General features: G+C 31.6%; 5 protein-coding genes, 1 long non-coding RNA gene and 1 pseudogene across 6 annotated transcripts; 4 read left to right on the plus strand and 3 right to left on the minus strand.

Moving 5' to 3' along the window:
* Window positions 1-9511: 9511 nt before the first annotated feature.
* On the minus strand, window positions 9512-12145 carry LOC114175155. The gene is made up of 11 exons (XM_028059924.1): window positions 12005-12145; window positions 11777-11925; window positions 11275-11402; window positions 11101-11200; window positions 10836-10968; window positions 10693-10751; window positions 10392-10515; window positions 10079-10249; window positions 9928-9987; window positions 9767-9826; window positions 9512-9682 (listed from the first exon to the last, which is right to left on the minus strand). The coding sequence occupies exons 1-11, from the start codon at window positions 12143-12145 to the stop codon at window positions 9512-9514; spliced, it is 1296 nt and encodes a 431-aa protein (XP_027915725.1).
* An 11789-nt stretch (window positions 12146-23934) lies between these two features.
* Window positions 23935-26663, plus strand: LOC114178909 (chaperone protein dnaJ 20, chloroplastic). Its single transcript, XM_028065056.1, has 2 exons — window positions 23935-24432; window positions 26304-26663. The coding sequence occupies exons 1-2, from the start codon at window positions 24019-24021 to the stop codon at window positions 26451-26453; spliced, it is 564 nt and encodes a 187-aa protein (XP_027920857.1). The 5' UTR covers window positions 23935-24018; the 3' UTR covers window positions 26454-26663.
* Window positions 26664-35513: 8850 nt separating this feature from the next.
* On the plus strand, window positions 35514-36426 carry LOC114179069 (cytochrome P450 71D11-like). The gene has a single exon (XM_028065274.1). It carries the CDS (start codon window positions 35527-35529, stop codon window positions 36346-36348), a length of 822 nt encoding a protein of 273 aa, XP_027921075.1. The 5' UTR covers window positions 35514-35526; the 3' UTR covers window positions 36349-36426.
* Window positions 36427-36953: 527 nt separating this feature from the next.
* Window positions 36954-38002, plus strand: LOC114179070 (annotated as a pseudogene).
* Window positions 38003-39187: 1185 nt separating this feature from the next.
* LOC114176267 lies at window positions 39188-40990 on the plus strand. Its single transcript, XR_003602984.1, has 3 exons — window positions 39188-39270; window positions 39381-39450; window positions 40766-40990. It is a non-coding gene; the product is annotated as an uncharacterized LOC114176267 (long non-coding RNA).
* Window positions 40991-46959: 5969 nt separating this feature from the next.
* On the minus strand, window positions 46960-47340 carry LOC114175156. The gene has a single exon (XM_028059925.1). The coding sequence runs from the start codon at window positions 47338-47340 to the stop codon at window positions 46960-46962; it is 381 nt and encodes a 126-aa protein (XP_027915726.1).
* Window positions 47341-54178: 6838 nt separating this feature from the next.
* Window positions 54179-57606, minus strand: LOC114176538 (protein ECERIFERUM 26-like). The gene is made up of 2 exons (XM_028061609.1): window positions 57133-57606; window positions 54179-55248 (listed from the first exon to the last, which is right to left on the minus strand). The coding sequence occupies exons 1-2, from the start codon at window positions 57553-57555 to the stop codon at window positions 54388-54390; spliced, it is 1284 nt and encodes a 427-aa protein (XP_027917410.1). The 5' UTR covers window positions 57556-57606; the 3' UTR covers window positions 54179-54387.
* Between the last annotated feature and the right edge of the window lie 14483 nt (window positions 57607-72089).

The raw sequence follows: 72089 nt of genomic DNA on the forward strand, positions 1-72089 counted from the left end.
TTCAAAGTCCCTTTCCTAAAAAAGATAGAGAAAACCGCAAGGTCCAATTTTTTGTCGCTTGTTCCCTCTTCTTAGCTTAGCCAAACTTCTTCAGGTTTTCAAGCTTTTCTTGCTTCTTCATGTAATGCTTGGCTTGAATTTTTGTGATTTTGATAATTTTCTATTCTCGGATTTATCTTTAAGGCGTCATGAAACTTTAATCAATTTATTTCCACACCTCTATGAGCTCAACTTAGTTGCAACTGCATTAACACACCTCAAAATATCTAAAGAACATTTATGCAACTAAAACGCTATTTTTAACATGTTTTTGGATCTCATGCTCAATAAACCCAATTATAAGAAATCCAAATTAAATCAATCTTTTAAGAACAAAATTCTTAAAAAATCCAGAATTAAACATTAAATTAGGGCATAAATATGAACTCATCATTGACTCTATTAGATACTATGATGCGTGGTATAGCATGAAGCTTTACTACATCTCTAAAGAACAACCTAGCAATGTTGCTAGCATCATCAACTTTGTGGTAGGGTATAAAATGTGCCAATTTGCTAAAATGATCAACCACCACAAAAATGGAATCACCTCCCATTTGGGTTATTAGGAGTCCTAGGAAAAGAATTCATATTGATATCCTCCTAAGGGGCTAAAGCAACAAGCAAGGGGATATAAAGTCCATGAGGTATTGTTATGCATTTTGATTGTAAACAAGAGATACATCTATGACTTTGGAAATTTTTACTCATATGGGGCCAAAAGAAGTTTTCTTTTATTAGACCTAAGGTTTTTTCTACCCTAAAGCGACCCATTAATCCCCCTTCATGTGTTTCTTGAAATAGGAACTTTCTTTGTAAACCTTGGGGAATACAAATTTTTCCTTCTTTAAAAAATTACCCATCATTCACATAGAAATCCCCTTGATCTCTTTCAAGACTTCAACATAGGTGGATGAAAACTCAAAATCTTTAGCATATATTTTTGGAATGTGATTAAATCAAAGAATTTTGGCTCCCAATTTTGAAAAAAAGGTATGCCTTATAAACAAAGTATCACCTACCACATTTCTTTTGCCTTTCTTGTTTTTTATCACATAAGAAAATTGTTCCAAGAATTCCATCCTTTTAGCATGTCTCTTATTAAGCTTGTGTTGACCCTTCAAGTATTTAAGCGACTCATGGTTACCATAAATGACAAACTCCTTGGACAATAGATATTGTTCCCAACACCTACAACATATAAATCTTTATTATAGGTGGGATAATTGAGGGAGAAACCATTAAGTTTTTCATTGAAGTAAGCAATTGAGTGACCTCTTTGCAACAACACAACACCTACACCTACACCCGATGCATCACATTCTAGTTCAAAAGTTTTTGAAAAGTCTGGTGAGGGTAGAATTGGTGCATTAATGAGTTTTTCTTTGAGTTGCTAAAAAGCAGACTCTTATTTTTTACCCTAATCAAATGACATATATTTCTTGACTAACTCATTAAGGGGTGAAGCCAAAGTAGAGAAGTTAGGAACAAATCTCCTATAAAAACTTGTCAATCCATGGAAGCTCCTAACTCTCCAATATTTTTAGGAGTAGGTCATTCTTGGATGGCCTTGACTTTCTTGGGGTCAACATGAACCCCATTTTGTTTAACAATGAACCTTAAGAAGCTTATGTTGGATGCTTCAGCTGGAGGAAATATCAAGTGGAAGACATCGGAGGAAGCCTACGAGTTAGTAGAGAACATGACAGCTAGTGACAATGACACTTATAATGAGAGAACCCATTTGCAAAAGAAAGGTGTCTTAGAGCTTCAATCCCAAGATGCCTTGCTAGCTCAAAACAAAATCATGACCCAATAACTTGAAACTCTCATGAAGAAACTTTCTCAACTTCCTCAAGAACCAAAATGCGTCTCTAGCTCAATATCAACCAGGGCAAGGCTGTGAATTATATGGGGAAATCCATTCTATTGGACAATGTGCCATACAAAGAACATCTTAGGAGGAAGTTAGCTATATGAGTAATCAGGGCCATTAAGGAAATTTTAATCAAGGATGGAGGCCACACCAAAACATGGGTCAATCGGGACCTTCTAACATTACAAAAATTATAGGTTAAAATACCTTTTTGATCTCAATTTTCGTCAAATTTTGTCAAATAAGTCATAATTTTGGTTGTGTTCAAATAGGTCCGAATTTTTGTCAATTTTGTTCAATTGGGTCCTTTTTTGCTAACACCGTTTAAATCATTAACGACCATGAATAGTGATTGCCACGTGTCACTTCGTGGTTTTTTTGATTTTTTTGATTTTTTTTGAATTTTTTTGAATTTTTTTTTTTGAATTTTTTAAAAATGTCCACGTGTCAACCCAACAACGTGCCACATGTCAAAGTCAATGTTTTATATTCAATTTGGTCCCTATATTTGTTATTTTTGTTCAATTTAGTCCCAATTTTTGTTAACATGAACCAATTTGGTCCCTCTCCAAATTGAAACCAAATTTAATTTTTATATTAAAATTCACATTTTTATTAAATATTTTTATATAATATACTAAAATTCACATCATTATAACTTTGATATAAAAATTAAATTTGGTCACATCTTCGATAGAGACAAAATTGGTCAATTTTAAACAAAATTGGGACTAAATTGAACAAAAATAACAAATATAGGGACCAAATTGAATTTATAACATTGACTTTGACATATGGCACGCTATTGGGTTGACACGTGGACATTAAAAAAAAAAACTACGAAGTGACATATGGCAGTCAATGTTCATGGCCGTTAATGATTTAAACGGTGTTAGCAAAAAAAGATCCAATTGAACAAAATTGATGAATGTAACACCCGATTTAAATAATAACATAGTAAATGGAATATTACACAGAATAATATAAGGAGCCAAGATGAGGAGTATGAAATCACTCCTTAAAGATACCCAAGGTACTTAAAATGGAATCCTGAGGCTTACCACGATGCCAATACAAGACAGGGTACAAAGTTTAATAGTAATCAAATTAAGATTTAAAAGACAAGTCAATACATGGGCCATAGCCCTAAAAGGAAAGCCCAAATAAGCGAAATCCAGCCCAGGCGAGCTATACAGCGGAGTCACCATTCCCCTGTTGACCACAAGGATTTCTCCCATATGCTCACATCAATAAATTGATGATCATTGCAAAAAGAGAAAACCACACAAACAGAACATGCAACAAACAAAAGGGTAAGCTAGAATCGAAAACAGTTTATCATACAATTACATACAATTTCGCAGTCCACGATGCAAATGTCAACCAATCATGTTCTAACTTGCACTCAATACACTAAGACTCAAACGCGACTCGTCCGGATACATATAATTAGTCGGATTCAGCAGATGCTTATACTTGTGGTGGTCTTTACTACTCTACCAATCTGCTCTACCGAGCTAATTGTTCCAATGTTTGACCCTCCACACACAAGGTTAGCCCTTAATGGGTTCCAGGCCTCCTGCTACTCTCACCACTCGAGTCAGTACGCTCTATGAGAGACTAACTGACTCTTTAGAGTGTCAGGATGCAATCCTTACCTTGAATCCTTACTAAATTATAGAAATGGGACACCACCATGAACTCCCACTAACAGGGGTCATGGAATTACGTCCCGACCAACTGAGGCACCACCATGAGGTCTCACCTAGAGCTTCATGGAATTACGCCCTAACCAATGAGGCACCACCACAAAACTATCATGGAATTACGCCATAACCACATACAAATCATGTTTCACCAACAAAGAGTGTACTTGTCATGCATACCAAACTCATGCCAACACTTATAACCAACCTTCATTCATATTTCATGCCAAAATCATACAAAACTCATCATATTCAGCCCATGAACCATTCCATACATGCAACATCACTCAAAACATGCTTTAATACAGTAATCCAACTAAACATGTGACATTCATCCAAGAGCAGAGAAATAAACAGGACATAACTCATTCTCGCCCAACTGCTCGCTCAAGCAGAAAGATCTCGCTCAGGCGGGTCTCTCGCTTAGGCGAGCTCTTTTTGCCTAAGCGAGAGCTCGACAAACATGAACTGCAGCGACATGCCTCAAACCCTCACGCGTTCTCGCTTAGGCGAGCCCCTCTCGCCTAAGCGAGGTAGTACCTCGCTCAAAACGAGAGCTCTCCGCCTGAGCGAGAGCTCGAGTGTGAACCTGGGCCTGTTTCTGCGAGTCTCGCCTAGGCGAGACAGGCTCGCTTGGGCGAAAACGACAGATCTCGCCATTGTTCTTCCTGTAACAGCCACACATTCACACCCAAACAACCATACAACATTATCCATACATTAACAGTCGTTGCAACAGTCACGCATACAACTTCCTATATCAAAAGAAAAAATTTAAGTTAAAATCCTTTAAACAACAGAAATGAAATAAAGTTATTCCTCAAAACTTGCTTTCATACCTTCTTCATTGATGGGATTTTAAACAAACTTTTTACTAAACATTTATATACAAAATGTTCAGCATCAGTATATTGGAACCATAGATCGATTTTCTAAAGAAACATGATTCTTGACCACATAGACTCCATTATCTCTTCTTCGATATTGTGGAAATCCATCTTCTGAAATAGTTGTACTACTCTGAAATTTTTTAGGAAAAAACCGTGAGCATTTACCATTCTTCATGCAAGGAAGGAATTTATTTACTACTCCACAAGGACCATGAATCATATATTTCTTCACACATTGATGTAGTTTTGGATTTTCTATTGGGCACAAAATTTCAGCTGATATAACTTTATCAATATCATCAGCGGTTGGATATTTGTCATTCTGGTGCAAAAAAAGAAGCAGATGAGCATGAGGTAGACCACGCTTTTGGAATTCAATAGTATACATGTCTGCATTGTAAATTCATTCGATTAGTATATCAACGAACAAAAATATTTTTAGGTAATCAAATAATAGGAATAAAAAGATATACATCCAATGACCATGCCCAACAAATGATTCTTCGTAAGATCTGTTAGAAGATGATCAAATTTGATTCGAAAAACCCTTGCAATTAAGTCTGGTCTATCAGATGTAGCTAAATTTTGTTGTGATACAATTCTGTGTATTTAAGGCCACTTCGGATTGCATGTAAAAGTAACAAACAAATATGGAAAACCAACATGACTGCAAATTGCCATTCCATCAAAATAAAGTTGTTCCATAAATCGTGTCCCACCAACAAAAGTAGAAGGTAGTACAACTCTTTTGCCTTTCGTAGATCCTTCTTCTTGGGTAGTTGATTTTGATTGGAACAGGTTATCGTACTTGTCCACTCTAAGCTTCGATTGGTTGTTTCTTATGAATGATAACCTTTCAGACTCTAGCATAGTATATCCATCAACAACAAATTGTTGGAACAATCGCCTAGATCTTAGTAGTGTCTGTGCTTCTAATTCTCTACTCTGAATCCGAAAGCAAAACCATTTCCTTATTGTCAAGCGATTTCTTTTCATGTTTTTTGAAGTACTTGTGACTCGATGAATAACATCATGCCTATAACCATCTTCTCCGTATGGGAATAGTAAAGGATATTGGAATCCTAGGTAGCTCGTATGAATTTCGTTAATTCTTTCCAATTTTTCACTTCTATTTTCCATTATGATATCTCTCGGGGAAGCACTATCAACGTCACCAACTACTAGTGCTGCTACTTCAGAAACGCTAGGTATATTATATAACTTTCCATCCTTATTCCTATCAGCAATTAGCCTTAATTTAAGGTCATGGAAAGGTTGTTCTCTGTAACGGTCTCTAGCAACTCAAAATGATTTTGCATGAACATTGTATTCATCTAACATTTTTGTCAATTTTTTTACAATATCTACATCAATTTTGTTGTCATTTCTGAAAATGAATAGAATCTTAATTAATACAGCATCAAAATATCAAATTGGTAATATAAAAAAACTTTAGCTTGACGTACATTAACGATTGGATTTTGTTGTGTGTTTCATTTTCAGTATCATAAATATATAACTAAGCAAACTTATGCATTTGTCCTGCAGGTGGGAGCAAACTACCTATTCTATGACAAGCTTGCCCTTGGATCCTTAGGTTGGTTGGACCATGACCATTGTTATAGCTGTTATCAACTTTGGCACCTGGTGATGTAAAAGCAAACATCATATTATATGTACGAATATGTTGTTGGAAATTTTTTCCTTCTCTACTATTGGAGTCAAACAATAATTGCTTCAAAACAGTAGGAGCATCCTTCAATAGAGGTAACTGCACTTTTCCATTTCCACAACACAAATGAAACTTTGGAATTGCAAAATGTTTATGCTTGTCTATCCTTTCTTCATACCACATGTATGCTTTACAATAGGGGCACATGTATACTAGGTCATCTATATCTGCATAAGAAGTGAATGTGTATTGTTTATTTAGTAAACATATATAAAAAACCAATAATATAGTAAAGTAAAGGATGTAATTAGTAGATATCTTATCTTTCATCTAATTGTATGGAATAGTCAGTGTCCAAAGTTGTATATGTTTTTTTCTTTCGATGTTGTTGACTTTTTCGCATTTTAACGCTCTGTTCAACTGTCATAATATAAAATAGTAAGAATTAATGAATATTAAAATTTACTAGTATATAAATTAATTAATACCTTGGCCATTGTCTGCAGTATCTGCATTACTACTAACTTGACTTATTTCTTCAGCCATATGAAAATGAGATGCAGTTAAGGAAGATTGTTCACAAGTACTACTCTTATTCAATGAGCATTGATTGCCTTTTTCCTGCTCTGAAAAAACCATCTGAAACCTAAGCAATAGATTTTGTCGATGAGAAGCATTACTATCTGGAACTACATGTCTATCTTTATGACATTGTACTCTTCCAGAATTGTTAAGTCTTCTCCAGCCAAAAAATTATATGTAACATCAGAGAGTGGAGTACACAATGTTCTAGCATGTTGGCTTTTAGAAAATATATCAAACTGTTTACCACATTTCTTATTCATCCTGTTTTCTTTCAATATCATTTTTCGCTTCAATCTTGCTTGGGCGCAAGAAATCTTGGATATTTTTTTATCAGCATCCATTCTTGTGTTTTTCAATATCCAACACTAACCTCAGAATAAATTTTAAAAAAATTTATTCAAAGAAACTGAACAATAAATGCATATTGTAAAATGTACAATTATATTTTCAAAGGAAAAAAAAAAAAACCTCAAGGCTGTCTAGTATTACTTTTTATTTTCATAGACATTGTAGTAGTTTCATTCTTTTTGTTGCTTCTGCAAAGTATCATCCCTTCATTGCAGACCACATAACTTACATGTTTTATGTTGTAGTTATTGGAATTAGTCAATTAAAATGGCACCAAATAAAGAAAACAATGGATTTTTTTTACATAAATCTATTTCATATATTGTCATGTCAATTTAATGAAATTAGTATATGCAATGAGTGCTCAGTTTTTCTTGGTTTTTAAAAGTTAAACTAAATAATTAAAAGGTCAGAGTATTAACTACACTGACATTTCATTACCAACCGTCATTTCAAACGGTAATTTTTTTTAAAGTTTAATATTTATGTCATGTCCTTCGAGTTCTTTGGTTTCCATTGTCTAATCATTCTGCACTGCATTTCAATTTTTTTTTCAATGGCTTCATCTTCTCGGAAGGCCATGATGTACTGCCATCCATTCTGGGTTTCAGTTCTTAATCCAACAAAGGTAAATTTTTGATTTCTTTGCTTTAAATTATGTATCATCTGTTTTCAACCACTGATATCAGAAAGCAAATGCAAAAGGTGTATATATATGGGATTTTTTGCAGAGCGGCCATTATAATATGCATTTTCTATAGAAAAAGGAATATACTCGAACCCATTTGGAAAGATTGTTTTTTTCTTGGTTTATTATCTGCAAAAATTACATCAGACAGTTGTACTACGTTCATAATGTTTCATTCCTTTACTTCATACATATTACAGGAATACATTCAATTTGACCATGATTTCTTTGTTTACTGGTCAAAAGAAGTTAGACACAATCTAAACTACTTAGTGGACCCAAGAGGAAATAAGTTAGTTGTCCGCATAGGTGAAAGTTCAGTGCCTAAAAACTTCTTTTGTGGAGGTTATGAAATAGCAAGTTTTTACAAGTTCAAAGACAACTATTATGTTGCAGTCAAATATTTAGGAAACAGGGTGTTTGACTTAAGGATTTTTGATATAGACATGACTAAAATACAATACCCTGCTCTGAAAAATCCGACTGATGTCCCACCACAAATCCCATTGCCCAGATTCTTCAACTGTTTCAATATCAAATTATCGATACAACATGTAACATTATCGCATCAATATTATTCATATGTAACTGGTTTACAATGATTTCATATTAAACATAAAGAGGAGTTATTTATGCTACAGGAATTTATAATGCTTGCTGATGCATTTTCACGGTTTTGGGGACCAACATTTGCGTCTGATAACTTTGAGATGATTGACTCAGTAGGAAACATCCACGAAATTACCATTGCAAGAGGATTCTTGCATATGCGTTATATTAGAAAGGGAATTCCAGAGTTTGTTAAGTACTATGAAATCAAGAATGATCATGTAATGAGGCTAACTTACATGGGAGATTACAAATTCCTAGTAAGGATATTTGATTTGGCTGGTGATGAAATAAACTGATAGTTGTAGTACTACAATGGAAAGCAATGATGAAAATCCATTTTACTTTTCAACAAAGAAAACATTAACTGAAAATGATATTCGCTCATCATCACTGGTAAGTTTCATTGCTTCTGAACTTATTTTGTTATATGAATTTATAAAATTACTTGACATATTCTCAATTTCATTTACAGTACTTGGATGCACAATTTGTTGATGTAGCCTTGGTAAGGAATCAGAAAGTGTATAACCTCAGCAATGAAAATGGTGGTTTATGGGAATGCAATATCAGATGTAGTAACAGATCGCGTATGGAATGCTACATAACTCGAGGGTGGAAACAATTTTGCGTTGATAATGGTTTGGAAGCTGGAAACAAACTGATGTTTGGAGTTGACAAAAACCGTTCAAGCACAATTCATGTTTTAATCACTTAATGTACTACAAATGTTTATATGTTAAGTTTGATAATAGTTTAAGGCCTTTTTTTATTTGCTTTTTGAAAGACTATATATGATTCTGTATGTATACATACCTACTTAATTTAATTTCCTTTATTATCAACCATGTATATCCCTTTACTGAATGTTAGTACCTATAATTTTATCAATCGTCTACTATATACTGTTGGAAGATGTTTCCATACATATATTTGGGAATGAGTCCAACATCAAACAAAACATAACAGAATCAAGCACAATGTACTTTAACCTAATTTACAGAACATATATAGCTAAAAAGTGCTTAACCATAACTGTTCTAAAGCACATAAAATTATATTCATCAAACATATACAAATCAGAACATGTAAATCAATTTACGTTTTCTCCTTTTTGATAAGCTTCTTCATCTTAGTGCTGGATAGTTGAGCAGAATCCATGTCCTGAGAAGATTCATTGCAATTTTCACTACATGGCAATAACCTCTTTCTTGGAGTTTCAATTACAACATAATCCGAATCATTATCACCAGTTGCACTCAAACTCATCTACAAAATTAAGAATAGAAAAATTATCATGTCAAATACTCTATAATTTACATTATGAATAAAGAAAATTGAATACGAATATACTATATCAGTATCAGTGTCTGCAGCCAAATTACAAATAGCTTTCCCATGTAATTCTGAAATCTACAAAACGAACAAAATCACAGATCAATTTCGGTAATATCTACTTAAAAACTATGATTCGGATTAAGAAAAAATTGAAAACTGCACCTTAATATACTTACCGTAACACTGGAACTCTCAGATACCAAATCCATACTGCATTTATCAGTACTATCACCAATCTACATATACAAATACACATCAAAATATTTTACATTTACATGTAATTCATACAGGAAGAAATATATAAATCATTTCAAAATTAATATTTACTTGAAGTGGAGGGATAAGACTTTTAACATGTGTCACTATTTCTGAAACATTTGAAACTTTAATGACAAATGCACACTTAGTTCTTGGTTGGGTTCGAACTTTAAATGCAAAGGTACAGCCTAGCATTATATCCAATGCATCAGGAAAGCAAAGGGGGTCATCTTCACCAACCTATTGTAATTAACAATAATATAATATAAAACAAATTTCATTTCATAGCAGTAATTGACAACAATATAATATAAAAACCATTTTTTTTCACACCACTAATAGCATATACAAAATAAACAATGCAAAATATAAAAAAGTTGACCTCAATCATTCTTTTCTGCAAATCAGCTGTAGACAACCCAATGATGTTGCTACATTCTTGGTCCCATACAACAAAAATAGCATAATTGTTTGAATCATCACAGACCTGGACTTGGAGCCTATACCTAGAAAGTAAACAAAAATTACAATTAACAACTAAGATAGATCACATAATGTAAAATACAATATAACAATATACCAACTTGAAAACAAGCAGTGCATTATCCTTATCACAATAAGTGCACTTGAAAGAAACTGCTTCATAAGTCCTTTTGTTGCAATTGTTGCAAACCAAATAATACCAGCCCTCATTATCTAAGTTAAACTTAATAGTCGTTGCAACAGTCACACATACAACTTCCTATATCAAAAGAAAAAATTTAAGTTAAAATCCTTTAAACAACAGAAATGAAATAAAGTTATTCCTCAAAACTTGCTTTCATACCTTCTTCATTGATGGGATTTTAAACAAACTTTTTACTAAACATTTATATACAAAACGTTCAGCATCAGTATATTGGGAAGACTGAGTCAATTGACTTACACATTGACTCAATATCACCTCATCAGGATCAATTCTGCAAATCAAATAAAAAATACAAAATCAACTACACTATTTTTACTATATGAAAAATCATTCGAATACAAGTTCAAATAATTAACATGGTTTAATATTTCCAAGTTTTTGTTTGGGTATTTGAATATCTTACTCTTTCATTCGTTTCTTAAAATCAACTATTTGAGGAAAATCATTTTCCATGATCAACTTTGTACCATTCCATGTATTAGAAACATTAACTGGCCATTCACCTACATATGAAAACCAATGTTACAAAAAAGAAAAATCATAGTGAAGGAAAAAGATGTTTCATAAAGAAATGTACCTGCAGCTGGTTTGATTTTAGCTTGAGTAATGATAACCACAAGCTTCTCCGAATTAGGTAGCTCATTGAACCTCTGTACAAACTTCTTGCAATAATCATCCCACAATGTACAACAAATTGCAGCACCACTGCAACAAAAAAAATTTTTCAGTTCAAATAAATCAAAATATACACAGAATATTATAGTACAATTATATTATTTTACCTCAGATCCACCAAAGTAAACACCACATTTTTTGAGTGTACATTTTTGAACTAAGGCTTGATTCTCACATTCTTAACGACACCAATCAAATCTCAATGACACAATATATAAAATAGGGTTAGTATGACTATCATACACAAATTTGTTTAAAATAAAACAGTCATCATATTTCTCATACCTATCAGCAAATCAGGAATAAAATTGCCACTAACAATCTCTTTTATACTTTTAAAGGTGTAAGCCTTCATTGGAAGTTTAGCAAGAGCTTGCGACTTCATGGATGTAGCACCAATAAACAGTAACTTGTAAGGATGCTCACATACCCTGTACTGCCCTTCATTTTTCAGTATCTTGAAATTGTGCATGATATATGTTTCTCCCTCAATCAACTTGTTATCCCATAAATGAAACTCCTTCATGCGAACAATGCAATGTATTTTGTCCGTCTACAATAAATAATCAACATAACAAATTAAAATATATAAGACATCAAAAAATTAAAAGGTTTACTGATGAAATACTTACATTTTCATCCATCATAATCATCTCCAACTGAAGAGTAGAATCACGGGATTGAACATACCAATGATCAACAACTCTAACTGCTAGCTTTAGAGTTTCCCTCTTACCATCAATATCTTTAATCATATCCAGCTTCTTCGCCATTGCACTTCCTAAAATACACCAAAAAATTGGAAAAAAATAAAACATCAAAATATTTGTTGTAAGAAAAACAAACAACAGAAAATATTCAAATAAACACAACAAAATAAAAACAACAAAGAACTATAGCAACCATTAACTACAAAATAAAAATATCAAACTACTTAAAAGCAAAACGGAAACAATGAACAGTAAAAAAAAAATGGATATGCAAGAACAGAAATATAAACTGGAGTACGTATCATGAACAAAAAAAAAATCAACAAAAAAAACCTCTGAAACCTTTATAAACAATGCTAAAAAAAACTTTTCATATCATTCTACCATTACCCATAAACATTGCAACAAAGAACATATACAGAAATACCTAGAGTAAGGTTAAAAAACGAAAGGAAGAAACAACTACAGAAAAAAACAACAAAAGCTAATAACAAAACTTCTTCCATATTTATCACGTAAACTTCCTTCCAAATATTCTATCATTACCCATAAACATTGCAACACAGAAAATATACAGAAATACCTGGAGTAAGGTTAAAAAACGAAAGGAAGAAAGAACTGCAAAACAAACAACAAAACTTCTTCCATATTTATCACGTAAACTTCCTTCCAAATATCATTCTATCATTACCCATAAACATTGCAACACAGAAAATATACAGAAATACCTGGAGTAAGGATAAAAAATGGAAGGAAAAAAGAACTGGAAAACAACAAACAAAAACTAATAACACAACTTCTTCCATATTTATCACGTAAACTTCCTTCCAAAGCAAGCTTCTGCATTCAAACCAAGCCTCTGCTTCGAAATGAAAGGTGGTCAAATCAGTTTCAGATGCATTTAAAAGTTGGCGAAATTACCAAATACCCAAACACAAATTCACTACGGAGTAGAAAACAGGGACAAAACAGTAATAACGTTTTCAGTTGGTTAAATGGTACCAAAATGACGAAAAAACCTAATTATTGGACATGTGTCAGATAATTAGATAGGGGTGTTACGGTAATATCCCTAGTAGTTTGTTTTCTTAGTTTCTAAGTAGATTCTAGTTTTTTTTTTTGTACTTTGATATTTTAAGTTTGTTTAGATAGTTGCTTAGATTTTCATTTGTTGTTTTAAGTTTCGCTTAGCATTTTTTTTTTTCAACATTTTGCTTCAAGTTTTGACAATGAATTTCTCATTCCTTTGTTGTTTTTAGATGTTGACTCATTTCTTGTCTTTCTTTAATGGTTTTAAACTTTCTTAGATAAATGTTTTGAAGTTTTTGGATAAGTTTTTAGGATTTGTATACTTACTTGTTTGTTGTTTTGGTCCATAACTGTTACTGATTTGTGGATTTTTTAGTTTAAGTTAATAAGTTCTTAGTAGGTTGTTTGTATGATTCCTTCACTAGAGTTGAGTAGTTTTTGTATGAAAAGTAAAGCTAAATCCAGTTTGACAGATTCTACCTTTGTGAGACTTGTGCCTGATTTCTTTTATTATCATTCACACATGTAAGTTGGTACTACAAAACTTGTGATGACTCTTTTTTCAGTAATCGTTTGGATTTACACTCTTGAAAGGACATATGCCATGTTTATTGATTAGCCATTAGCCAAATAAAGCTTACCCTGTACAAAAATGCCATTGAACCTGACTTTTGAGCTTGATTTACCTTTTTCTTTGTTGATTTGAGCTCACTACAAGCCTTGAAATAGAAAAAAAAGGAATATACCCTATCCTCGAGGTGTGTGATGTCTTAGGTTATGCTAAGGAGTTTGTGAAATTCAAGTGTGAGGGAGGTTTGAACTAGTATGGTGGCTGATAACAAATAATGAGCTGAAACAGTTTTAATAAAAAGATTGAGCAAAAGCTGAAAATTTTTAAAAAGATGAGTCTGTTCTATTTTGATAAGAAAAGAAAAGAGAATAGAAAAGAAAGAAAAATGGAAAAAGAAAAGAAAGAAAAAAGAAAGTGAGGTTAAATGTACAAAAAAATAATAATGTTATTCTATTTTTCTGAATCTGCATTTGAATTTCCCATTTTCCACCTAATTCCATCCCACCTCTCTTGATTTCAGCCTTTAATTCTCCTTCTTTTTACCTCACATATACCCCTAGCCACATTACAAGCTGAGTCTAAAGTTCTATGGATCTTGATTTTTCATCTAAGCCAATGGGTGTTAATTAGAGGCTTCATAAGCTTATGACAGTGCTAGTTTGCATGTTGTACTGAGAATTATATATTGAACCTAAAACACTTGAGAGCTTGAGTGCATACACTTCTCTTGGAGAGGTTAACCTTGGTTGTGAGCTTATTTTAGATTGCCTACTACTTAATGAAGGTGATTGTAATTATGTTTAGCTAGTTGGAACTTTGAAAACTCATATTGATGACTTTTTGTTGGTTTTAGTTTTGAACTAGAATAGTCACACAAGTCTTGTACAAATCCATGAGTTTAGTATTGCTTAGTTTTGTAGGTTACTTTTTCATTTAGTTTTTTTATTGCCTAGGAGTGCAATGGTTTAAGTGGGGGGTGTGATGACACTCATTTTCATGTGCTTTTTCTAGACCATTTGCATCTCTTTAGAAATGTTTTAGTGTTTAACTATTAGTTTTTAACTCAAATTTGGTTCAGAGTAGTAGGATAGTTCTAGTTTTTCCTAAGTTTCATTAGATTAGCCTTTGTTAGAACATTTTAGTTTAGTTCTTTAATTAGATATACTTTTGTAGTATAGTTTAAGTAGTAATATAGCTTACATTTACATTCAATTTAGTTTTTTTCTTAGTAGCATTAATTGTATATTACCTGTAGATATAGTATGTTAATAAATTTTTGATGTGCAAGATAATGGTATTAATTTGGTGTGATTTTTGAAGATGAGCAGTTCACTTGAGAGAGTAATTGGCCTGAACATGAGTTGGCTAAGATGATTAGTAAAATTGGAAGAAAATGTAGCTTCTGTGAAGACTTGTAAGTCTACTGCCACTCTGGATAAATGAACATGCTTCCACTTTGGTGCTTAGCTAAGCATGTTGCCACGCTGGAATAAATGAATAAGATGTTGTCCAACTAGACTTGGATATCGAACAACTAGCAATTTTACTTGGACAAGTGGTCAATGAAGAGTTGATTGACATGCAGTAGTTAGTGACACTTGGCATAGTTTACATGGGGACTTGCCACCAAGAGAAGTGGGAGCAAAAACACACTATCATGACTGAATGCACCTCAAGCTAACTTGTTTTTGGTACTAGGATGACCTATTATAGGCAATGTCTTAAGTAGCTAGCTATATAAGTATGCAAATTTATAGTTTTCATAGAATTAGAGCATTCTCTCTATAGAGTTCTTCAATTTCATCACTACAAAGTGAGCTTGGAGTGGAGTTCTTGAAGAATAGTACATACTCTTTACTTTCCAATAATTACAATTTCGTTTGCCTCTTTTATTTTTAGTTGTTATTACATTACAATGAAATTGTATCGATTAAGCATCTCTTCTTCATTCTTTTTTACTAAACCAATGCAAGAACTTGAGTTTGTGTAATTAAAACCTTTTTTGTCTTTCAACACTAGTTTTTAGTGTTGAATCATACTAGAAAGTAGGGAATGCAAAGTCATCAACTTGAAAGCTAACATCGATTCAAAAATTACTCTTACCTTGCAAAGTCATGCAAAATCATACTAGAATAAATTACTCTTACATTGTGTTTGGATGTCATTTAAATATTTACAAAAGATTTATATATATATATATATATATATATATATATATATATATATATATATATATATATATATATATATATATATATATATATATATATCATTTGAAATTCTTGCAATTGAATTCTTTTCATTTTCTAAATTTTCTAAATAATCTGTTTTGATAGACTAATTAGAATAGCTTACATTTCAATTTCTTGTTTGGATAAAATAATTGAATTTTTCTTATGAGTAAAAATTTATTTTAACAATACTTATTTTAATATATAAAATTTTGAAATTAAATTTAAAAAATATAAGAGTCAACTTAAAATATTTAAATTCAGTCAAATTTTGGCTGGCGTAAACTCAGTCCAATTTAACCAAATTTAGGTCGGGGTCGACTCAGTCGAATTCCACCAAGGTCGATTTGGTCAAATTTGGTCGAATTTTGGTTAGGCCAACTCCGCCGCATTATGCAAATTTGGACCGGGGACGACTCAGTGGGATTCGAATAGGGTCGACTCGGCTAAATTTTGGTCAGGGTCGACTTGACTGAATTTCAGTTGGGGCTAACTCAACTAAATTTCAAATCTTCGGTTTGGGTGAATTCGGCCAAATTTTGAATGATGTCGTCTCGGCCAAATTTCTGTTGGTGTTGACTCGACCAAATTTTGTGAAATTTCCGTCAAGGTCAACTCAAAAAAATTTGGCTGAATTTCAAACGGGGTCATTTCGATCGAATTTATCTCAAGGTCAACTATGTCATATTTGGCCAAAATTTCGCTCGAGGTCGTTTCAATATAATTTGGTCAAGGTTGACTTTGCCTAATTCAACCACATTTCGGCCAAGGTCAACTTTGTCAAATTTGGCCAAATTTCAATCGGATGAACTTGTCAAATTTGACCAAATTCTTGAGTCAGTACTGGTCAAATTTCGGTCGAGTCTGCTCTTGTCGAATTAGGTCAAATCGTCCCTAACCAAAATTTGCTCGTAACTTGGCTGAATTTGGTCGAGTTAGTCCCAACAAAATTTTGATTGAGTCGGCCCCGACTGAATTCGGTCGAGTTGGCCCTAGCAAAAATATGGCCGAACTTGGTCGAATTCGGTGGAGTCGGTACTAACTGAAATTTGGCCGAACTTAGCCATGTCAGTTTAGACCAAATTTTGGCCAAGTTTGCACTAATTAAAATTTGACTGAATTCGACGGAGTCGATCCTGGTCGATTGTCAGTCGGCCTCAACCTTTTTTCATCTTGAACAATGAGGACTTCCATAAATTGTAGAGTTTCAATTTTCTTCTTGTTTGAGTGAATTTCAAATTCTAGTATTTTAGTTATTTGAAATGTATTTTTAAAATTTCTCAATTTCAATTTTCTCTTAATTTCTTCATCCAAATAAGTCATTTTTTACTTCAAAAAAAATTCAAAATCTCTAAACAAATTAATTACTCTCTTAAATTGCCTTGTCCAAACACACTATTAGACAATTTTTGAAGTTGACTTAGTTCAGTACAGTTAGACGTTTTCGCAATTTACGTTTTTCAAGCTTTAATTTTCAATTTTACTCAATTTTTGTTCATATTTATTGGATTACACTGTTTTTTGTGTTTACAGTTTAATTCTTGTCTTAGATTGCATTTATAAGTGAAAATCCAATAAAACATAAGCTAGGTAGTTATGTTTAGTAATTTCAGTATTTTCGTTATTTTAGGTTGGCTTAATTTATAATTTCATGTTTTGGTTCTTTAGTTGAATTCAGTGTGTTTACTTTCAATTATAGCATTGCATTAATTTTTCATTCGTAACCTTAGATAATCATTCGAGACTAGAGAGTCTAACAGTGGTGTCTTCGACTAATCTCTCAAGTAATGTAGATACAATGTTCGCGTTTACTCCACCCACTCCATTGACAAAAGTTTCTCAAGAGGTATACTTTACATGAGTCTCATTCCTTTATTTGACCCTTTTGTATACTTTCACTTTCCTCACTGCCTATTTTTCTTCGATTCGATTCATTTTTTATCTCCTAAAATATATATATATATATATATATATATATATATATATATATATATTAAACATTCATTTTATTTAATTAAGATACGGATTTATGAAATTTTAAGAATCATATTACAATATAAAATATTATGAGTGTTAAAAAATTTTAAAAATTATGAAAATATGAGATATATAACATATATAACATATATAAAATATATGTTACAAAAGATAAACTTGTTATTTTATTTTATTTATATTATATATATATATATATATATATAACAAAATATAAAATTAAATGATTAAAAAAATTATTGATCTAAAAATTTTTCATTTTCAAGAAAAACGGACTTAGACGAATGTTTAATATATATATATATATAAATTATATTTGTATATTCATAAAATATAAAATAATTATTTAATATACGCAGTTATGTAAATATTTAGTAATATCTTTAATAGATAAGTAAGTTGTTACGAACAGGACTTTTTAAGAAAAAAATATTCTAATATCATTAATTTATGGACAAAATATTACATAGTAAAATATGTGTGGATTTTCATTTTGAGATTTACGTTTAAGATGTTTTTTCCCTAATGACATTTTGAATTTGGAAGTACTTACGATTAAGATATATACTTGTTTTGGTAGCCAAAGTTTGAATTTGGAGGTAATTAACAGCTTCTGCTGGACCTGTTTTTTCATTTTTTAGCTTTTAGTAAAAATTCACGTGTAGATTATACACATTGTTCCTCATGATATCAATGGCTTGTCTTTTATGTTATTAACTATTTAGCGTACTTATTATTGTATTATGACTTATAAGTCAATGATAGATGTTTTTTCATTTAATAACAATCAAGTCTCCTCTTAACTAACACCTAAAGATTAATTTATTTTAAGACATATTTATTTTTAATCTGACTTTTATTTCCTCTATAAAATAAAATGCCTTCCTATGTGTTTAGAGATCTAATAATATATTTAATATGTGATAATATTTTAAATAGGTTTGGTTTTAAAAAATACATATGCCAAAAAACAAATATCAAAATGCAGTATTTGTGCATAAAAAATAAAAACTTTCTGTATTTATTGAAAAGGATAGAGCTTATGAATTAACAGCACGATGATCACCAAATAACACTGATTTCTTCCAAATGATTTAACTTCATTTTAATTCTCAAATCACAGGCGTGTCCAATAAAAAAAGAAACAAACAATTCATATTCGCGTGATTTCTAACGAGTATTTCTGTACCAAATAGTCACGCTGTTATTTATTTATTTATTCAAGTGATTAAGATAATAATAAAAAGTAGGTAAACTATCTAACAACCATCTAACTTTTTTTTTTCTTTTAAAAAGAACAAGTCTGATATGAAATACCTACTTTTAAAATGACCAGTGACCACACATAGATTTATCATTCTTATCTTATACTTAGAGAAACTTTTCAGAAATTCTTTAAGGAAAACAAATTAAATCAATTCAAATTAGTTCGAAAAAAAAAGTTAAAAATCAATTATAGTTTTAATAAAATGTTTATGAAGAAGTTTGCTTTTGACTATTCTCGGCATATCTCGGCCAATCAATGCATCTAATCAATTTAAAGTATCAATAACTCATGATAAAAGAAAATCAGAACAAATACAACTAATATGTGATTAGAATTAAAACTCTATTTCAATAATTTGTATCAGTTAATGCAAGTCTTTTGTTGTTTTTATGTATATATTATTAATATATTCTCTTTTATAATCAATTAAAATAATTTTTAAAGTAATTGTCAGGTATAAGATTGAGTAAGTGCATGGTAGAGAATCAAGTAGTACTCGATCATATTGTATGGTATAAGATTGAGTAAGTGCATGGTAGAGAGTCGAGTAGTACTCGATCATATGATTTATTAAAAGTTTAGAAGACCAAGTGCATGTTAGAGAGTTGAGTAGTACTCGACCATGTTGGTGATTAGGAACCTTGAGAGCCTAAAAGGCTAAGCTATGATATAGTACTTGACCATATGGAAAGACATTAATTAGCAATTAACTCGCTTAACCATATAATGGTTACGAGGACATCTTGATCTCTATGTAATAATCAAAGAACTCATATACTTCGTGATTACTGACTTGAACATAGGAGTACTTGCAGATACCCGCTCCCCCTCTTTCTCTCTTTCTAGATTAGGCAAGGACGTTCATACGAAAGCCGAACACTCTTCAACCGTAATGACAGGGCAGGACCACACCTTGCAGGACAGATCAGTTCCACACACAAGAACAGTCATAAATTTCAATTATTATTGTAATCTCGGCGGTGTGAAAACAAATAATAATTGAATAAAACAAATAAAAAAGCAACAAATTATCCAATACATTGTAACATTCCATTTAATAACAAAATTATTAAAGAAATTTCGTAACTTGATAATCATAAAGCATATAATTACTGACATATAACTACTATCACACTCATCCATATAAGATATACTGAAACAATGATGTACAATAACAAAATTCATTTAATTAGTGTTTTCAAAAGCTTATTACAAAAGATTACATGAATGCAAGCTACTATTGCATCTTTCTCGTTCTTGACTGGTCCAACTGCTACATCCTCATTTACTCACACTAATTAAGTGATCATTATAAATAGAAAACACAAGAAGAATAACAACGCAGAGAAAAGGATAAAAAATTTTATTCATTAAAAAAATATAATTTTAAGATTCAATGACAATATAAAAACATTAGTTGTAAAACTCTTTTTTCTGCCCTAAAAAAAATTAAAGGGCCTAGCCCCAAATCATTTGGGTCTAGGGCTGGCCCATAGGGAGCCAAAGACCCTAATTTGCCATAACCCCACTCATTCACCTCATTTTAGAAAAAAACAATTTTCCCTTACTCCCTCTTTGAGCAGTTGCGAACCTCTGCTAGGGTTTGATTCCTAACCCTCTCCAAGCAAGCTCAAGCTTTTCCGTTTCATGTAAGTTGCTTTTGAGCTCATAGTAGTTCTCCTCTAACTTTATTTTCATATTTCCTTAGGGGCTCACCTCAATGACCTTGTTCTGTTCCGTTCCGCTATTTTTTCTAGCTCACTAAGTTGTCCCCGGAGTTGTGGTGCTCACTGTTGGGTATACGAGTCATTTGGGCTAGCTCTTTCCAGGTAAGGAAAGTTAGGGTTTTCATATCTTGGTTGTATGTTAGTTGTTTTACCTTTGTTTGTGATTAATATGACTGGATAATGCTTGAGTATGGATGAATATGAACTGAATAATATTTGATGTTGGTGTGTTGCCACTATTACGTGAAATAAGAGAGGCGAACTACTACTTTCGCCCAACCGGGCTCATCTTGCCTAGGTGAGAGTAGCAGAAACTCGCCCAGAAATTTTGCTTGAGTACTCGCCCAAGCGAGCAAATTGAGTTTTGAGCAAAAGACCATCTCGCTCAAGCAAGATGGTCTCGCCTAAGCGAGTGTTCACAAAACCTCCCAGGACCTCTATCGCGATCTTGCCTAAGCGAGAGTCTGCAGCTTAAGCGAGGGCACCCCTCTCGCCTGAGCGAGAGCTTCTGGCTTGAGCGATATCTGTTGCAGGCCACACTGTTTTCCTTACATGGTTGTTATTGATTGTTTGATTGATTGGTTGCTCTTTTTAAAGTATGAGGCATGTGAATATGCATGAAATATCTGAGGTAAAGAATTGGATTGATGTGTTACCACGATCTTGGCATGTAAAACAAATGGGATGGTTGGTAATGAAAGTGGTATGGTGTTGGTATGAGATATGATTTTATATTAATGGATGAAACATGATGTTGGTATGTTTAGGGCGTAATTCCACGATAGTTTCGTGGTGCCTCACTTGGTTAGGGCGTAATTCCATGAATCTCTAGGTGAGATCTCATGGTGGTGCCTCAGTTGATCGGGACGTAATTCCATGGCCCTGTTAGTGGGAGTTCATGGTGATGCCCCATCTATATAAATTAGTAAGGATTCAAGGTAAGGATTGCTCTAAAGAGTTAGTTAGTCTCACGTAGAGCGTACTAGCTTGAGTGGTGAGAGTAGCAGGAGGTCTGGAACCTATTAAGGGCTAACCTTGTGTGTGGAGGTTGAGACATTGGGACAATTAGCTCGATAGAGCAGCTCAGTAGAGCAGTAAAAGCAACCACAAGTGCAAGCATTCGCTGAATCCGACTAATTATATGTATCTGAATGAGTCGTGTCTTGAGTCTTAGTGTATTGTTTGCAAGTCATAACATGATTGATTGACATATGCATCTTGGACTGTGAAATGGCATGTAACTGTATGATAAACCATTTTCTGCTCTAGCTTACCCTTTGCTTGTTTGATCATTGTGTGTGTGATCTTCTCTCTTGCGATGATCCTCGTGACCAACAAGAGAATCGTGACTTCGCTGCATAGCCCGCCTGGGCTGGATTCCGCTTATTTGGGCTTTTCTTCTAGGGCTACGACCCATGTATTGTCTCGTCTTTGGGCTTTATTATGAAATATTATTAATCTCTTATTATACTTTGTTAATGACATCGTGGTATGCCCTAGTTCACTCTGATTTCTTTTAGAATAACTGTAAGGAGTAGTAGTTATACTCCATGACTAGCTTCTTATATTATTTTGTGAGACGTTACATTTATTTTAAATTAATATTTAAATGGGACGTTACATTAGTAATATAAATAAATTAGTGATATATTTTAAAATATTTTATCCTTTGTTTCAGTCTTACTAGTTTTATAAACTTTTACAGTAGAAAATAGCAAAAAAGTAAATTAAAAAAATATAAAACAAAATTTATAACATGATTTTTTTACATACACATTATTAATGTTAATTGTTTATTAAGTAATATCAATTTAATTTTTACATAAAAAATACAATGAATATTCAATAATAAAAATATGTATATTAAAATTTAATATAACAATGATAAATATAATTTTTATTGATATTTGTTTTAAGATAAAACTATTACATCACAGTTTAAATAATTTGTATTATTAATAAAATATACAATTTTTTTTAAAATAAATTGAAATATATTTTTTATATTTAGTTTTATTAATTGATTAAATTATTAGGATTATAAAATAAAAAATAATATAAAAAGAAATTAATATTTTAAATATAAATTAAGAATAAAAGAATAAGCTAGAACCATGTGAAAGCAAAATAAATAAAAATAAAAATTAATAATATTAAATGACTAAAAAACAAATATTTTGAAGACTTGTCAACACAATAAATGTTGATAAAAAAAGAAATTTTGTAATATCTATTATAATTTATAGTTGACAATGACGTTAATTTTATGTCAATATCACGTAAAATTCACATAAATTATAAATAATATATAAATGAATTAAAGGTTAATAGGATTACATTTTATAAAGTTGACCCAAATATGTGGTTATAAACCTAACACGTTTACTGTTTTTTTCAGTCCTGATTCCTCCGATACTAAAATTTGACAAAAAAAAAATAAAAAGATAAATCTTGAAATATAGGTTTAATAGCCTTTTCACTTTTATTTTATTGTTAAGATTTTTTAACTTTTCATATTGTTTTTAGTATTTTCAATTTAATCAAATTTTTTATTATAATAAAACTTGACGTAATATTTATTATCCATATCATGTATCGCTTCTACTAAAATGTCAATTTCCATTAATAAAGTGTTATTTATTGTTTGTATTATATATTATTGTCGTAAAATGTGTAGGAACAACATTCAAAATTGTTATTCCTCATTATTATTATTATTGTTAGAGCATGCATTCTCCCATTAGTGATTTTAATCCAATCACGTGGTAGAAGAATTTTACAATTTATACACAGAATTAATAAGCATCGAATTTTTCTGGTTTTATCCCATATTTGTATTATCTTTTGTTGTCCTGTCGTATCAAATATGTGACTCTGTTTAAAAATCAGGATTTGCATAACTGCACACCATTACCTCCCACTAATTTCTCTATTGCTTAAAATGACAGCTAGCTAACCACAAACCAATCACAAAATCCAAAACCAAAAATAAAAGTAAATAAATAATCAGAACCATATAAAACCGATAACTCATGACGAGCAACAGCACCAAAACACAAGTAAGAAGAGCGAGAGAAAAGCAGATAGAAAGATAAATAATAATAATAATAATAATAATGCGGTGTCATGGCTTAACCGTACACGGAAGCAACCACCGTGGCTTCTGCGTCCCCACCGTGTCTCCGGTGTTCTTGAGACCCACCCGACCCGTCACCCGTATCGCGTTTCCCAAGGCTACCCTGAAGAACGAGGGACTAGTGATGGATTTGAGCTTCTACGAGCTTCTGGGTATACCCGAATCCGGTTCCTTGATGGAGATCAAGAACGCGTACAAACAACTCGCCCGAAAGTACCACCCGGACGTGTCTCCTCCGGGTCGGGTCGAGGAGTACACCAAACGGTTTATTCAGGTTCAGGAAGCCTACGAAACTCTCTCCGATCCTTCCCGAAGAGCCATGTACGATCACGACATGGCCAAAGGTATTAACTTCGCTTTCAACGCCCGCAGACGCCGCAATTACCACGATCAGGTACATCTCGTTGCATCTAGGGTTGCATAAACACTTCTCTCCATCGCTTGATTTCCGATTTCAATTCTGTGATTGCCCGGCTTCTGATTCGCATGATTCAATCATCTCTTCTGTTTTCTGTTTTTGGAATCGCTTTTTTCCCCGATCCTCATCAAAGTTGTTGAAAATAATTAAGATAAGTTTAATTAGTGCGCTACTTGTTTGATTGTTTCATTACTGTTATTTTTTATTTTCATTAACAATTTTTTTCATGTCCCAAAACTTTGCCTTGGCCGGTAGGTATGTAAAACCTTACCACAAGGATCTTGAACTGTGGCTAAATGATTTTACCTTCAACACACTAATCACTTGTGCCAAAGTCGTTGCTTTGCAACAAGTACTTAACATATTCATGTTTGCTTGTTCTTTTACTCTTTTTAAATTCTTAAGTTAAGAGGCTTTGCACTTACAGTCCGTGTGAACATGTTTGGTCATGTCGTTGTTTTGATTGTCTTCTTTTTCTGACTTGTGATATATTACATATGGCTTATAATGTTTCTTGTAGATAATTCTCTTGTCAGTTTCTAGTGTATAATTGTAGCATTGAGCACTATCCGTCGTTTATATCTAATTTATTTGGGCTATTTTCACTGTGTGTCTGAAGTTCTGATTTGATACATGTTAGGATTTCCAGATGATTTTTTTACTACCAATTTGTTTACCCTATCTCAGTCTTGAACAAAGAATTTGACACTTGGAGTACCATACAATTTTAACCTGGAATGAGAATATGTTTCATAAATCATCATGTACTTTTGAATTCTGATATTTGATATTTCTGGGTTCTTGTTATAACTTGATAATGGCAAATTCTTCCTCTGTTCTGTGCCTTTTTTTAAGTTGAAAAAATTCACAGTTCTAGGGGTCACTTTGCTTCTTTAAAATTTCTTTTTCATGGTGCTGTTACAGATTCCTCTTGCTAAGAACTCATATTAGTGTTTAATGTCTATTACAAATATGACTTCTGTTCTGCAGTTATCCATAATTTAGATTCTTACAATTTATGAGTACTATGACACACGGTCCCATGAAAGTTTCCTGGCATAAATAGATTATTATTATTATTATTATTTTCATTCTGGATTATTCCTTTTTCCATTTTGAGGATGTCGACTTCAATCCCAGCTCATCACTGCAGAATCTGCACTTGTGTGTTGTAGTGCCATTATGGTATATTAAATGTATAGTTGCCTCTTCAGCTCATGAAAGCTGCACTTGATTTGTCCTTGTTGCGAGTTGGTATTAATGTTTGCAATGTCTATTAACTTCTGCACTGTACCTACACCCAATCAGGCTATTTTCACAAATCATGTATGAGGACTTTTGGCAGAGGCTTTCTTATAACATTTTCCTGGTATTAAATATGAATTGGTTGTTCCTCTTTTCCATTTCTTTATTGTTTTTGAATATGTCAACTTCATTCCCTGCTCACCACCACAAAACCTGAATAATTATGATTTCCCTGTAGAACATCTAATAATTGGCTCTTCAGCACAGTAAAAGTCCATAGAGGTTAACAATGTCCAAGATATAATTAAAAATATCAACAATAATGAGATGGACTGTGATCTTAATTATTTCTTTATTCATGTTTGCCATTTCCTGATGGTGGTAATGAGTAGTAGGACCTACAAGGGGAATTCGTGAATCATGCATTCTAAAGAGATGGGGACCTTTAAATTCATTGTATTTGGGTGGTGGGGTGTCTAATTTTTCTGTGACTTGTTCTCATGAAACTTGTATATTTAAATTTGAGAAAAAGGGGGGCATGGTAGTTTGGGTAGAAGACTAATTTGATTTAGTCACTGATTAAAGTTGTTGGTTTTGAAAAGGTGGTGGAGCAAAAAACTGAATGGAAATCTCGGTGGCAATCTCAACTGTCAGAGCTGAAGAGAAGAAGTAGCAGCAAGGATGGTGGAGGGAACATGTCATGGGCAGCTAGAATGCGCCAGCAGAGGGATGAATCGTCTAATGAATCATGACTAGGATGTAACTAATTGTATATATACATATATATCATAGATATGTAAATCTCCAAACTCTAGATCAAATCAGATATATAATATGAATTATCAGAAAATGTGCCATTGCTGAAACGAAAGTTTGCAACTCTGGGCCATTTTAGTGAGTCTGGAGGAACATTTGCAAAAATAATTTTGAAGTAAGGTTGTTTGCATTTAGATTTTTTTTTATTCTCAAAGTAAATTAGAAGATGAATTCAGTATGATTTTTTTGTTTTTATTTAATGCAAACCAAAACTTTTTTGTAGTTAATTTTGGGCCGTGAGAAGATACTTGGGGTGCCTACCTACTTATGTTGAAGGTGGGAGGGAGATAAATATTGTTTCTTGAAGATGGTAATTATCTTAGTCTTCTTTGCCAGTAAGTGGGATAATAAACTTTGGTTTTCGTTAGTGCATGGTGGAATATCAGGGGTGAATTGATATTGAATTAAAACTTCACAAATTATACGATTTGAAAGGGATTTGGGATTTGGGGAGGTGTAGTAGTGTAACACGTGGTCCGGATAATAGATTCCGGAAGGGGTATGTGGCTCACAAAAAAATAGATTCTGGGAGTGGAAAAACACTTCCTAGAAAATGAACTCCAGAAGGAAGAAAATGTTGTCCGGAAAGGGCGTTACGGAAGAGATAAGTCACTATCCGGAAAATGGATTCCAGAAGTCATTTCCAGAAAATAAAATAAAATAAAATTCTGGAAACATATTTTTGTATCCGGAAACTGGAGCTCATCTACGAAAACAACCACCTGCACCTCACTGAGTCACCTTCTTACGTTACTTTAAAATAAAATTCTCAAGAACAAAAACGGAATTAAATAACATGAAAAGGTGCAGGAAACTACTACTTTTGAAAACCCCTTTAAGTATGATGTTATGTGGAGATGATGGGGATGTTGTTAGATCCATTGAAAAATGGAAAATGCATTAGTTTAATTAATTGTATAGTCGTTAGAAGTATGTTTCACGACCAATCTTTGCTTTGTAATCCGTGACAGATATGCGGAATTGAATTTGCAATAAATTGGATGTTGTAGAATTAATTACAAATTAGTCAGAAGATCAAAAAATTGAAATAAGAAAAAAAGAAAATGTAGTTAGGTAGGAAATGCCCAGAACAATGTCAGATCCCAGGTGAATTGAGAAATATTTGTCATGTTGTAAATTTTAAATATTATAATTAAAAATGATTAAGAGATTTAAAATAAGTTTCTCTATAACAACACACAATTCCTTTCATAAATTAATAAAAATTGCCAAATGAATAAATTATTATTTACTCGTACCATACAATATTAATTACTCAGCATGACTCAGCATGATTGTGTTAAGATAACTACTACTATTAATAAGTGTGATAATCAAGAAAATAATCTAAGAGTTGTGTGGATTTTAAAAGATGGTACTAGAATATTTTAATAATTAAAGGTTAAAAATCTAAATAAAATTCATTCACATCTTCACAATATTTTTCTTTGATTATGTGTTCAATTATGTTCAAATGATTTATGTTAATTAGTTTTTTTAACATTTAAATTATGTCAATTAATAATTTCATTTATTGTGTTTTTTTCTTCTCATTAGAACGTTTAAATCTCAATTTAAGTGTTCAATGACATAAACCTTTCATCTTCTAGGTAATACAAAAAAAAAAACTTATCTTCTTTATTATATTATTATTAAATTTTGTTTAATTTAAACAACTCATTATCTCTCAACAGTTCGACTAATTTGATATTTGAAGAGTTTTGTTAAATCTCCCACGTATCTTTCACCTTATATCATACACTTAATTATATATTTATTTTCTTTATTGCGGTTTCATTTAATGCTCTATCAAATTATTTCTAAAGACACACATGTGATAATTTTTATTTATTTTTTTATTTTTTTATTTTTTTATTTACTTTTATCATGTAGAAAATTAATTTTTGTATTTTATATAATTATCTTTTTTTTCTAATTCATTATCATAAGAATAGTTTTATCACGACAATTTTATAAAGAAATTTTTACTATAATATAATAATTTAATGTAATCGCGACGAATCTTTTTATCACTATCTAACATATATTGAAGTTCAAAAGATGATAAATATATGTTAAATTTAAATTATTATTAGTTTAATCTTTATTTTTGTATGATTTTGTTCAAGTGATGTATTTTAATTTTTATTAATGTATAAAAAAAGAAATTTTATTAAAATTTAAATAATGAAAGTAAAAAGACATTTAAATATTTCTTTATAAATATTTAATAATGTATATATTTGATAATATTATGTTTCCTTCAGCATAATTTTTTATTATTTTATAAAAATTAATTAATTAATATGGAAATATCAATAAAGTGGATACGAACACAGGTACGAGTATATACTCGTTACTGGTGGGGATGAAGATGAGACAAAAACTTGATACCCGTTGAGTTTGAGTATGAGAATGTGGGATGAATTTTTCCTTTCGGGACGAGTATGGGATAACAAAACTTGTTCTCGTCCTACCTCTTTTCCATCCGTACTTTAGATCTCTGGCTCCATCATTCATCTGTTTAAAGATTAGAGTATGTCATAGGACTCCTAGCGGTAAGGTCTATCTTTATACACGATCAATTTGTCGAACATAGTAAGTTCATCTTTTGTTCTTTTAGAGTTTTTCGGTTTCATAAAACAAAAAGCTCATGTACCTTGTACCACCTTTGTATCACTTGGTCTCCTTTGTCTTCAACACCTTTTTGGCCTTTTTGAAGACATAAAAGACACATTTGTTGGCCTCCTTTAGAGCTTGGACGAAATTTCCTTTGCACACACCATAGTTAGCTCCTTTGTCTCATTTTGTAACCTAATTTGACCTAGTTTCTATAAGTTAGGGTTAGGATTTTGTAGAGACATCGTTATGCATATTTTATTTGCGTACATGCTCCTAAACTCTTCTATATAAGGGGTGCTCCTATACTTGTAAAAGGGTTGAGCATTTTGAAGGATAAACACTCTTGCGGTTCAACCTTGTGAGAGTTTCCTCCTTTGGGAGTGAAACTTCTAAGCCTTATCTTAAGCTAGACTCAAGTGGCGCCACCACACCACTCATCTCTAAGGATTGATGGCCTTTCGCCCTCCTTGTAGTGGCGTGCTTCAACTCACCATTTCCATCTTCTAGTCTTTTTGTTTTGTGCTTGTTTTCTCCACTTTTCAATTCAGCAATTGTGTTTGTGTTGTTATCTTGTTTTGTTTCTTTGATCAAACCATCATTCCAGTAGAGATCTTCTCTAGATTTTCTTAAGCTATCAAGTAGCATATTTCATAAAAAGATAAAACGAACCTACATCATAGGTGCAAGATGGCTTGAGGTAACTTTGACTTGGCTTGGATAGTAAGTAATCCTTAGTGATTCTATTCTTCTCCTTTTCTTGAAAGTGAACTTGAGATCCTTTTGTCTCCTTAAATCTCTTAAGGAATTTATTTTTGAAATACAAGTTTGTTTGTGGATTGCATATTTCAAAAACTTAAGAATGTCTAAAACACCTTCTTACCTAATTGGTAGTGATTCCAATGAAGAGGCCCAACCAAGTTTAAAATGTTTGACCAAAGAACTAAAGCCACTAAAAATTTAGGAAAAGCAAGAAAACCTTTTGAAAGAAAAATAAAGAGTTGAAAGAGAACAATATCTTACTTCTTTAGAAGAAAAGCTTAGACTTCTTAATGAAAATCAAGAAAAGGTCAAAGAAGAAATATGAAATAGCAACCATTCAGGGAGGAGTTCTAAAACTCCCACACAAATCACACACCTTGAGGAAGATAGTAGGATTGTCAACCAATTCTATCAACCTCCTCCATCTAGAAGGCATAAAAGGGAGTGTGAACAACCACCTACAAATATTAGGACACATTCCTCATTTCCATGGGAAAGATGTTGAGGCATACATAGATTGGTAGATGAAAGTTGATACGATCCTATCTAGAAAAGAGTATGATCGTTTCTAAATTTGAATCCTCCTAAGGAACAACCAAAATAAATCAAAGAAGAACGCAAAATAAGACAGAGATGGAGGACGCCACAATCTAACAAATTGATAAGTCAAGGGAAAATTCGTCATAAAGATGTTAATCTTTGATAAGAACCAGATGCCTAAGCCAAGAACAAAGAGAATCCTCTCTTTAATGAAATCAAATTTAATATATGACTAAAAGTGTCACCATTAGTTTTTGGTACCTCTATATATAGGCATATAAGTTTAAGAAAACCTAAGAACCCTACAAGAAGGCTCAAGCCCAAAAAACATAAAAACATAAACTAATTTATAAAAAAAAAGCCCAAAGCCCAAAAACATAGAAACATAACTAATTTCTAAAAAAAAAAACTCAAAGTCCAAAAACATAAACTAATTTTCCTAAAAAACTATCCTTCAAATGTGCTCCAAGTCATGATCTTCATATCTTTTGAATTTCCTTTTTATTCTTGTAGCATCAGGAGCCTTGAATAGATTTGATCTTCCAATCTCTTACTCCTTGCCCTTGTCATAGGTTCTTTAATTGTAAGGTTTATCTTCAAGTTCTTCTTGTATGGAATCTAGGGATAGTCCTCTATAAAAAGTAGAACAATTTTTTGAGTGCCATCAAATAATAGAAGATAGGAAAGTTTTCCTAGCCACCCTAAGCTTCCAAGGGAATGCCATGTATTGGTGGACTTCCCTAGTGAGAGAAAGAATACTCTCCAATACCCCTCAAGTTCAATATTGGAATGACTTGAAAAGTGCCTTAAGAAGAAGACACATACCTTCCTACTACCATAGAAAGCTTATAGACAAACTCTAAAGGATCTAACAAAGAAATATGAATGTGGAAGAGAATGGAAAAAGATGGAACTCTACATGATATGTGCGGGAATTAGGGATGAAGAAGGAACCACCTTAATCTTGACATTAGAGATAGAGTGGAGTTGTTGCCCTACCAAGATCTTAAAGATTTGGTACAAATTTGCATAAAACCATAGCAACAACATTTGATAAAAGGTTTGAAAATTAACCATTCAAGCTCATATGTTAGAAAGACTACAAGAGGGAGGGGAAATAAGTGAGAGAAGAAGAACCCTCTAGGAACCTAGGAAAGAAAAAAGAGAAACCAATGGAGGGAACATCATCACACACTAGTGAGGGCAAATCCTTTTGAAGAGGGAGGAGATGAGAAACTCCCTAGCCATGACCAAGTGCATTCATGAGGATAGGGCTTCATAGTGGAAGGAGATGGATGGAAAGGAGTGGAAATCAATGCATCAAGCATCAAGGGTTATCAACAGGCATCGTCCAATGCCATTAGATGGTTCCCAATTCCATATTTAACGAGTCAACTAGCACTCAACGGTAGGACTTGTGCTTAGCGCAATGCGAAACTCATTAGCACTAACCTTTGCTCAGTATTTTGGTCCTAAATTGTTCCACAGACCTCCAAATACGTTGATTCTTTTTTTGTTGGAAACTAAACCTAAAAGGGTTTTCATTTGCCTACAAGAATGTCCTTTTTAGACCTTTGAGCTAGGTGTAATTTAATTTGGAAAATCACAAGTTTCCATTTAGGTCATGTAGTGTAGGGTTTTGAGTGAAAGTGGGAGATATATGAGGTGACAATTTCTAAAAAATTTTGGGCCCTTGGTTAGAGTGGTCTCCAAGTTTTCTCTTTTGTGAGACACATGCTTTTGTCATGTGTCCTTCTCCTATTGGATAGGATTAGAGGCCATGTGTCATGCTCTTCTTCAATAAGATGAGATTTTTAGGGTTTAGCGCAAGATAGCATTTTAGGGTTTTGGTCCACTTTTGAGACACCTTCTTCTGTAAATAGAGGTGTTTCCCCTTATATATTTTCACTTTGAGATGTATAGTGTTATGCTACCAAAATTATTTTGTGTTATAAACTTGTTTCTTAGTCATTACTAGAGCATCCCATGAGGTCCCTCTAGCCTCCCTTCTCTAGAGTTGGCCCAACCTCTCTAAGAGCACCATCAACCACCTTCATTCGACCCCATTAACCACCAAACCAAGAGCATTATACCTCCATCACCTAGCTTATGTGAACTCATCACCACCCCTAGTCATCATCTTCTTGCTTTGGCCCAACCTAACTTAAGGAGGATTCTATCAGTTAGACTCATCTATCCATCATTCATTGCTTTAAAAGCTTGGTTATGTTGTCAAGGCTCATGCTCCTGGTCTTCCTTTCATCTTCTTGAAGTACTTGTTCATGTACAATGAGGATGGCCAAAAATTATATTAGGGACATTTTCTCAAGATCCTATGATGCTCTGAAAGCATACCCCTTTACGCCTTCACATATTGTAATGTAACAACTGAGCTTGTATAGTTTTCTACTTTGAAACCTAGATATAAAAAGTTATACTCGTTATAAAACATTTCCTTTGTGGTATGAATCTCCTTAGAACTCCTTGTTTGACATAAAGGAATATACTTGTAAGACTTGGTAGGAATATCCTTGATTGACCTTTAAGCTTGGTTATGTATTTGATCGTAACTTACTTTCAGATCCCTTTTTTTGTTGTGATAGTTTCCTGTTAAACTTCATTGTCATTTAATCTGATTATTAACTCTTTCTTTCTCTTATATGCTACTATGTTAAGAAGAAGATTGTATTAGCTGCTTTTGATGACGTCCAAGTGATATATGAGGTGTATTAAGTAGATCAACATTAATCGATTAAGTCATTAATATAATCGATTAATATTGATAGCTACTTGCTTTTCTTTTAAATCTTGCATCTTCTCTCATTTCATAACAACACTTTGATATCCTAAGATCAACAGAACGTGTGTGAGAGAGCTTTGAGCATTTTATCTTTTCAGAAAACTTTTTACTCAAAAAGATAAAAGATTGAAGGGCTTTTCTCTTGACTATAGGTGAAATTGTAATATGTTCATAAATCAAGTGAATTCTTTCCTTTGTAGTTTCTATATAATCATTCATTTGTATTGTTCTCACCTTGTTGGTCATAGGATAGGGTAACTGTGTATAGCAATTACCTTTGTTTATAAATCTTGGAGTATATTTCAAATTCTTGTATATCTAGAGTGTAAGCTTCATATAGGTGAATCTTGTAATTCTAACTCTTGACATTTTAGTGAAATTCTAGCTAAGGTTGCTAGAAATTGAATGTAGATTCTTAAAGAATATGTGTCTTGTGATTTTCTTTCATATCAAAGTCTATTTCTTGGTGATTGATTAAGTATTTTAATTATGCATCATCCATATACCTTATTGATTGATTAAAGAAGTTTTTTCCCCTTCTTGATTGTGAAATAAGATGCAACTATTTTAACATTATAATGCAGCAAAGCCATGCCTGTGAAAAAAATCTTTACTATAATTTCAAGCCTAGTTGGAAGAAGGGAACAAAGATCACCTTCCCTTGAAGAGATCTTAACTATGTTGTCACACAGGATTTCTCTTGCAAAGGCCTTAACTGGGTATAGAGTGTACCTCACCACCCTGGATGGTAAAATTTTAACCAAACCATTCAATAATGTTATTCAATAATAATAATAATTCGCTTCAAATAACAATTTAATCAATGTGACTTAAAGCTAAGGACAACACTTATATAGTTTCTCTACAAACAGAAACGAAGGTGGACAAAAATTTAAACAATAATTTTAAAATTCTTGTCACACTGACAATTATTGTCTGTTACCAATGACCGTACATTCTAATCCACGTTTAAAAAACTGCTACCTAAATTTTAAGTGGCGGTTTTTATATTTTAAGTACGATTTCATGTTGTTGTCTAAATGATATTTATTATAATAAAGATAACATTTACTAAAATAATTTTATTTATGTATGTCGAAAAACCCACCTGTGTTTTATAAACTTAAATGTTTACATTCTCAATGTCTCTCTTTTATAAAAGAAAAATCAAATGGAAGAAGAAAAAAAAAATCTAGGAAACAAAAATATGTAACCTGATTAAGAATTTGATTAAATATATATCTTCATCTCTCAACCCTGACATTCTCAATTATATAATCTGTTTCAGGAATACATAACTTCAAACCTCATAATTCTAAAAAAATTAGGAAAACATAATTCTAAAAGGATATAATTTATAGTACAATAAAAAAAATTGTTTATATCTATTTATACACTTTTCATTTTTTTATCCATTTAAAATTCAGCTCTACGAAACTACAGTCTTCTGTACCATCAAACAAACTATTCAAAACAATTAAAATAGTTAAGTAGTATCCACAATTAAAAATTTAATCTTCCAATTTCATGGTACACCGCATTTTCTTTACAGACTTATATTATATAAGGGCTGAGAAAGTTACATTCATTTAACAAACGATGAATTTCATTTAGTACACGTTTTTCTTTACAGTTATGATGACATATGTTTTCTTTACACTTATGATAGGGGTCAAGAAATTTATATTCATTTAAAAAAAAGAAGGAATCTTCGTGCATCACATTTTCTTTGCACTGTATGTGATAGTTTCAAGTCGGTACAATTATTTGATCATGAAGACATTTTTATATTATATGGTGATATTATGATTAGATGAATTTGAGCTTTATATCTAACTTCTATTTTATAATTATAGAAAAAAAATTGTTCTTTGAGTTTGTTGATATATAAATATATATGATCTTTTGTTACACATTTTTTTCTAGTTTTATTTTTAAGTAACTGGCATTTTAAATTAAAATAAATATATTTTTATCTTTATCTTTTAATTGATCATTAATTTAAATTTAATTGTTTTTTAAATTAAAATAATTATTTCAGTGTTTTATCTTTTTAAATCATTATCTATTTAAATTTAATTATTTTTATTAATATTAAATTAATTTGCTACCACTCGATTATGGATAATGGTAGGTTGATGCACCTATACTTTGACATGTTTTTTTATGAGAGAGAGTGAAAAATGATGTGTAAAATGAATCTCCAATGGTGTCTAAAGTAATTTTTTGCTCACTTATTTATAAGCCTACCATTTCACACATGTTTGTGCAACATTTCATTTCTCATCATGGAGCTTCTGAGTCCATTATCTCTCATCTTCATCTTTGCTTGCATATTCCTTGCATTGTTCATTACTCAAAACCTTTCAAATCCCCACAAGTCCCTCAAAAACCTGCCACCAGGACCATGGAAGCTACCTCTTCTTGGCAACATTCACCAATTTGTAGGGGCACTTCCTCATCAAACTCTGAGAAACTTAGCCAACAAATTTGGACCCTTGATGCATCTGCAACTTGGTGAAACTTCACACATAATAGTCTCTTCAGCAGATATTGCCAAAGAGGTTATGAAAACTCATGATGCCATCTTTGCCAACCGGCCTCATCTTATTGCTTCCAAATTCTTTGTTTATGATAGCAGCGACATAGTTTTTTCTCCTTATGGAAAAACTTGGAGACAACTCAAAAAGATTTGCGTTTCAGAGTTGCTACATGCAAAACATGCTCAATCACTAAGGTGCATAAGAGAAGAAGAGGTGGCTAAACTAGTTAGAAACGTGTGTGCCCATGAAGGATCAATTGTGAACCTCACCAAGGAAATTGAGTCAGTGATGAATGCGATAATTGCGAGAGCATCAAATGGCAAAAGGTGCAAAGACCAAGAATCGTTCATATCAACCATGGAGCAAATGTTGCAGCTGTTGGGAGGCTTTTCCATTGCTGATTTCTACCCTTCGATCAAAGTGCTTCCTTTTCTCACAGGAATGAAAAGTAAACTTGAAAAAGCGCAGAGAGAGAACGACAACATCTTAGAAAATATGGTGAAGGATCACAAGAAAAAAAATATGAACAGGCAGAAGTTTCTAGCATCATTTAACCACTCACATTAGAGATTTTCTAACACTTTTCCGTATATTTATTGACTTCTCTAATAGAATTTGGAGTTTAATTGCTTTTCTTATTTTCTTTTTTATGCTTAAGATTTTGGTCTAAACATGGTCGTTTAGCTTTTGTATTTATTGGAATTCTTCACTAGTATTCTTTTAAAAAGAAAATTGAACTGTATCAATTTATTACCTTGAGGTTAGTTTGTTATTGTTACTAAATATTTTCATATTATATAGGATTTTTTTATAAATTTGTTAAAGAAATTTGTAAAAAAATAAATCTATTATTTTTTCTAAAAATCTTAATTGACAGGTGATTTTTTCGTGAGTAATTATTTCTTACAAAATTATAAAATTTATAAATAATTTTTATAAAATTTGTTGTAAAAAGTGTTTTATACAAAATATTTTACAAAATCAAAATAAAATTGACAAAAAAATACCAATTTTTTTTTGCACTTTTATTTTAGTTAAATCTCCAATAGAATAACGACATATTAAAAGAAAAGAAAACGAACATCCTCTCTTATTACAATTTTTTAAATCGGTTCGTTTTATATATATATTATGAGGAACTATTCTTCAAAAGAAAAAAAATTAAGAGATAAAGTAAAGTATATAAAAAGTTGTTAATGCATAAATCTTATATGAACTGTTTTTTTATATGAAAAAGTTAATAGTTACAACTAAATTTGTCGGAATGAGTTAGGCGTACGTGGAGTTTTTTCTCAGAAAAATTAATGCTCGAACATCCAATATCTTGTGCTGAAATAAACACAAAATCACAAAGTTAAAAGAGAGAAAATTGAGTTATTATAAGCAATAGGAGAATTTGAGAAAAAAAAATAAGAAAATGGTTAATGAATTTCAGGACATGTTTGTGGGTGGGACAGCAGCACCAGCAGCAGTAGTAGAATGGGCAATGTCAGAAGTGATGAGAAATGCTGAGGTAATGGAGAAGGCACAGAGTGAGGTAAGAAAGGTGTTCAATGAAAAAGGGTTTGTGGATGAAGCAGAAGTTGGAGAGTGTGAATACCTAAATTCAGTGATAAAAGAAACAATGAGGTTGCATCCCCCAGAGGCATTGTTAGTTCCAAGAGAAAACAGTGAGGCATGTGTGATGAATGGGTATGAAATCCCTGCAAAGAGCAAGGTGATTATCAATGCTTGGGCCATTGGAAGAGACCCAACATATTGGAATGAAGCAGAGAGATTTGTGCCTGAGAGATTTGTTGAGAGTTGTTATGATTTCAGTGGCACACACTTTGAATACATTCCTTTTGGGGCTGGAAGGAGAATTTGTCCTGGTGCTGCATTCTCCGTTCCTAACATGACGCTGTTATTGGCCAATTTGCTTTACCATTTTTCTTGGAAGCTGCCAAATGGAACAACACACCAAGCATTCGACATGGCTGAGTCCTTTGGCCTTACTGTTAGAAGAGCGAATGATCTTTGCTTGATTCCCATGGCCTATCACCCTTCCACAATTGCCAATCACTAAAAACTTTAACAAATATATTTTCTTTTTCTTTTGGATTTTAGGTGAATTTAAACCGACATGTTTATTTATAATAAAATGTTTATATTTGAAAAAGTTTCATCCTTTAACTGTAAACAAAATTTCATAATGAATTTAGGGATCAGATGTCCTTGTGATTGGTGTTTTCACAAATCATTTTATTTGGATATGTTTTAAGAATGTAAAAAAAATTCGTAGATAAAATCTGTAACGAGTAAGAAATAAATATTATAAATGGATATTTGTAAGTAACGAGTATTTTTTATACATGCATACTAACAAAACGAGTACTGATATCATAATATATATACTCGTAGATATTTGTACCCACTATACTCTAATTTAAATTAAAAAAATTAAAAAAAACATAATTAAAACATTAACACATTGATTTTGAATGTCAAAAAATCTTTATTTTTTTATAAATTGTCATTCAACACTATTTAAATGAATTATTTGCACACATTATTTAAAATTTATAAATATTATACATTATACTTTTATTTAAATTTATAATTAATATATTATAAAATATTAATTTATTTTTTTATAAATATTCGCTTATACTCGTGTATACTCGTGTATATCGTAGGTATATGATATCCATTATTGTCGATTAGCAATGACCACATTTTCTAATCCACATTTGAAAAACTGCTGCCTATACTTTAAGTGGGCGGCTTTTATATTTTAAGCTAGGATTCTATGTTATTGTCTAAAAATATTTATTATAATAAAGATAACATTTACAAGAATAATTTTATTTATGTATCTCGAAAACCAACCTACCTGTATTTTATATTTATAAACTTAAATCTTTACATTTGCAATGTCTCTCTTTCATAAAAATAAAAAAAAAAAATCAAATGGAAGAAGAAAAAAACATCTAGGAAACAAATATATGTAACCTGATTAAGAATTTGATTAAATATATATCTTCATCTCTCAACCATGACATTCTCAATTATATAATCTGTTTCAGGAATACTTCAAACTTCATAATTCTAAAAAAATTAGGAAAAAATAATTCTAAAAAGATATAATTTATAGTATAATAAAAAAATTGTTTATATCTATTTATACACTTTTCATTTTTTTTTATCCATTTAAAATTAAGCTCTACGAAATTACAGTCTTCCGTGCCATCAAACAAACTATTCTAAAAAATTAAAATAGTTAAGTAGTGTAAGGCCCCTTTCAAATTAATTTTTTTCTGCCTGTCTTAAATTAAAGGGGTTGCCCCTTGTAAGTGGGCCTAAGGGTTGGCCCAGTATATAAAATCTTACTACGTTGTCCTAAGTCTCACTTTCCACTCTTTTCACAGAACCTTGAGTTGCAACCGTCAACCCCTCTGCTAGGGTTCTGCCTCCGCTGTTACGTTGAGCCAGGAAGTTCCGTTACTCCCTGTAAGTGACCTTCGAGTTCATGCTAGTTCCCTTTTTGTAACCTTTTCGTAATCTGTTGTAAGAGCCTTGGTTAACCCCATTTGTCTGGTTCTGTTCCACTCTCACCTCAGGCCTGTAGTTCATCCTTGGAGATGTCGTACTCGTGGTCGTACAGTCGAGGTCTTCGCTAGACTTTTCCAGGTACGGGAAAGTTAGAGTTTGAGTCCTGATTGTTTTATGGCTGGGTTGGAGTTTATTAGATGTTGTATGCACTATATGATTGTGTTGAATGTGTGAACTGTCGTGTACTGTCCTTTTGAGTGCGAACAGGTGACTGTTACAGGAGAATAGTGGCGAGACCTGTTAATCTCGCCCAAGCGAGCCAGTCTTGCCTAGGCGAGATGAACAGGGAGCTCGCCCAGGACTTTTGCGCGAAAGGTCGCCTAGGCGACCAGCTCGGCTTTTTGAGCGAGCGAGCATCTCGCCCAGGCGAGAGGGGTCTCGCCTAAGCGAGATCCCACGGGTGCTCCTGCTGTCTTTTTCGAGCCCTCGCCTAGGCGAAGGGGGCTCGCCTGGGCGAGAACTTCTCGCTTGAGCGAGACCCTCCAGCCTAAGCGAGGTGCTGGGCGAGACAGTGTAATATGAGATTGTTTTCTTGGCTTTGTATGGATAATGCTTGCTTGGTTTTGAGTATTGTGATAAAGGTTTGATATGAATGAGCATGATTGAGTGATGCAAGTCATGAGTTATGAATAATGGGTTGGCATGAGTTTCACATGAGATTGTAATGAAATGGTTGGTATGAAAGAGGCATGATAACGATATGATTTGGAAATCCTTGGCACATGGATGGTTTATGATGAGATGAAATAAGTTGGGTCTGAAACATGAAAGGCGTTGGCTTTAAAGGTTGGTACAAATAACGTATACATGCACGGTGAATATTATTTGGCTGTGTGATTATGTTTGTATGTGTCAGTGCATAATTCCTTAGGGGTCTCTAGGTGAGACTTTCGGGGTCGCGCTTCAGTGGTCGGGACGTAATTCCATGGCCCTTGTTAGTGGGTGTCCATGGTGGTGCCCCATCTGTATAACTCGGTAAGGATTCAAGATAAGGTTGCATCCTGACGCTCTAAGGAGTCAGTTAGTCTCACCTAGAGCGGACTGACTCCCGTGGTGAGAGTAGCAGGAGGCCTGAAACTCATTAAGGGCTAACCTTGTGGTGAGGGAAATTGATTCATTGTAACACTTGTGACATATAGCTCAGGGGTGAGCAGAGGTATTCACCACAAGTGCGAGCATCCGCTGAATCCGATCAAGTTATACGTATCCGGATGAGTCGAGTGGAGTTGTAATGTATCGATTGGAAGTCATAACATGCTTGGTTGTTGTATGGACATTGAATGATGGAAATATATTTGACTGTAATGTGAGATTGTTGGTTGTTTGTTGTATGGTTGTGTGGTATGTGGTTGTTCTTTCCTGCGATCATCATCAATTGGATTGATGGGAGCAGATGGACGGGGTTCTCGTGGTCAGCAAGGAAATGGAGATTTCGCTGCTTAGCCATTTGGGCTGGATTTATCTTCTTCATGATTTCTTTAGGGCTATGGCCCATGTATCGCTTTATGCATTGCTACTCTACTCTTTTTGTTAGACTTGTATCTGATTTCCCGTTGGCATCGTGGTATGCTCAGGTTGTAGGGGTTGTGTTAAGGACCCCGGACTACTCCATATTACTATTTTGTGTGACGCATCTTTTAATTTCGTTTAATAATTAAATGGAACGTTACAAGTAGTATCCATAATTTAAAATTTAATCTTACAATTTCATGGTGCACCGCGTTTTCTTTACAGACTTATAATATAAGGCTGAGAAAGTTACATTCATTTAAAAAACGATGAATTTCATTTATTACACGTTTTTCTTTACGGTTACGATGACGTGTTTCTTTTTTTTTACACTTATCTTATGATAGGGAGGGGTCAAGAAACTTATTTTCATTTAAAAAAAAAAAAACCTTCGTGCATCACATTTTCTTGCACAATCATGGATAGTGGTAGGTGGATTTGACATGTATTTTAATAAAAGAATGAAAAATGATAGGTTGACGTAGCTACATTTTGACATACTTTTTATAAAGAGAGAGTAATATTTTCTCACTTATTTACTGAAGAATGATATTTTTGACATTTTTTTTTTCGTAAAGTTTGGTGAGAGTGACTTTTTTAATTTTTATTTTTTTAATTTTTTTATTTTCAAAATTATTTAGAAAATATCAGAAAAAAAAATTGTCAAAATTTAGTTATAAAAATATTATTTCCTTTCTTTATAAGCCTACTATTTGACACATGTTTGTGTAACATTTCATTTCTCGTCATGGAGCTTCAGAGTCCATTCTCTCTCCTCTTCATCTTTGCTTGCATACTCCTTGCATTGTTCATCATTAACAACATTTCAAATCCTTACAAGTCCCTCAAAAACTTGCCACCAGGACCATAGAAGTTACCTCTTCTTGGCACATTGATCAATTTGTAGGGGCACTTCCTCATCAAACTCTGAGAAACCTAACCAACAAATTTGGACCCTTGATGCATGTGAGAATTGGTAAAACTTCACAGATAATAGTCTCTTCAGCAGATATTGTCAGAGATACATGGCTGAAGAGGCTTTAACTTTTCTAGATATTTAGATGGAATTGAGACTGTATTTAATCGACTGTGTCCTGTTAATGATGACCTCATATTGTTCCATCTAATGTAAGTACATTATTCCCACAAGTTGGAAAACCAGTTGTGTCTTTTACTTATTTCACTCTATCGACAAAGGAAAAGTTGCAAGCACGTTGTCATGTGTTAACTAACTGCACCATAGTTGACCCGTTTCTGCAGTAAGTATTTATGTATTTTTGTATAATTGATTTTTCCTTGAACATTACATTATATATTTTATATATTTGATATAGGGAATTTAGAGACACTTTACGAAGACAACTAAGAAGCCGCACACAATCATTTTCTATGATAGACAAAAGAGTTCATATGGAATTTGTAGAGTAATTTTCACTATGTGTATGTATATTTTCTCCAATAATATTTAATTTATATATATTATTAAAATATTATATATGTTTCTGAATATTAAGTATTTGATGCAAACAAATTAATCTCTATAATTTTAGAATCACGCACACAACATCGCAAATCTGACAAAAAAATACTAAATAATTAACTAACGTTAACTTTTATTTATTTACATAAATTTTTAATTAAAAATAATTTCGTTTAGTATTATAACACAATGACTTACTCAACCACATATAAAGAATTAGAGTTTATGAAAATAAAAAATATTCTTACCTGGACAAAAATAGTGGTCCCTAAACGTTTTTGGATTCCCTTCTAGAAAAAGACTTAAGTTAGGTCTACTTCTGCCTGATGTCCTTTTTTTTTTCTTTTTCCTTCCCAGACAAACAAGTCAGGTCTACATGAATTAGTTTCATAAAACAAAAAAGAAAATGTTTCATTTTTTATAACATCAACCTAATTTGTAAAGATGGAATCGATTTGTTTTTAATGAAAAAATAGGATATTGTTTACAATGTCGTATAAACCACTACTACAAATGTTTCTAGCATCATTTAACCACTCACATTAGCAATTTTGTAACACTTTCATCCGTATATTCATTGGAATTCTTCGCTAGTATTTAAAAAATAAATAGAAAATGGATCTGTATAAACTTTTTACGTTGAGGTTGGTTTCGTACTGAATATTATATTGAATGTCTGATTCAGTTGAGTTTTGATACGATTTCTATTCGGCTAGACATTTATCTTTATGAACAATTATTCCCAATATTTTTACTTATATTGATTTCTAAGCAACAAAACCCAATTGAGTGACCTAAAGAAAAAAGATTTGAATAAATAAAAGTTCTATGCATTAAGATTTTTAGACTTAATATTCATAGTTTAATCCGAAACTATTATCACTCTACGAATAACATTCCTGTTTTATCACAAAAACTTTTCAATTTTGGTACCTTTTATTTTAGTTAAATCCTCAATAGAATAACACATATTAAAAGAAAAGAAAAAGAACATCCTCTCTTGTTACAATTTTTTAAAACGGTTCGTTTTATATATATTATGAGAATTATTCTTCAAAAAAAAATTAAGAGATAAAGTAAAGTATATAAAAAGTTGTTAATGCATAAAATATATTAGTGACCAAATCTTATATGAACTGTTTTTTATATGAAAAAGTTAATAGTTACAACTAAATTTCTTGGAATGAGTTAGGCGTAAGTGGAGTTCTTTTTTTTCAGAAAAACTAATGCTCGAACTGTAACAGAAAAAAGATGTTAAGATGTTCATATTGAATGAAATGACTATCGTACTTTATTCACGTATTATACAAATATATATATATATATAGCTAACTTTAAAAGGATAACTGACTCAATATTAATTATCCTGCTGATATTTAGCAACTATCCACGGAAACAGACTAGAAAACTTATTTAAAGCTAACAACCTCCCCACTATTCTAGCAATGGTTAGAGTTTTCTTCAAAAATATCTAATATTTCCGCCCTTAAACTGAATCATCACACATATTCAGTTTACATTTGCAATAACTCCTAACTTACTCTGCATTCGAACAAAGTCTTCCAACTTAATTGGTTTGGTCATGATATCGGCTATTTGTTCTTGCGAATTACAATGTTGCAGCTCAACAGTTTCATTTTTTGTAAGATCCCTCAGAAAATGAAAACGTACGTTCGATATGTTTACTCCTCCCATGCATAATTGGATTCTTTGACAACTTTATGGTAGAACTATTATCACAGTAGATAACAGTAGGGCTTGTTTGACTTCTCCTCACTACCTCAAGTATTCTTCGGAGCCACACAGCTTGGCAAGAACTAGTAGTTGCTGCTCTAAATTCAGCTTCGGTTGTCGATAGACTCACCACAGGTTGCTTCTTCGAACTCCATGAGATAGCAGCCTCACTCATCATGAATACATAGCCTGATATGCTTTTTCTGTCTTCAATGTCATTGGCATAATTACTATCCGTATAACCGATCAAACCTTTGCTTCCATTTCGTTGATAAAACAAGCCAAGTTCAAAAGTTACTTTGAGATATCGGATGATTCGCTTTGTGGCATGAAGATGAACCTCTTTTGGTTGTCCCATAAATCGACTAACTTGACTTACACTATACATGATATCGGGTCGTGTGGCGGCTGCGTACATTAACTACCGACCATCTGTTGGTAGAGAGTTTTATCAACTCCTTTTCCTTCTTCATCCTTGCCTAACTTGCTTCCAGAAACCATTGGATTATGCGCACAGTTTGAATTGCTCATTCCAAATCTCCGTAGAAGATCTATCACATACTTCTTTTGACACAAAAAAATACCATCATCTTTTTGTATTGCTTCAAGGCCGAGAAAGAATTTCATTTTTCCCATGTCTGTCATAGCAAATTCTGATTGCATTGATTTCTTGAACTTCATCATCAACTCGACGTCATTCCTTGTGTAAATCAAATCATCCACATACAAACTTACCACTATAATATTGTTCTCCTCCACCTTAGTGAATAAAGTGGGTTCATGCTCACATTTTTTAAATCCACAACTTTGAAAATAGCTTTTAATGCGATTGTACCAAGTCAGAGGGGCCTGTTTTAAGCCATATAAAGCACGATTCAGCTTATAGACTTTTTCTTCTTCCCCCACGTTTTCGAATCCTTGTGGTTGGTCAACAAAAACATCTTTTGTTAATTCTCCATGCAAGAAGGCAGATTTAATATCCATCTAGTACATGGGCCATCCATGGTGGGCAGCTATAGCAATGACCAATCAGATGGTTTCCATCCGAGCCATAGGAGCAAATACCTCCTTGTAATCAACTCCATATTCTTGAGTATATCTACCCACCAAACGTTTAACCCCAATCTTTTTAGCACCTGCGGGAAGTTCAGTTAAATACCACGTATCATTTCTTTCTATAGCATCAATTTCTTCTTGCATGGCTTTTCTCCAAATTGGATTCTTTGCGGCTTCATCATAGTGGACAGGATCATTGTCATTGCTAAGAGTCAAATGTGATTCATAATCATCATCAGACAACCCTTCACCAGTGACATAATCTTGCATCCAAAAAGGTTGAGTGTGTTGCCTACTTGGAACTTGGTGTTGTTCACGAGCATCATCTTGTTGGGTCACTTCATCTTCTATTTCTTCCTCTGGATCTTTATCCCTTTCAACATCACTTTTGTTGTCATTCCAATCTAATTCTGATCGAATTGAATTTGTGAATTCATCGTCCCAATTCTAGCATTCATCCTCGTCAAAGACAACATCTCGACTTATAATTATTTTTCTATCAGTGGGATTATAGAGTCGATATGCCTTTATTCTTCACTGACTCCAAATAAAACACATGCGACACTACGTGAATCCAATTTAGTTCGCAAATTATGTCCCACATGGATGTGAGCTACACATCCAAAGACTTTAAAGTACGCTACAGAAGGCTTTTTGCCACTCCAAGCTTCCTCTGGTGTCTTGTTCTGAATTGGTAGTGTTGGACTTCTATTAAGAACATGAAACCGCTTATGGCAAAAATCTCTTTGAAATACATTTTGCGATCATCATGCTTCGAACCATATTCATAATGGTACGATTCTTTCACTCAGCAGCACCATTTTGCTGAGGTGAATACGGAGTCGTAAGTTGTCTTCTTATCCCATTTTCAACACAAAAACTTGACAATTCTGATGAGGTGAATTCACCTCCACGATATGTTCGAAGACCTTTAATTTGCAAACTCACTTCGCGTTCAAATGTGGCTTTAAATTCTTTAAAGAACTTGAATGCTTCTGATTTTTCATGTAACAAATAGATTCAGGTCTTTCTAGTACAATCATCAATGAAAGAAATAAAGTACCTCTTATTGTTGTTGGAAATTATGTTAATAGGACCACATAGATCAGAGTGAACCGGTTGTAATGGCAATTCAGCTTTCCAAGCACTCCTCTTGGGAAATGGATCTCGTTGTTGCTTCCCATTCAAACACTCCTTGCACACTCTTGAAGGTTTTTTCAAGTGCGGCAAACCCACTACCATTTCTTTCTGTTGTAGAGTATTAAGCCCATTGAAACCCAAATGACCATAACGGTAATGCCATAATTGACCGACATCTTAAATTATTGTATTAAAGCAAGTCATACCAAATGCTAGAGATAATGCTGCAATTTTAAACATTCGATTGGAAGACATTGTAGATTTCATGATAATGCCCTTTTCGGGATGATAAACCTTACAACTATATTATGTTGAATAAGCACAACTAAACCCTTCTCTTGAAGTTGTCCAACACTTAGCAAATTATTTTTCAAATCAGGCACATAAAACACTTCAGTAAGTACCTGTATTTGATTATTAATCTGTAGTTGCACATTTCCTTTTCCTTTTCCTTTTACCACCAGGATTGCGTTGTTGCCTAACTTTACATTGTCTGCAAACTTTTCATTGAGATCTACAAAATATTCTTTTTTATTGCACATATGATTGCTGCAACTAGAGTCAAGAAACCAATCATCAATCTGGAATGATTCAGTTTCAACCTGAGCCATGACCAACCTTTCTTCGGAAGTCTTGGTATAATTGCTTTCTTTACTTTGACATTCCCATTAGAAGTGCCCTAGTTTGTGACAATTGAAGCACTCAACAGTGGATTTGTCGAAATTTGACCTTCTGCGTCCTCGATCGCATCCTTGGTAGCCACTACGACCTCTTCCTAGATTAGAAGTTTCCCCATATGTCACCTTCAAAGCTTGTTCCTCTTCTGGGCTACTCGTCCTTTGCTCGTGTACTAGCAAACTGCTTTGCAATTCGTCTATAGACAGTTTGTTAGTGTCTTGTGCTTCCTCAATTGAGCATACCACATAGTTGAATTTTGGAGTCATAGATCGTAATATTTTTTCAACGATTTCTGTGTCACCTTTGTTTTCACCATTAGCCTTCATTCTGTTCGCAATTGTTAGTGTCCGTGCGAAGTAGTCATTTACCATTTCTCCATCCTTCATATGGAGCGTTTCAAAATCCTTCCTTAATGCCTGCAATTGAGCTCGCTTAACTCACGTTGAACCTTGGTATTTTGTCTTCATAGAATCCCATATATCCTTGGCGCTATCTTTCTTGAGGATTGTCTCGAGAATAGAACGATCCAATGCCTGAAAAAGATAATTCTTCTCTTTCAAATCCTTAAGCTTCTGGTCATCATGTTGACGTTGTTGCACCTTAGTTAGTGTCATTCCAACGGCTGCAACTGATATTCCAGTTTTCACCAAACCCCAATATTCTTTTGAACGTAGAAAATTCTCCATTAACATTGCCCGATGATCATAGTGATCATCGAACTTAGGAATTGTAGGTTGCACAAAAGTATTTTCAGTTGTCATCACTCTAAATTTCTTTCAAAGTTAGTTGCTGCTATGCTGTATTAGGCCTTCCTGGCTCTGATACCAGAATGTTATAAAGAAAAAAGATGTTGATATTGAATGAAATGACTACTGTACTTTATTCACGTACTATACAAATATATATATATATATAGCTAACTTTAAAAAGGATAACTGAATCAATATTAATTACCGTACTGATATTCAACAACTACCCATACATTACGGAAACTGACTATAAAACTTATTTAAAGCTAACGACTAAGGATGTCAATGGGGTGGGTAGGGTATGAGTAGTAAGTCCCCGTACCCTATCCGCTGGATAAATATTTGCCTCGTACCCGTACCCATATCCGTCGGGTATTCGTTATGTGCTATTTTTTTTATATCCGTGGGTATCCACGGATACCCGCAGGTATTTGCAAAATTATTTAAAAAGAAAATATTTAATCATAAATTCAAATAAAATAAAATAAAATACATCACTGTCTTAAATTTTAAATAAAGTTCAAATAAACTCAAGTTGATACAAGTCCAAATAATTGTAAAAGTAAATATAAAATGACGTTCAACACAATTAAAATTCTTTAATTAGTGCTTTGATCAACAAACTCACTTTCTCCGATTCATGAAAAATAAACAAAATAAACAAATAATAAACCTCAATTGTCACGTGTCAAGTATTCTTATTTTGATTTTATCATTTGACAACAAGTATACCATAAATGTCATTGTCTATATAAGGTTTGATGTATATGTCCAATTTCAAAGAAAGGAGAGAGAAGAATGTCAATGGGGTAAGTTTAGCAGGTACGAATATCCACGGGTACGGATACTATGATATCCGTACCCGCCCCGTTAACATGCGGGTATAAAAAATACCCGTATCTGCGGGTAACAAGTATCCATTTTTAATATCCGTTTTCTACCTGTTGCGGGTTTTATCCGCGGGTACGGATGTTTTTGACATGCTTACTAACAACCTCCCCACTATTTTAGCAACAACTAGAGTTTTATTCAAAATATCTAATACGAACATCCAATATCTTATGCCGAAATAAACACAAAATCACAAAGTTAAAAGAGAGAAAATTTAGTTATTATAAGCAATAAGAGAATTTGAGAAAAAAAATAAAAAGTAGGGTAAAAAAAAGAATTGATTTGTAAAGTTATTAATGGTTAATCAAATTCATGACATGTTTATGGGTGGGACAACAACACCAACAACAGTAGTAGAATGGGCAATGTCAAAACTGATGAGAAATCCTGAGGTAATGGAGAAGGCACAGAGTGAGGTAAGAAAGGTGTTCAATGAAAAAGGGTTTGTGGATGAAGAAAAAGTTGGAGTGTGAATACCTAAATTCAGTGATAAAAGAAACAATGAGGTGTCATTCCCCATAGACATCCCCCAGAGGCATTGTTAAACCGACATGTTTATTTTGTAATAAAATGTTTATATTTAAAAAAGTTTCATCCTTTAACTATAAACAAAATTTCATAATGAATTTAGGGATGAGATGTCCTTGATCTTTTATGATCAGTGCTTCCACAAATTATTTTATTTCAAAATGTTGCTTTCTTGATTGAGATCTTTTGGATCCACAAGAGTCGGAATGTCTCAAAAGATACTTCAATACGTAAGACATAATAAATATAATGACATTAATAAATAACACGTAATATGTGTTCAATGTAGAGTGCATAATGCATTCTTCATACCTGGTCCTACTTCATCAAGATCATGTATTATCTGAACTCGACCATAACCTTCTATATAGTCGTTTACAAGGTTCTGATGTATCCAATTGTAAGTGGTTTACCCCATACATATCAACCCTCGAATTAACACCTTGGTCAGGAATTCGACAATTGAGAACCGAAGATCAACAAGGACTTTTAGATAAATTCGCTTACTTTGAATGGACTTAGGAGTGATTAAAAAGGTATTTTGGGCCAAAAAGTCCATCTTAGTGGGATCCACGAGTGAAACAATATAAATAGCACATTATTCAATGCATTCTTTACACATTGATTATTCTATGAAATTACATAACATCACTAGTGTTAACTTAAGTATCAGAGTGCCTTTCGTAGGTATCCTTCCCCCACATTTTGGACAAGATCTGTTGGAGTCGAAGGACGATTTTCCTGAAGATTGGGTACTAGAAAAGTTTTGAGGACTTGTCAAATTACAACTTGGTCTTGTAAGAACAATTGGCGCCCACCGTATGGCTGACAATCATTCTATGAAGTCGAATGTTGCAATCGCAGAGAGACAAGGTGAAGATGGTGCTAACCAAGAGCAAAGTTGCTGAAGTAGGGGATGTCAGACCTTCCTTCGATATATACTTTTTAGATCACTTATCACCTTTAATTTTATGTTTGTTGTTGAGTTATTTAGTGGTACTCAACCACTGGTAGAATGTTATTGTTTCTTCTCTAAAAAGATGTATTATTTCTTGACAAGTCAACAAAAAATGTGAAAAATTGTAGTCATAATGAAGCTAACTTTTACATCAAAGAGGTATTGTTAGACTTTATAATAGTAATTTGATCTAAATCTTATTTATAGTCCATACATATTTATTTCAATCATTTAATTCTCATATGAAACCAACAATTGAAGGACAAACTATGCTACCATAATAATAATAATAATAGATTTGACATTTTTAGCATTTAGTTTTGCTAAAATAAACGAAATTAAGTAAGATTTTATCTTTTGTTTCTATACAAACTTTTCTTAGCTTAAAAATGCAATAATTAATATTATTTGCTAGAAACATATGAGGATTCTGTCGAGGAAGGCCATTATTTGAAGATGAAGGTGCTTCTGTTGTTGAATTTCCAAGAGTTGTTTTACTCTGCTTTTTTTTTTTTCTTCTGTTTCTCTGTTCAATGAGTTGATAATTTGTAGAATGTAGACGTTGTTAGAAGTTGTAACCAGAAATTAATTTGAGTTATTTAACAAATTATTTCTAACATGTTTTCATAGTAAATTCTAGGTGCTAATTGCTTGCAGTTGTATTGTTGAAATTTTTGCTTTTGTAGATTACCAAGTTAAATGATATTAAATCAATTGGAGGCTACCTGATGTTGGTAACCGGTGAAGGTTTGTGTTGAAAATTAGTAAGTATGTCGGGGTTCAGACCTTTGTTGTCAAGGTAATAACCAATAAATCATAAACTTATCATGATTAAGAATTAAAGTGCAAACACGTTCTTAACTTCTTTTATGCGTATTTTATAAAATGTTGGTGGCTAGCTAAGGAGCTTTAGTTATTTTTTCCTTGCAGTTCTTGATGCAGGGTAAAGTGTTGGCCATCATTAGCAGTCTTCCAGATATATCAGCAGAAGGCATGTTTATCACAAGTTTTGTTGGAAGGCTGTTAGGTTTGAGTCATTATAAATCACAAGTTTTATTAGAGTTGTTAATCGTGCTTTTATTATTTAGTTTGATTTGAACTGATTCTAATCAATTATTAACTTCATCGACAATGCCATTGTGATACAATTTTCTTTGTCTCAAATTTTCTCTTGATGGTTTATGTTCACCATGTTTCTGTAATAGGGCTTCAAAATTCTACTACTCGAATTCACCGTGTCACTGATGATCAATAGTTAGCTGATAATAATGAGTTTTTGGAGTAATTTTTTCTAAACTTTTCATGAAGTAAAAAAATATGACAATGTGGTATCCTAAATTGGAAAAAAACAATTGATCACTTACTAAAGCAGATCACAATAAAAGTTTTTTTTTTTAATTTTTTAGTTTTCATTCATGTAATTAAATACATATTATTATATTGACATATTTATTAGCAATCATAACTATTTTATTATAACAATTCTAATAATTTAATATCCATAACTTTTATAATAAAATTAATTTTGTTAAAAATTTCTTGAATATTTTTTACAAGTTTTATACTAATGATATCACAACAAATCTTTATAAACAGTTACACATGTTTGAAGACTTGAATAAAACAAGATTATAAAACTAATTTATAAAATATAATAACAACCAAGATAGTCAAATTGAGATTTAAATCATAAAATCGTATGATTTTACGATTTATATAGTATTTACAAGTCCAATCTTACGCATAACTGTAATACAACAAAATCGATAGGATCGTCGAACAAAATCGTAAAATAATGTAAATTGTAATTTTTTTTTTTAATTTTTTGTTGCACTACTTGTATCTTTGGTGAATAATTCAAATTTTATATTGTTATATGTGTTCTCAATCATACAATCACCTTTCATCTAATTAAATTAAGGTTAAATTACCCTTTTGGTCCCTCTATTTGTCATGAAATTTCATTTTGGTCCTCACGTTTTTCGTTGTCTCAATTTGGTCCTCATTTTCTTAAAAATGACTCAATTTGGTCATCACCGTTAACTTTGACCAGACGGTGTTAAAGTCAACGCCACATGTCAATTTCTGGTTTTTTTATTGTTTTAATATTTTTTTATTTTTTTTTATTTTTTTTCTTTTTGATACGTGTCACTTGACAATTGTGCCACGTGTCAAAGTGACTCAATTTGGTCCATATATTTGTTTTTAGTTTCAATTTAGTCCCAATTTTTGTAAAAATGAAGCAATATTGTCCTTCCTCAAATTGAAACTAAATTTATTTTTTTATAAATTTTATGGTGATATTCTTACTAAAATTAACATTTTTATTAAATATTTCTATAAATATTTTAAATTAACTTTAAATTCTACACAAAACATTAGACTTTGATTTTGTTTTGAACTTGAAATTTAGTTCCTAAATTTATGTGTGACAAGTTATTTGATTTTTAATCTTTACCAAATTTGTATAATATGATACACTTGACGCCTTTATATATGATGACAAAATTGTTAATTTTTGAAATTAAGTTTGGGGTTTAACTTTCTTTAATAATAAAACTAAAAAAATGTATTTAAAAATATTTCTATAAATATTTAATAAAAATGTCAATTTTATTAAGAATATCATCATAAGTTGTATACAAAGATTAAATTGAGTCTCAATATAAGGAGGGACAATATTGCTTCATTTTTACAAAAATTGGGACTAAATTGAAACTAAAAACAAATATAGGGACCAAATTGAGTCACTTTGACACGTGGCACAACGGTGAAATGACACATGTCAAAAATAAAAAAAATTCAAAAAAAAATCAAAAAATATTAAAAAAATTCAAAAAAACCAGAAATTGACACGTGGCATTGACTTTAACACCGTCTAGTCAAAGTTAACGGTGAGGACCAAATTGAGTCATTTTTAAGAAAATAAGGACCAAATTGAGACAACGAAAAACATGAGAACCAAAATGAAATTTCATGACAAACAGAGTGACCAAAAAGGTAATTTAACCTTAAATTTTAAATATTAATCTAATTAAAATTTATTTCTCAATAAAAAATTAATACAATTAAAATTCAGCTGTAACACACTGCAACACTTCTCAATTGAAATTTAATACAATTATAATTTCCAAATTTTTCGGCCACAACTTTGTACACACCCAAAGCACAATAATATTTAGTATTTATTAACTATAACATTAGTATTTATTACTTTTCGTATTTATTAATTATAAAATTACTATATTTATCATTTCTTGCATAAAAAATTTATAATAACATTATTTATGAAAACAAGTAACAAATTGATTTTTTTATTTATTTTGTCTTCGTTATTTTTCTTAAATTTTTGTCATATTTCCGTATTTTATTATATTAATTATTTTCATATATATATATAATTATAATTATAATACTTGAAAATAATGATATAAATTAATTGTTTATTTAAATATTATAAAATAATAATTATTTGTATTATTAAGAGTATTGTTATTATTATTATTTATAATATTGATATTATTATTATTATCGATATAATATTATTGTATGTATTGATTTAGTATTGATATTATTATTATTATTATTATTATTATTATTATTTTTATAATAATAATAATTATTATTATTATTATAATTAAAAATTATTATAATTAGAATTATCATCATTATTATTATTATTATTATCAGTATTAGCTTTATTTATATTATTATTAAACAAATGCTTCTTGGATGGTTTTCTGTGGTTTAAACTGTTTATAGATTTATATCTACATATGCTTATACCGAAAAATTTAAACATCAATATGTTTTATTTATTTTATACGGAATCATAATATATAATATTTGTACATCTTAATTTAAAAAAACATTATATATACAAATTTTATTCTAATATAATATATAATTTAGAAGTTTATTTACAAATTTTAATTTTATTTAATTTATTATATAAAAAGTATTCATAATTAATTATTTATATTTTTCTCATATCATTAAATTTTTTATATAAAAGTTACTCATAATTATTTATATTAATAGTTTAATATAAATTAAAATAAAAAATAAAAAATACACTTTTTCTTCAAATACAATAAAAATAAATTATTTCTCTTTACTAAAAAAGCATTATTTTAACAACAAAGCAAGAAGAACGATCACCCCATACACATATGCGTTTAACGTTAGGCACAACATCAAACCAATGAATTAAGATACCGCAAACTAAACATACCCTACAAAATAAACAAAAAGAAATTTATTCTCTGACAAACACTTAATATCATTAAAACTTAATTATCCTCAAGCAGAAGACCATTGATCTTGAGTTCAGATTTAAGCTTGGGCATTTCATCCTCTGGCAAAATCATGGTCACAAACTTCCCATCATGTGGCCCCGGATACACCAAAATAGCTCCTTCATCTCCAACACCTTGAATCGTGTAGTAAACAAATCTTGGCGTCTGTCCCTTCAATTGCAAATCATACAAATTGATTTTTTCTAAGTCCACAAATGTCAAATTCGCACCATACACGAACAAATCACTCACACCTTCGTCTCGCTCAATTGCTTCTTCAATTTCTTTCCTCTCATCAACACCTTCATCCTCAAGCATTCTTGCCAAAACACTCAAATCACTCTCAACAATGCAACATTCACTTCCAGCCTCAACCTTGCATATAACTTGGTTGTTACCAATGTTATCGTTGTCCTTCCTATACGGGTCGGTTCGACACACGGTTACGGTTTTCGGTTCGGATTTTGTCCGGACCCGGGCTACACAATGCCAAATCATGGCACATACGGATTCAAAACCAGGGGTTTGGTGGAGACTCGGACCCCAGATTTGTGCTTGCAAGTAGTTCAATTGTGTGCTTGTTATGTGGAAGGAGAATGTGTCCATTTTCTTGTTGTTGGCTGGGATCCAGTGATCACCAACCGGGTCAATCCGTTTTGCTGAAATTGGATCCTTTTGGGGTCCGGGTTGTCCGGGTGCTGGGACGCATCTTGGGATGTTGGAATGCAATTTAAGGCCCAAGTCATTCATTACTCGGCCCAATGAGTTTATAAATTCTGAAGCTGAAAGTGGGTCCCCCAATATATGGGCCCAACTTAGACCCAATGAAATTCCACCGCACTTAAATCTAGTTACCTGCATATTCACCAAAGAGACACCGGCTCATTTGCATAAGCAAAGTTCTATTTCTTTTTTTTTTCTTTCATAGAAAATTAATTAGTGTTCTTTTTCACTGCATTTGTTTTTAAAATTTCTAAGACTTTTTCGCAAAGTCCAGTTGTTATTACAAACATTCAGCTAATTTTTAATTTTACAGAATAGAGAAAACGATTGGAAATGTCTGGAAAAAAGATCTATCAAAATTTCTCTTAAGATATGTTCTCACTTTTTTGTACAAGTTTTGACTTTTATGTTCATAAGCATTTATAATAATAGCGAAAATAACAACACATCAATCAATGTATAATAATAATAATAATAATAATAATAATAATAATAATAATAATAATAGCGAAAATAACACACATTAAAGAGATGAAGAGCGTAAGAAAGTAACAGAAACCACGGGGCATGATAATCCGACCTAATAATCCCTTTTCAAGAAAACAATTAGAAGCATTAAATTTATGAAATTGAAAATATTTTAGAATTACTTTTTTTATCTTTAAAATTGATCTGTTTTAGAATTTATATTTTCAATTTCATTTTAAAATACTCAACTTTTAATAAATATGCTACTTTAATTCTAGCAGTTACTTTATTACTTTTCAACTAAGGTTTAATGTAAATTTATATCATATTCACTAAATATGTTAATTTCATTATAAAAATAATTTTATTATTCTTAATTAAAGATGTTGACATAATACATTAAAATCAATACTTTATCAAGTCGAGAGGGGGAAACTAATACAAGAAATAATTACAAAAATTAATAGAGTTTTTATTATGTTATTTTTAATTCATTTTTATTTTTGTCTTTTTAACTAAATGTTTAATTTTTGTCCACTTTATATTCATCATTTTAATTTCATATACATCTCATTGCTCTTGCGTATATCAATCCCAGCATAAATAAGAAATATCTAAATCGTCTCATTGAATTTTGTTTTTCACTGCAGGCCAATCTAATAGGTAATGTTAAAACATGTATCATATATCAAATCTCGTCTTAATAAAAATTAAATAACGTCAACTTGATTTATTAACTGTATATTGATATAGAAAAAGGGAAACTGATTGATATAAAAATGAGTATACTAATGTACTTTTCATCTAGTTGAATTTATAAAGACAACAAATAATTTTTGGAAATGAAAACTTGAAACTTTTTGGCAAATAAATTTCAAGATATTTCCCTCTCCTATTTTTGGTTTAAGAAAGAAAAGTAAAAGAAAGATAAGAAGAAAAATGAATTGTATTTTTTAAGACATTTGATTGGTTAAAAGGTAAGAAAAAAAGGTAGATATAAAATTATTAAAATCTCATAAAATTATAAAGTGTTACTGTATTCAAATCCCATACAGACACGTCATGTACATGTACATGTACAGGTACATGTACAGTTGATATTTTCTAATTGTATGTGGGTGTGTTGATAATTGATGATGTCACTTTCAAGATATTAATGTATGCATCGTAGATAATTGATGAAATCAGTTTATTATTTAGTGAAGGCGAAAGATTTTACTTGAATCATATAATTTTCTTTCCTAATCCAAAATCCAAAATTGTTAACAATTGACATCATTGGAAAAGTATAGTATTTAACTATAAAACAAATTTATGATCAAAATTAGGCAAACATTAATAACAACAAAAACCGGACATGAAATAACATAATTACAATATCCTACGGTATTTTATTTCTTGTCTTCGGATTTTAAAGAATGTTTTTTTTTTTCTCAGTTGGTAATCTAATCCAAGTCCATTAAATAAAAAGTAAATAAAGTTAATATTTGAAAACATTACTGAGTAAATAATATTGAAAAGACATAAAATGAGAGGGAAAAGAAGGACCTGAAACAGAACAGGAGGAGAAAAAGAGAGTTCAGGACCAATGACTTGGTGAGAAACAAGGAACTTGTAGAGGGAGCAGTCCTTGATGGCTAGCCACTCCTCAAGTGTTTTAGAACAGTTTCCTTCGATGAACCTTGCACCACAGTCATTACACTTGATGAAGGGCCTACCACACTCTGATCTCCGGAACCTGCCACAGGTGATGAAATAATGGTTGAACCAGCTGAACATCGCATCCTTTATTTTCATTATGGTTACATCTTTCGAAGCCTCACTATCAAACAAGTACACAACTCTGAGATAGTGCAGTTTCATGGCCAAGTCCAACCCACCCGGGTGGTGAAACACATCCGACCCGGTCATCTGACCCGGCCCAACCGAGGATAGCCTCACGTCATGCACTATGCTCTCTTCCCAGACCATTGCGCTGCTTTCAAATTGGAGGGATCACACAGTGGTGTTATTGTTATTGTTGCAGCGTGAGTGTTTGTATGAGAGCATAAATAGAACCATGGAGTGGTGTCATCGACCAGGGACCATCCAATCCAACCACTAGTTGAAGCTTTAATGGGAATTTATTGCGTGCTGGGACTCGTCTTCAGATGTTGGAATGCATTTTAAAGCCCAACTCATTCATTAGACGGCCCAATCAGATTATAAATTCTCAAGCTAAAAGAGGGTCCCCCAATATACAGGCCCAACTTAGACCCACTTAAATCTAATTACATGCATATTCACCAAAGAGACAACGGGGTCATTTGCATAAGCAAAGTTCTATTTCTTTTTTTTTTTTCTTTCATAGAAAATTAATTAGTCTGCATTTGTTTTTTAAATTCTAAGACTTTTTCGCCAAGTCCGGTTGTTGTTACAAACACTCAGATAATTTTTAATTTTACAGAAAAGAGAAAACGATTGGAAATGTCTGAAAAAAGGGGTCTATCGAAATTTCTCTTAAAATATGTTCCCACTTTTTTGTACAAGTTTTGACTTTTATGTTCATAAGCCATCATTAGATGAATTTAGATACAACGTGGGAGTGTATAAAAGGTTTAGGATCATTTATAATAATAGCGAAAATAACAACACATCAATTTTGTAATAATAGCGAAAATAACACATTAAAAAGATGAAGAGCGTAATAAAGTAAAAGAAACCACGCGGCATGATAATCCGACCTTATCCCTTTTCAAGAAAACGATGCTCCACCGTATCATTATAGAAACAACTGTTATAACAAATAATTCTTACAAGCATTAAATTCATGAAATTGAAAATATTTTAGAATTATTTTTTTTATCTTAAAAATTGATCTGTTTTAAAATTTATATTTTCAATTTCATTTAAACTACTCAACTTTTAATAAATATGTTACTTTAATTCAAATAGTTACTTTATTACTTTTAAACTAAGGTTTAATGTAAATTTATATCATATCCACTGAGTATGTTAATTTCATTATGAAAATAATTTTATTATTCTTAATTAAAGATGTTGACATAATACATTAAAATTAATACTCTATCGGTTCGAGAGGGGGAAATTAATATAAGAAAATAATTACAAAAGTTAATAGAGTTTTTATTATATCATTTTCATTTTTCGCTTTTTAACTAAATAATTAATTTTTATCCACTTTAATTTTATGATTTTAATTTCATATACATCTCATTGCTCTTGCGTATATCAATCGCAGCATAAATAAGAAATATCTAAATCGTCTCAATGATTTTTTTTTTTACTGTAGACCAATCTAATAGGTACTGTTAACATGTATCATATATCAAATCTCATCTTAATAAAAATTAAATAACGTTAACTTAATTTTGATTTATTGACTGTATATTAGTATAGAAAAATGGAAACTGATAATATGAAAATGTGTATACTAATGTACTTTTCATCTAGTTGAATTTAAAAAGACAAAATAATTTTTGGAAATGAAAACTTGAAACTTTTTGTCAAATAAATTTCAAGATATTTCCCTCTCCTAGTTTTGGTTTAAGAAAGAAAAGTAAAAGATAGATAAGTAGAAAAATGAATTGTATTTTTTTAAGACATTTGATCGGTTAAAGTAAGAAAAAAAAAGTAGATATAAAATTATTCAAATCTCAAATAAAATTATAAAGTGTTACTCCATGAAGGACTCATACAGACACGTCATGTACATCTACAGCTCATATTTTCCAATTTTATGTGGGTGTGTTGATAATTGATAATGTCACTTTCAAGATATTTATGTATACATTGTAGATAATTCATGAAATCACTTTTAAGCTATTTATAATTGATTTTTTTTGTGTGTCAAAAGTCAGTTTGTTATTTATTCAAGGCGAAAGATTTTACCTGAATCATATAATTTTCTTTCCTAATCTAAAATCCAAAATCGTTAACAATTGACATCATTGGAAAAATAGTATTTAACTTTAAAACTAATTTATGATCAAAATTATGCAAACATTTAACACCAAAATCGGACATGAAATAACATAATTAGAGTATATATATATATATATATATATATATATATATATATATATATATATATATATATATATATATATATATATATATATATATATATATATATATATATATATATATACTACTGTATTTTTCTTCTTGTCTTCTGGTTTTAAAGAATGTTTTCTATTGGGAGGTTGTCTTAGAGCACCCTTCATTTTATTATTTTATAAAAGTATGAAATAAAAATAAATATAGTTAATATTTGAAAATATTGAGTAGATATTATTGAAAAGAAATAGAAGGTTTATATTGAACGGATAGTGATAGCTTGACACTGTTTTCTCTTACTCATTTTTATACTGTTCACGTATCACCAATTATAAGCAATTTCTTTTTATTCACATACGTGTGGCAGTTTACGGTGAGAAATTTGAGAATTAACATTTTGTTGGTTAATTGTTTGCAGCGGAATGAAAAGGTGAAACTTTTGTTGGTTCATTTTGACATCGGAGTGAAAAGATGAAACTTTTGGCATGGAAATTTGATATCAACCAACGAAAAATAAGGACTTGTGGTGGTCGATTGTGAGGGTTTGGTCTGGAAATGTTTGGTCTTTGTTACTTGTTGATTTAGAAAAATCCATTTTGAAGAAAAACGAAGTTTCATGAAGAACAAAATCTTTGATTTCAGAAATAATCATCGACGTTGTAATAACCAATATTTTTTAGTTTTTAAATTTGATATCTAAATTAGTTACTATAGTAATTATACTTTTATCTCTAAAATTGATCATTGATTGAATATTTTCTTGTAATACTTCTATTGCTTAACTATGTATTTAATTTCTTTAAAATTACTATAATTTTAATTTAGTTGATTAAAAAAATTAGTTTTTATTTAAAAAATGTTGGGAAAAAGGTTCGGTGTCTACTATTAATTATTTATCATTATCGTCTTATATGTTTTGTCTATGTTCGGTTGAACATACCAAGTAACATTTCGTATTTATGATACATAAAAGAAATTAATTTTTTAAAATGAATATTATTTGCTCAATTTAGAATGAATTTTATGAAAAAGAAACATTTAAAATTTTGAGGCACTTAAAATTATATATATATATATATATATATATATATATATATATATATATATATTTATATATATATATTATATATATTACGTATATCCTAACAAACATGTACTTGTTTTACATAAGCTATATCAAAAATTCAAAATTTTAGGAGAAGGAAACAAAAAATATATAAGAATTAAAATTTATAAAAAACAAATTAGATAATATCTGTTACAATTCTATTTGACAATTAACTGTTTCATCTTCGTAACTGCACACATTTAATGAGAATCTTAAATTTCAGTCAAATCTGACGTGAAATTCACGATGAAACATATTGATATAATATGTTGAGATCGAACTGTTGCATTAAATTCTGATCTTACTTATAAAAATAAATTTAAATATAATAATTAGATTAATTCGTAAAATATAAAAATACAAACAAATTATAAAATTGTAATTGTTTAACATTTTATCATTGAAATTTGCAAGAGGAATTTAAAAATAATTTTACAGGACGAGATCAACTTAAAGTAAAAGTGCTTTAAATGGGTTTTGTTCACATATTTAATTAGTTACCCACTTCCATATCTATACCAATAATTTAGTGGGTTAGATAAAATATCATCGTAAAAATTGATATAAAAAAATATCAATTTATTTTGTATGTGTGGACGACTACTCATATTGTAGGGTATATGCAGTTTTTAAAAATTAAAATATGTGTAAGACAGAAACTACATAAATTATTTTAGAAATTAAACCTAAACAAGTTGTCCGTTGCCCAATAAATTTATTATAAAATTTTAGTAAAAAAGCTAAGTTCAATTAAGATAAATTTGGCTATATTTAATAAAGCTTTTAATAAATTTTTGTGATAAGTACTAAAAAATCTTGAACTTTTTTAATTAACCCTTCATTGTTTAATTTTCCTTTCAAGGAAACGCGACTGTTACCTTCTTAATTTTGTTGCCAAATTTAATTTTATAATTTTAGTTTTATAATTTTATAGTTTTATAATCTTAATTTTATAAGTTTATAAATTTATAATTCTATTATTTATAAATTTATAGATTTTATAATTATATAATTATATAATTTCGTAATTTGTTATTTTGTAATTTTTATAAGTTCATAACCTCATAATTTGATAATTTATGGACCCATTTAGCGAATGTATTGTGTGATGGGTATATTTTTTATCCGGTACTTAGTTCACTCAACGTCCAACTCTCTTTAAGTTGTTTAGATTTTTACAACTCTGTTTTCGCTTAGTGAGAGAATTATGATACCACTAACCCAAAATCTCAAATCCCTAGAAGCTAAATTCACTAAGCTTGTCCAACAAGTCTGATTCGCCTAATAAATGTACTTTCTAAAGCTTTCTCTTAAATTTTAATTTTTCACTCTTGTTCAATCTGTGAATCTCCAACGAATACATCATCTACTCTACTTAGCAAAAATAAGTATATTAATTTGGTTTATTGGTTTCTATTTGGGTTTTTCTTACTTTCAAAAAGAATTCCTTCTAGTCCTTAAAATAAATTAGCTTAAGCCAAATAATTCCAAACTCGTAGGTTCATCTTATTGTTTGGAACTTTCTGTGCACAATTATAGAACACTATTTAATTATATCAATTGACTCCTTTGGTGTATTTAGGTGTTCCCACTCATTAAGATTACTTAGTTTTTAAAATTTTATCTACAATACATCCAGTTAACTCAACTGATATAATTCAAGAACCTAATATTTCTCACATTCTAAAAAATCTCATAAACAACATATCTTTGACAAAAGAACCATCAAACCACACACATAATCATTTTCATCAAATCATCCAAAACATCACATACAACATCATAAATACCAAATAACAATTAGCTTCCTTTACCTAGTCTTAAGATCTTAACAAGCACTCTAATGATTATTCTACTTTACACATAAATTCTAAATTAATGATTTGAACATTCCCTAGACATTATTGACATGCAGTGACTCATCTTGAATCCAAAAGATACACATTCAAGTAAGTTTCACCCACTAGCAAGCATGCCATCAAATGAATCATAAGAAAGGGTAGAAGATGATCTTGCACTGATGCAATCTATAATTGTTTTCGATGATAGCTTTCTTCACCAAGATTCTTAGGATGCTCTTGGATCTTCAAACGAATGAGCAACTTGGTCTAAACTCTAGAGAGAAGTTATAACATCTCAATCGAATATTAATAATTTAAATAAAATAAAATAGAAATAAATACAAACTTGCATTTATTATTATTGTCTTTCCTAAAACCATGAGAAATTTTAAACATTTATTAAAATAATCCAATTAAACCACAATGTTCCAATAATCCATACTAGTTCATATTCTATTAAAAATACAATTTACAAAAATCTGAAAATAAAATGATAGCAAAACTTCCATAAAAATCTTTCCCACGTTATCCCCTCTCCGACTCTATGCCTCACCAGCACCACTTGGAACATCATCTGCTCTCGTGTGACAAGTCACACGATCATCGCCAAACACACATAGAAAGGGTGAGCTCATAACAATACAAATATACAATTAATAAAAATAGAGATTCACCCTAAACTACTTTATTTCATTTAAATTGCTTAATATTAACAATCAATACTCAAAGATTTTAGATCATCGTCTCATTATACAAATGAAACTAATAATCCATTTACCTATACAATTACTTGGCCATGGACCCAGGATATATCATGCTTCCACGAACCTGCCCGCTCGTGGTCCAACCTTTACGAACCTCCCTACTTGTAGTCCAACTTTACGGACCTCCTCGTATGTAGTCCAACACACATGATCCAACAACTACGAACCTCCCCGCTCGCAGCAGCCCTCAAGTGTGAGCACAGTACATGGGAGCAAATGATGTTGCAGGTGGATCTAGTGAGGCATAGAGCCGGAGCAGGGCTAGTCTTGGGAGAAGAATTTTTACTAGATTTTTATTATATTTTGAATCAGATGTAAACCTTTAAATTATCAGACTTGGACAATGTAATTGAGTTTAAAATTTTGGATTTTTGAAATAAATTCTGAGGTAATACATGTTTAAAATTTCCCGCGTTTTTGGGAAATGAGATTTCAATAAATGAAGTTTATTTATTATTTCTTTATTTTATTATTTGAATCCATAATATCCGGTCCGGATGTTACAACTAGCTTGGCTAAAGAAGTATTTGAGATTGATTGAGAGTTTGGGTAGCATTGGAGTAGAGTTGATACTATGAAATTGGGATGCAATGAACCTGAAAGGATTAAGCCATTGTGTACCTTGACTTGGACTTAAGCAAAATATGCCAACTGGACTGGTGACTTGGAGTAGCCAATTAAGAATTCCATTAGACAAGGATGAAAGTTGAAGTACATTTGCCTAGGTTAGCTAATTGGTTCGTTGGTGACTTGAAGAGCTTGTAAACATATTTAAACTTATTAAGATAGCTTGTACAATAGAATGACATGTGATAAAGGGACTAGTCCATTTGGAATTACTTGTTCCTTTAGTTTATAGGATACTTAGTAGGTATAAGACTATATAAGATAAATTCTTAGACTTAGAGACAAAGATAAACATTTTTCCAATATTTTAGAACTTGAATAGATAATTTTCTCTTTACTAGAGTGTAGTGGTTCGAAGAGCTTGTTGCCTAAGACTCCAAAGTGAGCTAGATAAAAATATTCTTTGAGTTATTGTATTTTCCACCGATTAATCTTCAATGCTTTTTAGTTTCATGTTAATTCATCTTGTTTTTAATTTTCTACCGATTGAACTTTACATTTGTGATGTTCTAATTGCTTGTTCAAGAATTTACATCCTTCTACTCAATGTTCTTCAATTGTCCTTCTTATCTAAATAAGAAACATTTGTTTCTATTGATGAACATTTGATTTTATCATTTGTACCCTATTATTCACAATATTAGATTCAAACTGAATTATACTGAATCCAAAGTGACCTCTACATATCAAGGAATCAAAAATGAACCTTGATTATCAAAGGCAAATTTTGTTAAAGTATACAAGCCCAACAGCTAATAAGGTTTTTGATGATAACAAAATACTCTACCAAATGAGTAAGTCTCTAGTCAAAAGTGAAAATGTGATTAGATGACTAATAGAGTCTAATGGAAATAGTGAGAACATTGAGGATCAAAATATATGATTTTTTCTATTGCTTGCATGTGCTAAATGATATTTTTTTTTTGCTTTGTGTGTGTCAACGAAAGAAATAAGTCTGGTTAATGCTAAGGTCAAATATGAGCCTTAAATGAGTCAAGCTGTTAGACGAGTTTAATAGTAGAAATCATGAAGTGAATGCGTTAGCTGACTCAAGTCTCTAAACAACCTAAGTCACTCTGTTAGATGACTAAGGCATTAGACGACCCAAAGCAGTTTAAATCATTAAGTGTCAGATGACCTTTAATGCTGAAACATTTGTAGTGTGCCTTGATGGTCGAAAATACGTTTTTGTTCTATAATTATTCATGCAAATTAACATTTGATACAAGTGTTTTAAAATAGTGATTCAATGATATGAATTACAATGAAGATTATCATTTTGGAAAAAAAAATTTGAATCAAACGTTTGAATGAAATTTATATTTACAAATACTTTATGAATTAACTATTTGATTGAATGAAATATATTATTTCTCTAATGATTCAAATGTAAAATCAAGTTGCACAAAGGTCATCTAATTATTATGCAAAATCAAGTTGCTCCATACAAATAATGCCTCTCTCTAATTATTTGTATGGACGCAAGAATCCTTTTTACAAAATCAAGTTGCACAAAGATCACAAGACCCTTCACAATTTCAAGAATAAATTTGTATCTTTTGGAGAGTAGTTTACACCTTTTACATGCCTCTTATGAGAGTCATCGTGAGTTCTTCGTTGATTTATGAAACTATCAATGTGCTTTTTCCTATTTTCAAGAAAATAGCATGTGTTAATCTAGTTTAGGGGTTAGGTAAGCGTTAATGGTAAGAATAGGAAATTTAGCTCTAGATTAGTGTTTCATTTCTGTCAAACTTATTTTCTTTCTTCTTAGGCTAAGTTTCATACCTATATAAAGAGGTCTATTCTAATTGTAAATTTAGTTTTGAAGATTGAATACAATTTTCCTTTTGTGAGTTCAACCTTTAGAGTCTTAAAATTTCTCAATTTTTGTCACCATTCTTATCTTGAGAAGTTTTCCAAGTGGTGAATTTTCTTGTACTTATCTTTCAAATTCATCACAAAGATGATATTTTCTTCTCCATTTCTAAGTTTCAATACGTTTTCTATTTCCTTTCACAACTTGTTCTTATTTCTCTTTTGATTTGTGAATTTACACCAACCATCACACACTCTTTTCTTGCTTCTACAACCTTTATGGGTCTCCATGATGTCTAGAGTTCCTTACATCTCCTTCAGTTGATCAAGATCCTACCATCTTCTTAAGAACCACATCACTTATAAATGCTTACTTATGCTTGTACGTAATGTTCATTTCTTTCAAAAAGATCTCACGACATGATGCTAACATTAAGATATTTTAAAGAACATCTTTAAAGCTACTCTAGACAAACAACTATTAGTATTATGGTGCTTGATTTAGTCTCACATCGCTTAGAATTGTGAGATGTAGTTCTTTATTTTTCTATATAAGAGACCCTTTGTAAAACTTGAGATACACAAAAAATAAAAATACTTGCTAGTGTAGTTGTGGACGTAGACATACACATTATACGCCGAACCACATTAAATTCTTCGTGTCGTTTATTTTTCTCTCCTTTATTCTTTTCTTTATTGCCTTGTTCCTAACAACAACTTTTACCAAAATGTTAGAATGTAGCTGTAAACTCAACCAATTGTTTCAAGGCCCTTGCTTTTTGGTAAAGAGGAAAGGAGTTACGTATACATGTCAACCATATTCCAAAGGTGGTACGTAAGTAGCCATGTGTATTTATTCATGTACATTTACTACTATTTTAAGAGCATTTAATGTGTCTCCAAGCTCTAAGCATGGTTAAAGGTTGGTTGAGGAATAAGAACTTCATTTTGTCTCATAATGGCTTCAAAGGATTTGCAATGATTATTTTCTTCTCAGCTGTATATAAAGAAGATCTTTATGAAGAAGAAAAGTTGACAAAACCTTTGCAACGAGAACAATTTTTTAATCTCAAGTAATCCTAAGCCTTGTACTTTTGTGAGCAAGAACATTGTTTGTATCCTTCGTAAGAAGTTACCTTCCTTCTATTGAGCAACCTCTACTATTGTTTATGGATTTATAAGGTTTATTTTCTTTGTGTTTGTGTGTTTATTGGATCTACTCCTTGCTCTCCAAGGGTGATTCACATAGAATTGGCCCTTTTACATGCTCAATCAAGATCTCCTCCAAGCATCCACGCGTGATTCCAAGGTTGGGGCAAGCCTTAACTCCTCCTCTCCTCCAACCAAGGGTGCTTTCTTTAAACTAAGTAGTGTTAAGAGCATTACAACCTTTGGGCCATATGCCTTGTCTTCTACCCTCCAAAAGAAACCCTATAAGAACTCAAACAAAAGCATAAGTCTAAACACAAAGAGAAATGCTAAGTATAGAAAAAGAAACAAATTAGGATGAGGCCCCATTCTAATCATGCTTCTAGTTATCCTCCCTGAAAGAGCCTTTTCATCCTCACGAAGAGTCATGGACTCACCATCCCCACTTGTACACTACCTATACTTGAATGAGAATTGATATGCATATTTTTTTAATATTTTTGTTCTTTTAAGGTTGACTTAAATGAGAGTAATCTTCTTTTAGAAGGGAAATTACCTTTGTCATTTAAAACTTGACCAAACTCTCTTAGAATTCCCTTGGATCTAAAATATTTACCTGTCTTTTTATCTTTTTCTTCCATGACCACGAGTCTCTCTCATAAAACTTCTTTGGAATCTTCTTTTAATTTTTTTTATTCTTTTTTCTCATGATTCTTGTTTTCATTCTTTTGAGTTCATCTTTCCTATCTTCAATAAGTTTCTTTATCATCCTTATTTACATAAATAAGTTTGACGTATACCGTGAATGTTTAAGACTTGTATCTCTTATATGAAGTTGTATTTGTCTAAATACAAACTTATCAGACGACAATTAAATAAGCAAAACATGTACATTATCATACAAAACACACAACAAATTACATTTGCATCTATCAGACTAAATTGAACACTTATATCATATAGGTGTTATGAATTAATTCTATTAGTGACTCATTTGAAATATTATGATGAGCCCAATTGTGATTTAATAAAAATATAAAGACTTATTGGTTATTATTATGGGAAGTGATAATAAAATAAAGATAAAGATAAAATAAAAACCAACTTGATGGACGTTGGTTTTATAAAAGGAATTGGGGTTCTGTCTCTGGCCATAAGGTTCTTTTCACAGTAACTCATCAAGAACGTGTGAGAAGAGAAAGAAAGGCAAAGAGATAGATTGGAAAACGGTGGTTGAAGAGCACACAAGATTATAAATTGAAGAACGCATATTCACAGGATCTCTCATGGATCAAGGTTAGTGCTCTATTATGATTTATCGTGTGAGAATTATAAATCTTAAAGATCCTTAATTAGTTTTACATGTGGTATCAGAGCCTATGTTGTAGGATTTATGATTCTCCTTTTATGATGTTTGTTTCCAATTTTTTATGAACCCTAATTAAAGTTTTAAGAGTTCTTTAAGTTTTTCGCTGCTTTAAAAGTTGAATGCGAATGCCATGGTTGAAAATGAGAATTGTTTTTCGCTGCTGCTGAAACTCAATCCCATTGTGCTGCCATTAATCGGAAACTGAATCCCATTATGCTGTAACGTGTCTTTATTTTTGGCATTGAAAGAAAAGAAAAAACCTATTACGTATGAAAGTGGTTGTTACGTGTGAAAGTGTTATCTTTCATTGATTGAAATGAAGTGTAATGGTATAATGAAGTGTGAACGTGGCAATGAAAAACTGACAAAAAAAATTGTCGTTGTATGAACGTGTACTGTGCTTAAGTTAAGATGAGTAATTTTCTTTTATTGGTTTACGTCACAATAAATTATTATTAATTATTTTATTTATATAAATAATTAATAATTTTATTTTAATTTGCAATAATTTATGTTTGTTATTGTTAAATTAAAATTAATGAAGATGCTATATAAAGTTTATAGCAATTAAATGTGTATTTATTTATTTGAAATTAAGTATGATAAATTTTGTTAGTCATCAAAGTGGCCAAAATTTTAAAGTTTATATGATTTCAAATTATTAATGTTTTTTATTTTAATTACCCATAGTATGGATGCTAAATTATGAATAATTAAATTATGGGTTAATTAAAATTCATTAATTATAAGACATTTAAGGATCGCCCAAAGGTAGATTAATTGTTCTCATAATTAATGAACATGATTGTAGATAATTTTATATGCGTCACTAGTTTTATTTATATACCCAAAGGTAGTAGGTGATTCTAGTTGATGCATATTTTAATTATCAATAACGTTATAATATGATTAGCATCATTATGTTTATGTTTGTATATTATTGGATCTCCCAAAGGAGAACATTAGTATGCATATAATGATTGTTTATATCTGAATCTGTGTTTACGTTTAGTTTTATGACTCAAAGCATTGATGTTAGACATGTGTTAATTGCAGTCTCTATTCCGATATCTTTACACTCGCATGCTTCGTCTGTTCCAGTCTTTAATGGGTTGAATTTCCCTAACTAGAGTGAGCAAGTCCAATTTCACTTAGGTGTGTTGGATCTTGATCTAGCTCTTCAAGTTGAAAAGCCGGCTGCTATCACGGATGCTAGTAGCAATGAAGAGAAAGCTCATTATAAAGCTTGGGCAAGATCAAACAGACTTAGCTTAATATTTATGAGAATGAGTATAGCAATCAATATAAAGTCAGCTCTTCCCAAAACTGATGACGCAAAAGAATTTATGAAATTTGTGGAAGAGCGCTCCCAAACTGCTGATAAGTCTCTCGTTGGGACATTGATGAGTACGTTGACCACTATGAAGTTTGACGGTTCGCGTACCATGCATGAGCATGTGATCGAGATGACAAATGTCGCAGCAAGACTTAAGTCTTTAGGAATGGCAGTGGATGAAGGTTTTCTCATGCAGTTCATTCTGAACTCATTACCGTCTGAGTATGGTCCATTCTAGATGAACTATAACACCATGAAAGACAAATGGAATGTGCATGAATTGCACAGTATGCTAGTTCAGGAGGAGACCCGACTGAAGAACTTAGGAAGCCACTCTATTCAATATGTGAAGAATCAAGGAGCTGTTGGAAAGAAAGTTGCTAAGAAACATGGAAAGGGTAAAGGACCACTAAAGATTGACGAGTCCTCAACCAAAATCTAGAAGAAAAATGACAAATGTCATTTCTGCGGGAAGTCTGGACATTTCCAGAAGGACTGCATAAAGTGTAAGGCTTGGTTTGAAAAAAAAGGTGAGCATAATGCTTACGTATATTTTGAATCAAACTTAACTGAAGTTCCCCATAATACGTGGTGGATTGATTCTGGATGTACGACTCATGTTTCTAATGTGATGCAGGGATTTCTTACAACCCGAACCATAAACCCAAATAAGAAGTTTGTCTTCATGGGCAATAAAGAGAAAGTTCCAGTGGAAGCGGTCGGGACTTATCGTCTAATCCTCAACACTGGATATCACTCAGACCTTATGGATACTTTTTATGTACCTAGTATCACTAGGAATTTAATTTCTTTGTCTAAGCTTGATGTTGCTGGATACTTTTAAGTTTGGGAATGGTTGTTTCAGTTTGTTTAAGCGTACTTTTATGATTGGATCTGGTACACTTTATGATGGTTTATATAAATTGAATTTGGATAATTTATATGCTGAAATTCTTATGACTTTGCATCACAATGTTGGCAGTAAACGTAGTTTAGTGGATGAACGATCTGCTTATTTGTGGCATAAACGTTTGGGACATATTTCCCAAGAAAGGATGCAAAGATTAGTAAAGAATGAAATCCTTCCGGATTTAGATTTTACTGATCTGAATGTGTGTGTGGATTGTATTAAAGGCAAACAAACTAAACACACAAAGAAATGAGCCACGAGAAGCACTCAGCTTCTTGAAATCATACACACCGATATATGTGGTCCGTTTGATGTAAATTCTTTCAATAAAGAGAAGTACTTCATCACCTTTATTGATGATTTTTCGCGTTATGGACATGTCTATCTACTGCATGAGAAATCTCAGTCAGTAAATGCCTTGGAAGTTTATATAAATGAAGTGGAAAGGCAATTAGACAGAAAGGTGAAAATCGTAAGGTTTGATAGAGGTGGTGAGTATTATGGAAGATATGATGAAAGTGGACAACATTCTGGTCCATTCGCTAAGTTCCTTGAGAAATGTGGTATTTGTGCTCAATACACAATGCCAAGCACACCACAACAAAATGGTGTATCAAAAAGGCGTAATCGAACCTTAATGGATATGGTTAGGAGTATGTTAAGTAATTCATGTATACCTGTATCATTGTGGATGTATGCTTTAAAAACTGTCATGTATTTGTTGAACAGGGTTCCTAGTAAAGCTGTTCAAAAGACTCCTTTTGAGTTATGGACGAATAGGAAACCCAATTTGAGACACCTGCATGTTTGGGGTTGTCAGGCAGAAGTAAGAATATACAATCCGCAAGAAAAGAAACTGGATGAAAGAATAATCAATGGATTTTTCATTGGTTATCCAGAAAAATAAAAAGGGTATATGTTTTACTGTCCTACCCATAGTACAAGAATCGTTGAAACTAAAAATGCTCGATTCATTGAAAATGGTGAAACCAGTGGGAGTGAAGCTTCACGAAATGTGGAGATTAAGGAAGTTAGAGTACAAGTTCCTATAACTAGTACTTCTTTATCAAGAGTTTTTGTTCCACATGTTGTAGAAACTCACAATGATCAAGAAGAACAACAAATTAATGATCCCGAGGTTAATAATGAACCGATAGTAGAACAACCACAAGAAATAGTACTAAGAAGATCTCACAGAGATAGAAAGTCTGCTATTTCGAATGACTATGTGGTTTATCTACAAGAGTCAAAAAATGACTTAAGTATTGATAATGATCCAATTTCTTTTTCAAAAGCCATTAATGGTGATAATTATGATAAGTGGTTAGATGCCATGAAAGATGAGCTTAAATCAATGGCACATAATGACGTATGGGACCTTGTGGAATTGCCAGAAGGATGCAAGAGAGTTGGGTGTAAATGGGTCTTTAAGACTAAGCATGACTCTCAAGGCAATATTGAACATTACAAGGCCCGTCTTGTTGCCAAAGGTTTTACTCAGAAGGATGACATTGACTATAAGGA

The sequence above is a fragment of the Vigna unguiculata genome, chromosome 3, assembly GCF_004118075.2.
Source record: "Vigna unguiculata cultivar IT97K-499-35 chromosome 3, ASM411807v1, whole genome shotgun sequence".
NCBI classification, from domain to species: Eukaryota; Viridiplantae; Streptophyta; class Magnoliopsida; order Fabales; family Fabaceae; genus Vigna; species Vigna unguiculata.

Bases quoted from the DNA above. Each gene is read 5' to 3' on its own strand.
- LOC114178909 (XM_028065056.1), top strand. From the start codon at position 24,019: ATGCGGTGTCATGGCTTAACCGTACACGGAAGCAACCACCGTGGCTTC. The intron at 24,433-26,303 runs GTACATCTCGTT...GGTTTTGAAAAG, and splicing joins GCCGCAATTACCACGATCAG to GTGGTGGAGCAAAAAACTGA.
- LOC114175156 (XM_028059925.1), bottom strand. From the start codon at position 47,340: ATGGTAAATGACTACTTCGCACGGACACTAACAATTGCGAACAGAATG.
- LOC114176538 (XM_028061609.1), bottom strand. From the start codon at position 57,555: ATGGTCTGGGAAGAGAGCATAGTGCATGACGTGAGGCTATCCTCGGTT. The intron at 55,249-57,132 runs GTCCTTCTTTTC...GTGAATATGCAG, and splicing joins CTCCTCCTGTTCTGTTTCAG to GTAACTAGATTTAAGTGCGG.
- LOC114179069 (XM_028065274.1), top strand. From the start codon at position 35,527: ATGGAGCTTCTGAGTCCATTATCTCTCATCTTCATCTTTGCTTGCATA.
- LOC114175155 (XM_028059924.1), bottom strand. From the start codon at position 12,145: ATGGCGAAGAAGCTGGATATGATTAAAGATATTGATGGTAAGAGGGAA. The intron at 10,969-11,100 runs GTAAGATATTCA...TTTGATTTGCAG, and splicing joins TTTAAGAAACGAATGAAAGA to AATTGATCCTGATGAGGTGA. The intron at 10,516-10,692 runs GTATTATTTGGT...TTTACTTTCTAG, and splicing joins AACTTAGATAATGAGGGCTG to GTATAGGCTCCAAGTCCAGG.